Source organism: Capra hircus, chromosome 6 (genome assembly GCF_001704415.2).
Source record: "Capra hircus breed San Clemente chromosome 6, ASM170441v1, whole genome shotgun sequence".
Taxonomy (NCBI): Eukaryota; Metazoa; Chordata; class Mammalia; order Artiodactyla; family Bovidae; genus Capra; species Capra hircus.
In genome coordinates, this window is record NC_030813.1 from 4603541 (window position 1) to 4675629 (window position 72089).

Sequence of the window (72089 nt, forward strand, 5' to 3'; positions counted from 1 at the left end):
GCAGTTTGATAGATGATGGGTGAGTTCCTAGAAGAGTTGGGCTCAGTTTCCCCAAGAGGAGGCTCAACATTCAGGTTTTCCCTGATCCTTTCCCCATTCTTCCTCAGGGCCTTTATCTACTATGATCTACTTTTATCTACCATTCCCTGGGTGGGTGTGGGAGTGGGGAAGAGGTAAAGGACTAGGTTATACCATCTTTTCATCTTCCCTCTTTATCATTTATGCTATGATTTTATGCCTTGATTCTGTTTTTTTCTCAAACATTTTGTTATGAAAACTTCAAATATATAGCCAATTTGAAAAGATTTTGTGATGTACACCCGTAGATTTCACCATTAAAAATCTCACTCTACTTGTATATCATGTATCTATCCATCTACCTACTGCTCATTTTGTCCATCAATCCTTGTTGCTTTTTGAGGCATTTCAAAATAAATTACACAAAAGGAATTAACCTTAAATTTTTAAAAATATACTGCTAGAAATACTAGCCTTGCAATTCAAAGCTTCAGTTTTCAGGATAGCCTCTGTTGAAGAGTCTGTTTTGAAATCCAAAGGCTGAATAGGGACTGTTTTTCCTTTTGCATTCAGTGACAAACTTGTTCAGCCCTGAGACAAAAGGTATTTCTCACTGAGCAAAAAAGGATTAGTTATATGAAACAAAGAACCATGTACGTTTGGGGGAATCACCAGTTAATATTTCAGGATATTAACTTATATAATAAAGCACTATACAAATGTAGGAAATATTATTGAAAACCACACTTATACCTTTTAAAAAATCCCTCATAGCATGTATAATCATTGATATTATGTATCTATTAAATATTAACTATGATTAGGAGAAAAAAATTAAAGGGGTTTATATGGAGAAAAGTTAATATTGATCATTTAAACAAAATAAAGGTGAAATATTTACCTATAAAATGAATAAAAATAAAATGTATTCAAACAGAACAGCTTTTTAAAAATGGGTAGGTACTCCTCCTTGATCCTTTGTTATTTGGAGACAAAATATATATCTTTGTTTATCCCTGTGGTCTTTCTCCTCTGGACTGTGTTTTAAGAAGTAGCAATGTTCTATGATTTCCTACTAAATAAAGATGTATACATAAACAGGTATTTTTAAAATGTGTATGTCACTAGCCTGTGCTCTAAAGATACTGTTAGTTCCCAAGGCTAAAATGATATTGACTCTACCTTCAAGAAGCTTACAGCCTTGAGAGAGAAAGATACATAAAATGACGGTTTATGATAAGTGCAGAAATTGATGCCTCACACAGCAACCTGGGATCACAAAGGAGGAGGTAACTAACTCCTCTGGCAAACCAGAGAAGCCTTCGAAGGGGCTGGTGGTCAGACTGGATCAGATGGATTACTGCTTTGGGCAGTGTTGAGAAACCTTTAGACTGGAAGCTTCATAAAGTCTTCAGTTTCGTAAAGACAGGAGAATAGTCGGCAAAGTCCGATTTGCCCGATGATGTGACTGAGATGCACTAAAAGCTAGAAGTGTGCAGTGGAAATAGACATATATGTACTGCATGGAAGAAGGGCTTTAGACTCCAAGCTGGAGAGAAACAAGCCTGTATCCCCCAAGAGGATGTGGAATTTGGGACATGCCTCTCAGGGGACTCATCTAGTCCAAGCCCATGTCTGGGGGATGAAACAGAGGTCATTTACTAGTTTGGATGCCAAGAAGTTGACGTTCCTGATCCCGAGATCTTTTTTAAACTCTTGAGTAGGTACCCACTTCATCAACATTGCAGATTTAGTTTGGGATGAGGAGAAGGCTTTACATGTGTCTGAGCACTGCTTGGACTTGCACAGGTACTGAAATAGTTGGCACTATGTTAGGTTTAAGAAATATGGAATAAACACAGCAGACAATAACAACATATAGGGTATGACATACAGTGCTATGGAAAAAATAAAGCAAGAAAGGGCTGAGACGGAGAGCAATTTTAAATAGGAGGCCAGGTAAGATCTCAATGAAGAGATGACATTGAAGTAATTACCCATTGAAGGGGAGGGGATGAGCCATGCGGTTATCTAAGAGAAAGACAGTTCTGAGCAGACAGAACAGGGTGTGTACATGACAGGTTCACGGACCAGCGGCGTGGCCAGGACAGGATGGAGTAAACAAACAGGAGGATACGGAGAAAGAGGTCAAGGGAGCACAGGCAGGAGCGGGCCACTGTAAGGATAGCGTTCTGCTTTCACTCTGAGTGAAACAGGAAGCCACTGAAAGGTTCTGAGCAGAGGAGTGACATGAAAGGACATATTTTAAAGACTTGCAGTGGCTACTGGACTGAGAAAAGATGGGAAAGGAGCAAGAGTGGAAGCAAGGAAGCCGTTAGGTTACTGCAGTAATGCAGGTCATGTAGCTAGTACAGGGTGGACTAGGACTGACGCAGGGACAGGTATCAGTCACTACTTGATGCTCTTCTAAGAATTTTCATGTGAACAAAATCAGGAAGCAATTATTGACATTTCCATTTTGAAAATGTATAAAAAGGCATGTTTATTTCATTCTTTCCTTAAACTGGGAAAACTCTCGGCTTTTGTGGCAACGTGTTGCTTTCCTTTCTGGATGTATTTTCAGAGATCCGAAAAAATATCCAGATGAATTGGGTAAAGCTGTGAGGAAAAAGATACCTCAAGGATGACTCCAAGATTCTTAGTCAAGGGCATGAAAGTTGTCACTGATTGTGATGGGGAAGATAAGTTTTGTGGGAGAAGATAAGGAAATAGCTTTCATACAAGTGGTGAAGGAGGTATCTATTAAGCATCCAAAAAAGGATGATGAGCAGGCAATTAATATAGGTGTTTGGAGTTCAGAGTTACGGTTCATTCTACATGCCCCAGATGAACTGATTATAAGTAGTTTGATTACCATGAATTGTTAAATATTTAGGATATTATTTTTGATAATATCTATTAAGTGGCATTAGAGTTGTCAATCTAACCCATTTAATACATAATGTGCATATCCAGGTTTATTTTTACTAAAAAGTCACTTTGATTATGTAATTCCTTTGCTCAGAGGTCTTCAGTAGTGCCCCATGGTCTATGTAATAAAGTTAAAATTTCTTAGTCTAAAATTAAAAGCTTTTTCCAATTTGATCCAAATTAACTTTAGGCAGAGCACATGAGCCCCTCTCTAGTTACACTGCGCTTATAAGAATCCTTCATACTTAGGCTTGTCCATCTCTGTTTCCTTTAAGTTGCTCCCCTTAATGGTAACATAGCTCAGTTCTCACCATCTATGAACATCCAATCCATCCTTCAAGGCCCAGCAAAAATTCCAACTCCTGCAATAACTATGAAAGCTCAGAATGAGCTCTCTCTGAATTTTCACAAGCATGCTCATATATATATATATATATATATATATATATATATATATATATATATATGTTTCATTGAGAGTAGGAACTTTCATTTTTCCTTTGGAACCCACTTAGTGCCATGTGCATTGTAAGTGATATGTAAATGATTGATGAGCCCTATCCTTAAGGCCATATTATTATTAATATCTAAGCTCTTATATATGTTATTATGAACAGCAACCCTAGGAAGAAGACACCTTTACTATCCCTAGTTTCCTATGTGGGACTTGAGACTTAAGGGCCTTAAGCATCATTCCCAGATTTATAAGCAGTGACTGGTAGAGCTGAAATATGAATCCAGATGGCTGCTTTCTAAGGGCAGATGTTTTAGTCACCACCAGATACTCTGTCTCCTAGCTAGACAGCTTAGAATAGGTAAGTACCGCTGCTTAGAGTGGGTGGCCTATCCCTTCTCCAGTGGATCTTCCCAACCCAGGAATAGAACTGGGGTCTCTTGCATTGCAGGTGGATTCTTTACCAACTGTACTGTCCAGGAAGCCCACTTAGATAGCACATTCACTTAAAATCCATGCAAATAGATCCAGAAAGCAAAGGAAGTTTTTCAACCCCCATTCTAAAAGGATATTGAAGAAAAATCCATGTTTATTTCACCTACCAAAGAATCTCTCCAAGCATTTATAGAAATGTGATTTCTCTCAGACTAATTTTGAGGGAGTTATCATCAACTGGAATGACTGTGCCTGACCACTGACTGGTAACTCCTTGGTCCTTCACTTCACCATATTTCTGTATGTTTGTTATTTTCCTCTAGATATTAATATTATTTTATTCACTTGAGAAATGAGAACTCCTCAGACTTGCTTTAGAAACATGGAGTGACATGTCCATTTCTCTGAAAGTTATTGCAGCTACTAAGGCTTCTCAGGGAACAAAGTTTGGCTAAAAGTCAGACACTGCAAGTATACAGCATATGGGAGGCAGTGGAGGTGAGGCAAAGAGAGCGTGTATAACAGAAAATATCCAGAGTATTCCTAGGACTGTACTAAGGCACATTCCTTTTTTTCTCCCACCAAACTTGGGGCACTCCAGAAGAGTTACTATTTATTCATAAATCACCACATGGCTCTCTGAATCTAATAGAAAACCCATTTGTTGTTAAACTGGCATGGCAGGAGAGGCAAAAAATAAAATAATGAAAAATGCAAAAATACAGGATTTCCATTCAATAGAATCACTTACACCCTGATGGACTACAACAACGAATGTTCAACAGGATACCCATACAGACAGGACCTACAGACAGCAACGCCTGGCAAGCAAGTGTTCTTTCTAACCACTTCTTTAGGTCAGTGCCACCACATCCACTGGGTTATTCTTACTAAAAATGCAGATAAGGCTGAAGGGAACTTTGACCGTATATAACTATGCTTTGAGTATGAGTGTATTTGGGAGGAGGGGTTGGGAGAGAAAATAATACATTTTTATGTGTTTTTTTTTTTCCCCTGATGAGTGGATTTGACAGTTAATGAAGTGTCAGTCTCCAGGAAACCCCTGCTTATATTCCCTAAAATCAAATCACACGTGACTCGTTTTACCTTTAGAACTCTGAACAATTTGTTTCCCACTTGTACTTTTGGATATTGCCTTAAGGAATATCATTCTGTTTCACTCAAGTGTACCCCCTAAACAGACCAAGAAACCAGCAGAAAGTATACACACACACACACACACACACACACACACACACACACACACACACACATGCGCGCGCATTCCGGATGGAGAGAGCCACAGACATCAGGGGTGTGGCCAGTTCAGGAAGCAGAGGGAATTAATTCAGTGTGGCAGGAACACAAGAAGCAGAGATGGAGAGCTAAAGATGAAGAGCTAAAGCAGACAAATGAGAGTCAAATCCTAGCCACCCATTCATTCCCTTTTAAAGAGTTTGAATTTCAGGAGTTTTAGGGTTTATCCTACATATATGTTGATATTGAGTGCTGCTGCTGCTAAGTCGCTTCAGTCGTGACCAACTCTGTGCAATCCCATAGACGGCAGCCCACCAGGCTCTGCTGTCACTGGGATTCTCCAGGCAAGAACACTGGCGTGGGTTGCCATTTCCTTCTCCAATGCATGAAAGTGAAAAGTGAAAGTGAAGTTGCTCAGTCGTGTCCGACTCCTCGCGACCCCATGGACTGCAGCCCACCAGGCTCCTCCATCCATGGGATTTTCCAGGCAAGAGTACTGGAGTGGGCTGCCATTGCCTTTTCCATGATATTGAATAGAGAGGTCTAAAGAAAACTGTAAACTAAGTAACTAAATTCTTTTCTCTTTCCTTTCTATTCCTGCCTCTCCCTTTGTTCCCTTTCCTCCAAGTCAAGAATGAGGTCTTCTGCTCCGTCACGGCCCCTGTGTGTGGCTCAGAGCACCTGCTTTCCGAGCTTTTATCTGCACTACCTATCAAGTGCTCCATTACCTCAGTGCCCCGTAAAACTACAAGCCAACTCATTAAAGCTGAATGTTAGTGAAAAAGAAGATTTTACTTCCCTGGAGTTATGAAGAAAATGTGGACCAACTACAGAAAAAAGTCTTGAGACACCCAATAACTTTGTCATGAATTATTTTCTTTTCTAGTTCCATAAGAATTAGTAGCTCTTACAGAATTATACATGACATTAAATTTCACACAGTTAAGCTGATACACATAAGACACTGCCAGAAAATTTCCTTAGGGAAATAAGTACCCCAAGTTGTCAAAAAGTCAACAGTTACTTAATTGATCTGGGAAATACAGTGAAGTTATGGCAGTTGGGCTACTGAGGAAAGAAAGATTTGGTGTGCCTAGGCTAGTCTGTGGTAACTTCCTCCTCCAGTGAGAGAAACTGCCAGTAAAGGAAGAAAGGCAATTTACATACCATAGCAAGGCGATCTGCCTTGTGTGTCACTCACAGCTTGCCAGCTTGAGACATCCTGGGAAGCCCCTAGCTGGAAGAGAAGAAAAGTTATCGTCACAGTCGCTGTTAGCGTTATTCTGTGTAATTCACATACAGAGTCACTTCTGTACATTTTCAGCGAAAAATTGTTACTGTTGTTTTCTGCCACGAGTAAACTATTTTTGTAGTATTTTTTAAATTACGTACATTTTGCTCTCACTTTAAAACACATTTTCTTCTTTTTTTTTCTTTCTGCTCTCCAAGCCTCCAGGAAAAACAGTTTCTGTGGCACATTTCTTACAGAGCTCAGCTAGAATGAGTGGTGCAGAAAGTTCTACGGATCATGCAGAGGTAAGAACACATTTCTGGGGGATGAATTCACCATATGTAGCATCAACAGTATCGCTAATGGCTAATTATGCAATGACTATAAGAATAGCAATGTCTAGTGTGCTTTCTTCAGCTAAGATACGCTCTACATATTTCAACAATGCTATTCAATAAAGAAAAAATATCTAGGTGACTAGGTGCATTTTCTTTGACACCTCTGAGCTACATCTCTTTTTTTTTTTTAACAAAGTGAGAAATAAAAGCCTATCCTTTCAGCTTTTCAATTCTGTTTCACATTTTGCTCTTGACTTAAAAAAAAATTGGTTTAATGTAAAATTTAAGAGAATATTATATTGGTGTGCTTAGAAATAAAATCTATTACAGCAATAGAGTACCTGTCGTAAAATACTTATATACATGCAATTAATATCACATTCTTTGCTCTGTTACTGTTTACTGCAACAGATACTAATTGAAAGTGTTTTCTTGAAGTATTTTTTAATGATAAGTAAGATATAATAGGAAACAGACTCTTTCAGCCATTCAGGTTTTAATTTAGCAGTCCCAGAACTTGAATCTCTTAAAAGCTGATCTGGGCATTAGGGTAAATGAGAAAGCAAGATCTGAATAATTTGCACATAGATTACATTTTATTGGGAGTAATTTTTCTTTAAATGAGCCCTTAGAAGGACCTGTGACCTAAAAATCTTTCTATGCCTTCATTAGCAAATAAGAAGCACAGCAAAAACAAGTGAAAAGTTTCTCCAAAACTTTTTATTTGACTGTTTTGTTTCATTTTAATACACATCTATGTAAGATGCATGGTGGTAAAATGTTGATTAATCTCCACAAAAATTCTTAGTGATATATTTATGACTATTGCTGTGCTTTATCTATCTTGTAGATTTAATATATTTACTAAATCATTTTATAAAAATTTGATAAAGAATTATTTAAAAATAACTTTTAAAAGAAAATCAAGTGTCAAAATAGTTCATAATTTTTCAGAGAAAATTATATATGGAAAAAATGCAATCTGATTACTCTCAATCTAAATTCTCAGAAGGCAGGGTCATACAAATATCTGCTAGTCACAGAATTTTTTTTGTCTTTGTTACAAATAGAAAAAAGACTTCTTGAGGACCCCAAATTCAAGTTCTAAACCATGGTGTGAATTGGAGGAACCTTGAACTTTAATATGAATCATGAAAATCAGTGGTATTTGTTAAAAATAGAGGTGGGATGAATAGGTGGAGCAGAGAGAATTTTAAGACAATTCTACAAGACATTCTACAGGATCTTATAGTGATAGATACATATCATTACATATTCATCTACAGCCACAGAATGCACAACAGCAAGAGGGGATCGTAATGTAAACTGTGGGTTTGGGTGATAATGCTGTGTCAATGCAGGCTCATCTGTTAACAGACATACCACTCCGGTAGAGGATGCTGACAATGGGGAAAGCTACCCATGTGTTGGGGCAATAGCTATATGGGAAATCTCTCTACTCCCCACTCAGTTTTGCTGTGAACCTAAAACTGCTCTAAAAAGTAAAGTCGATTAAAAAGAAGATAGAGTGCTATAGCTCCCTTTCAGAAAATCTGATCGGTGTTCTGGGTGCTTCTATGTATAGCAAGCCCCCAGGTGAATGCACCCTAGTGGTGAGAGAACCGCTAGTCTAGAATCCAGTTTTTCTGCATCTCGGCTTTGCCAAGCCCAGCACATACTAAGTAGGGTTGCTTCACAGCATTTTCCAAATCAGCTATGACTAATTTTTAGTCTGTTCTGATCCAGAATAAGTTCTGTCCCTTAGAAGTCTTCCTAAAAACCAGAAATCTCAATTGCAGGACCCAACATACTTCTCCCCTGGAAACTGATATCACTTCTGGCACTGGGTCAAACCAGTTTGAGGTCAAGAAGCAGGTATAATCATCCTGATTTTTGTCAACCTACAGAAGAATGCCTCTTTTTAAATGCAGTCTTACTTACACATGTGTCTGAATAGGAAGTAACTAAGAAAACTAAGAACAGGGTCTATAGAGGTGTAAAAATCCATGGAACCCTAAAACACTGAGACAAAAGCTAGCAAAGATAGAAAAATAATTTTATAAATCATTTCTAATGAAAAAAGTCCTGGAACTTCCATGGAGACTATAAAACAACATTTCTTGTAACGTTTCTGGCAAAGGCCATCATGTTTTGAAAATATTTCTTATTGTTCATGAATACCCTTAAGCAATTTCTTGGTCCACAAATGGCAGATTTCCAGGCTACCCTCATCATCCAATTCATTGTATTACTTTATGATTCAGCCATGCAATGGTTTTAAGACTACTGAGTTAGAAAAGAGAAAACAGTACTTTAGTGAACTTTGCTGGTGATCGCTTTAGACAGATGGTAGGCAGTTTCCAGAATTTTTGTGCTTTCTTTAAATGAATAATATTTTCTTAAAAATAAAAAAGTGATTAATTTTTCACCATGCCAATGATTTATTATTAACCTAGATCTGTCACCTAGCGGCTTTATACATAGGGCTGGTTAAAATTACACAACATGAGATGACCTATGCTCACCTCTCTAAGATAATCATATGATGGTCACTGAAGTAGTTAATGTATTATTATTGCTTCGGAATCAGTTTGTCTCCATGTAACATACTGTGTTAGTCTCCTTTTCTTGGTTCTATCATTCCTCTGACTTTTAGGGCCACTCCAAATCATGGGCATGTCTATATAAATGAATTCTTTTTTAAAATTTTACCAGGTACATACCTGACATGTATCGATGAAACTTACCTGATTTCTATATACATTATATTCTGTATTTTCATTTTTGGGGAAAAATGATTAAAATCCAAATTCATAAAATTCTAAATTCTTGCTTACCTCTTATATGGATACATTTGTAATTTATTCAATAATTGTCAAGGTTGTTAATTCATATAAAAGAGTTTCTAAAATATAAAGCTTTTTCATCAACAGTTCTCTATGGAGATGATAATATTTTAGCAAAATTTTTATAAATTACAACATGAGAGCTTGTGAAAGGCAGCATTTCTCCTGTTTATTTGATAGACTATTCTGCTTTGCTCTTTTTTTTTTTTAAGTGTGCTCAATCGTCAAGAAGAAAGAACTTAAATTCTCTTGAACAAAAGATAAGATGTCTGGAAAAGCAGAGAAAAGAGGTAATTTTGCAATATTAGTTGGAGCAACATGGGCCATGAATTAATGCTGAGAATAAGAGGCACCTAGAGCCTCTTCTTTTTGTTGCTGGTTGCAGTGCGTACCTTCAGGATAACAGACTGCATTGTACTGAGAGCAAATGCTTCTTTCTTACTCACCTACGCATCTCTCACTCAGTCTCTCAATGCTTGCGCAAATGAGTAAAAATGACAAACCCATGAATTCAATCATTAAAATTTAATTTTTTTAATTAGATGTTTCTTCCACATGGGCCAGGTGAGTTTATCATCTGGGCTGTTAATGCTCTGCAATCTGACACACCTTGAAACTCAAATTGTCAAAGGCTTTATTGTATAGTTGACTTGGGTACTATGACATCATGAGTTGGCATCCGACCAACAGGGGTTAAGGAGCACTATCACAAAAGAAGTTTGTTTTAAAACGTCATTGGGTATGTAATGGATATTCTTTTGAGTTCTGTTTTTCTGAGTTAATGAATATTAGAACTTCTTTATTCTCCTTGCCAGAGGAAGAGGTACAAAACTAACCCTTCTGGCACCGCGTTGTCAATCTGGTACTTCCTTTTCTAAGTCACTTTCTACATTACAGCCTTTCTGTCTTCTTCCGTGTCCTCCACCCTTCTTTGATACTGCGTAAAATAGTGTGCTCTTCTGGGCAAGTACTGAACTTCAGCAAAGTAATGGTACCAGAGCACAGAAATGTTAGTCCCTAAAATGACAGCAGCGTGGGGATCTTTATAAGATAATACTATATAGTCTTATACTAAAAAGTCACAGCTAGTTCTAGCATCAGAGTTACCTAGCTACTGCCACTCTGTATTAGGTATTTTGTTTTGTAACTAAGAAAATTTTGTTACCTTTTTAGTCATTATTAATCTTCTCCATGTCTGTCCTATATTTATAGCTGTTGGAATTTCTTTTAATGTGGAAAGCTGTAGACTTCCTAACTAGAAAACTAAAAAGAGGTCATAGTATTTTTCTTTTCATCTATTTAGCACATAGTTTTGAAGTTTGAAACAAAAGTTTCAAATTGTTTGCAGCCTAAATTGCTTCTAAAATTGTCTTATGACAAAACTATTATTCCTCAAATAATCTACGCTTTCAAAAAAGTGATATTATCTATTAGTTGAGTATATTATACAAATCATGTACTGATTTTTTTTAAAAAACACATTACTGCACGCAAATGATTATCAGTTAATGAGGCTTGGAATTTTTAATATAAATTCTGCCTTTAAAAGCTATAAGAAATATTACATTATAAGAGTCAAGATAAGCACATAGAAAAATATGGAAAGATTTGAAAAATACTTCAAATATGAATAAATATTACAGAAAACCACTAATGCAATTTGTATCAGGTTCTAGTTGGATTGAACAAAGAAGATGAAAATTCAGATAAGTATGCAAAGTTAAAAGTTTCTAATAAATTGTTCGGCTGACTAGTCAAGATATACCTAAGATGTACTAGTTTTTCTTATGTGAGCCAATTATGAAAGGTGAATGTGTTAACTCATCCCAGATCTACCAGAACTTGGTGGAAAGAATACTGTCTTCACCAATGACTTCCAAAATCTTACCTCAAAAAGTGATTTCATTTTGACTAAATTTCCAACTGGGCAGAATCCTTTGTTGATTTACCAAATTCTAACAATTTCAGCTCCTGGAAGTTAACCAGCAATGGGATCAGCAATTTAGAAGCATGAAAGAGTTATATGAAAGAAAGGTAAACACCTCTCTCTGTTTGGTATTTGCTTTAAATCAATAATCTGAGTGAGCCAAGTATGTGAAGATTTTCATTGATTTCAACTACAGGAAATTTGTGAATAGCCAGACATCTGTTGAAAAATGATAAGGGGGAGGGTGCTGAGTGTATTACTGGCCTCATGGTACTGAAGATTAATGAAGGAAGCGAAGGTGTCAGTGAATTGTCTTGAGAATGTAAAAATAAAGATACTAAAAATAGCCTCCAGCAACATCTCTAAGTCCTTATGCACATTTATCATAGCTCACAGAGCATCCTGGCTCTGTTACTAGCAGCCATAAAAGCACAAAGTTATATGTGAGGTGAGAGATGGCTTAAAGTTCATACTATTTTATACAAGGCTGGTTCTCTAATTCTTCATAGCATAAGCTGTTGCCCACAGATAAGGAAAGAATCTAACAGTGAGTGAGGGAAAATGGGGCAAACCCTCTTCTCTCTAAAGCATGTTCGACAAGAAACTTTTGTTTTGGTGAGAAATAATCTTTTTTTTTTTTTTTTGAAAAAAAATATATTTAAAGAGGAAAAGTCAATTTATTGTTTAAAATCATTTCATGTTTCAAAAGAGAGAGAAGAAAAAGCAAACTCCCTAAATAATTCAAAATTAAGAAATTTGACCACGAGTGAGAAATACAGCAGAATTGCTCTTTTCTTCCCCATTTTGATACTCAAAATATTACATTTAGAAAAAGTAGGATAGTTTTCACTACATCAGGCCATGGCCAAGCCACTTTATATATTAAAATTCAGAGGGGCATCTTTTGAGTCTCCAAATTTTAAATCACATGATCCCAGAGAAAACGTTTAGTTATCTTCCCAAAGGGCTTGCAGCTGCGTGAAGACCCAGGGTTAAAAATGGTCACACTCCCCATCTTTGATGAAGTGCTTGCTCCTAAGGCTTCTCTCCCTGGGCCCCTGTCACCCAGACACCTAATTTGGAATTTAATAGCAGGTCAAGAGGCTTAGCACGCACTGCACAGCAGGTCAAATGCTGCAGGTTATTGAGGAGTAAAGGCCTTATCTGTTTTTCTGCAATGTAAGCATATTCACTGATCTCCATCCTTCGCTGCCCTCTTCAGATCAGGCAAGGCACACCTTGCCAGTTGAAAATAGAATGACAAGCCTCGATGGCTCCCGTAAAGTCTAAGGGTTTATTCCCTCCAAAGGGGTGTGGTCTGGAGAAAGGAGCCTACAAGCTCTTTTGGTGTTTGCTTTTTTCTCTTGTAGAGGAAGTATTTTTTAAAAAGCAAAAGACCTGATCTTGGTTTGTGGGAAGAAAGAGTGGGAAGAAGAGCCCACAGTGGGAAGAAGAGCCCCTCCCTAGGGGATGCCCAGGAGTGAGCCAGTTCTGTCCCCGGGTGTTGGGCTGGGAAAAATACAGGGGTTGTGGGCTTCGGACTAGGTGTCTGCAGCTGTCTGTGAACCACTCCTGCAGGTCGCAGAGCTGAAATCGAAACTGGATTCCGCAGAAAGATTCCTGGGAACACTGGAGAAGGAGCGGCTGCAGAGCCCCAGGGAGAGCTACCCAACGTGCCGCTGGACCAGTGAGCCCCCGTGGCTTGCGGAGGTGGGAGGGGCTCGGGAGCGAATCCCTGCCCCCGATGGGCCAGGCTGTACAGGTTACCCGAGGGCCCAAACCAGGGGCCAGGTCTCTAGAATCAGAAGGCAGGAGGCTTCCTATTCGCTTCTTCCTTTGCTGTTCAGCAGGCTCCATCCGCAGGGAGAACCAAGCCACAGATTTGGGGGTGTTTTTCTAGGGCATTGCAGCCTAGGAAAAAATTCATTTTGCTTTTTTGCTTTTACTCATATTGATTTATTTTTACTGCTGTTGTTGATAATATGACAAATCTTTGTACAGCTGCTTTTCAGCTTACAAGAAGCTTTACAAATAAGTATGACTTTTGTCACCCTAAAAAGATAACAGTTTTGAAAAGTGATCCTCCTCATCTCATTTAACATTCTCTGCCCATTTGTGAGGAAAATCTTCCCTTTGTCATTTTAGAGATGAGAAGGCTGAGGTGTAGAGTTTAGACGGCTTGTCAATGTCTGTAAGTAGCACATGGGAAAATGGGACTTGAACCCAGTCTCCAGCTTGGAAGGGTCCTTTAATCCTCCTGAGAACTAGAAAGTGGCACTGAGATGATGCCTTTTCTTAATGTGGACTCCTGGTTTTACTTTTAGTTATGGGACTTTACAGTTATGGGACTATGAACAAAGCTAGTAAAGATGATGGAATTCCAGTTGAGCTGTTTCAAATCTAAAAGATGATGCTGTGAAAGTGCTGCACTCAATAAGCCAGCAAATTTGGAAAGTGCAGCAGTGGCCACAGGACTGGAAAAGGTCAGTTTTCATTCCAACCCCAAAGAAAGGCAATGCCAAAGAATGCTCAAACTACCGCACAATCGCACTCATCTCACACGCTAGCAAAGTAATGCTCAAAATTCTCCAAGCCAGGCTTCAGCAATACGTGAACTGTGAACTTTCAGATGTCCAAGCTGGTTTTAGAAAAAGCAGAGGAACCAGAGATCAAATTGCCAACATCGGCTGGGTCATCAAGAAAGCAAGAGAGTCTCAGAAAAACATCTATTTCTGCTTTATTGACTATGCTGAAGCTTTTGACTGTGTGGATCACAACAAACTGTGGAAAATTCTTCAAGACATGGAAACACCAGACCACCTGATCTGCCTCCTGAGAAACCTGTGTGCAGGTCAAGAAGCATCAGTTAGAACTGGACATGGAATAACAGACTGGTTCCAAATTGAGAAAGGAGTACTTCAAGGCTGTCAGGCTGCTTATTTAACTTACACACAGAGTACATCATACAACATGCCAGGCTGGATGAAGCACAAGCTGGAATCAGGATTGCCGGGAGAAATATCAATAACTTCGGATACACAGATGACACCACCCTTATGACAGAAAGCAAAGAAGAACCAAAGAGCCTCTTGATGAAAGTGAAAGAGGAGAGTGAAAAATTTGGATTTAAACTCAACATTCAGAAAACTAAGATCGTGGCATCCAGTCTATCACTTCATGGCAAATAGATGGGGGAAACAAAGGAAACAGTGAGATACTTTATTTTGGGGGACTCTGAAATCACTGCAGATGGTGACTGCAACCATGAAATTAAAAGACACTTGCTCCTTGGAAGAAAAGCTATGACCAACCTAGACAGCATATTAAAGAGCAGACACATATCCTCCCTTTTGAAGCTCCCTCCCATCTCCCTCCCCATCCCACCCCTCTGATTAATGTTGAGGTTTGACAGAAAACAGCAAAATTCTGTAAAGCAATTATCCTTCAATAAAAAATAAATTAAATTTTTAAAAAAGCAGAGATATTACTTTGCTGACAAAGGTCAGTCTACTCAAAGGTTTTCCAGTAGTAATGTATGGATGTGAGAGTAGGACTATAAAGAAAGCTGAGCATCAAAGAATTGAAGCTTTTGAACTGTAGTGTTGGAGAAGACTCTTGAGAGTCCCTTGGACTGCAAGGAGATCCAACCAGTCAATCCTAAAGGAAATTAGTCCTGAATCTTCATTGGAAGGACTGATGCTAGAGCTGAAACTCCAATACTTTGGCCACCTGATGTGAAGAACTGACTCATTTGAATAGACCCTGATGCTGGGAAGAATTAAAGGCAGAAGGAGAAGGGGACAACAGAGGATAAGATGGTTGGATGGACCATCACTGACTCAATGGACATGAGTTTGGGCAAGCTCTGGGAGTTGATGATGGACAGGGAGGCCTGATGTGCTGCAGTCCATGGGGTCGCAAAGAGTCAGACATGACTGAGCGACTAAATTTCACTGAACTGATGGGACTTCATGGATATTGTAGGAAAAGGGCAGAGGTCCTTGAGCTCTAATGGCCTCTCATTTTTTCAGACAGGAAAAAGAAGAAGAATGCTAATTTTCTCAGGTGAAGTCTTGTGACTGATATTGTGATGAAGTGGTTGTGTTTTACAACATGTACCAGTCTTAAAGCAGTTTCACAAATTAGTACATGACAACATCTGTTCAGATTTCCCACCTTGCTAAGGATATCTTTGGCAGTGTCCAAAGAAAGCAAAGTTTAGTAGTTCCCTTTCTGCCATGTAAAAGTTCCTTTCTGTTCCATCTATACCCAGCTCAGGAATCATGGTTATTTTTTTCCCTGTGCCATTTGGATCATTTTCTAGTTGAAATAATTTTCTCTTAAGCTATGCTAAGTTAGAAAAAGGTTGGTGAATTTTCTAGGTGTGCATATAGATCTATTCTGGTTAACCAAAGGCAAATAGAAATATTTTCACTTTTAAAGAAAACAACTCACCTAAAGTTGATTTCTTAAATCATTGTTTTGGGAAATAATAGCTATTAAAACAATATACTTTAACATATAGATTTACCTAAACTCTAGAATATTTATTTTACTAGGTTAAAATTTTCTTCTCATTGAGAATCCAGTTCACTCAACAAAATGTTTACTGCCCAGAATATAAAATTAAGAGATAGGAGACAGCTGTTGTTTGAATCCAGAACCTGTGTCTAAGCCACCAGTCTTGCTTCAGGTACTTAAAACACTGGATCGCTTGAAGGTGATCTGAAAAGTGGAGGAGTGGTGGCCATTGGACCAGCCCATCTCTACATTTTAAAAGTAATCATCACAAAAATACAGCGCTCTGAGTAATTATCTGTGGTGTAGGGTCTTATTGCCTGAGGTTTTATCCTTTATCCTCTTCTGTCTCTCTCCAGGCCAGAATGAAGCAGGGCTTTGAGACATTGGTATTTTTTGTTGCAGTGACACTTTTGCATTTTAGAACTTCCAATTATTTTTTAGTGGATCAGGCTTTCGTCACCACCTTAAAACAGTGCATAGGAAATAGCTTATTCTGCAGACTCATTTGATCCTTAAAAGTGAGGAGTGGGGATTTTGACATCTTGTTCTGGGGTCACAAAACTCAGTAGCAGTAAGGGTAACATAAAGATTTCTTCTATCCTAATCCTGACTTCCACCCAGAGTTGTTGTTGTTTAGTTGCTAAGTCACATTCGACCCTTTTAAGATCCCATGGACTGTATCCTGCCAGGCTCCTCTGCCCATGGGATTTCCCAGGCAAGAATACTGAAGTGGGTTGCCATTTCCTTCTCTAGTCGATCTTCCTGATCCAGGGATCAAACCCGCATCCCCTGCATTCACAGGCAGGTTCTTACAGATGAACGATGAGGGAAGCCCACCCAGAGACTGTTACTCAAGTGGGATGTTAAGTGAAAAATCTAGTAGGTCTTCTTTTGTTTTGTTTTAATTTCAGTAGTAGTCCTACAAAATCATCTCATCTGAATTTTATTGATTTGGAATTTGTTTTCTTGCTTTCTATTTCAGAAGGAAAAGGAGAGCCTAAATGGAGAATTACATGAATTGAAGATAGAGAATAACCTTTTGAAGGAAAAAAATGCTCTCATGAACCACAAGAAGCAACATTATGAATGTGAAATAAAACGCCTCAATAAGGTATCAAGCCAGATGAAGTTGAAGAGGTCAAATGTGAGGTTTCTGTATAAAGACTACATTCTGAGCTGAAACTCACAGCAAAATCCACTCACGCTGCAATGCAGCTCACAGGCTTGGGGGGCTTGCACAAAAGGTCTCTGTAATTTTATAAATCTCTCCTATATTCCTCATTCAGATATACTTGGCTAAGGATTTTGGGGGGAATTCGTGTCTCTGCAAAGACTGTCATGAAAAAGATAAGGAGATATTATAAAAGAGAGTAAGAATTTCTTTTTTGGTAGTTCAAAGAACCACATAAAGCAAGTGGGTGTTTGTGAAGAGTAGTGTATGTCTTGGTCAACCACAAAAGTTTCCTGAGGAAACAGACTGCACTTAAAAATCATCACTGTGGAGCTGCTGGGTGTGAAGCAGACTATATGGAAGCAGACTAAATGCCAAATCCAAGAACGGTGGCCTTTCAGAGAAAAAGCCTTTTAGCGGGGAGAGTGGGGATAGATCTATTAAAAAAATGCTGGTGATTTTAATGCCTTCACTTCAACTTAACTATTCAAAGGGGCCACCTTTGAATTGCTGCAAAAGAATGACTTGTGAGTGAGTGTGTCTGTGTGTTGTTTCATGAACTAAACCTTAATTTTCTGTGGGAAGGGATTGCTGACTTATTCAGAGGAAAAAAAGTTAAACCCTTTGCTGTTGACTTTTTCATACATGGACCATAGAAATACCTGTAGGAGTTGAAATATTCATCTCTCAAGCTAGGTATTTCTTGGCCAAAGTAACAGAAATTGTCTTCTAAAGTGAGTAGGTGATTGGCCTTAAACACGTGCTCAGCGCTTGCATTTTGGACTGTGTGCCATCCTGTAGTTAAGTAGTTTCCAGAGGTATAACTTAAAGATTCCCAGAGTGTTAATGATGTGCCTGTACAGTGGATAGGATGCTTTGCAAATGCGATGCTGTATTTGATCTATTTATGAGGCAAGCTATTATTCAGGATAAAGTAAGAAATTGGAGGTTGACTTCATAAACACTGTACTTCTCTATCCTTTAAGAGAGAAAATCAATGTTCAGAGATACAGATTAAGGGCATATGGATTTTCTCTCTTATTCTCTGCTGGAAATTCTCTGCAAATGAATGAGAGGAACTGACATTAATTGAGATTATACTTGAAATTTCTCCCACTTTTGGTATGTCGTCTCTTATTAGTTCTCTTCTCTGTTTCTCTAAATGTGGACATAAGGATATAAAGCCTGTATAAATTATGACAGTCAAGAACTCTGTTTTTAACTCAAGAAGCTCATATATAACCTTAATTTATGTGTATCTGCTTTTATAGTCAACAGAAAAAAAATTTTTAATAAGTAAAAACTTAATAGCTCATGATTATAATCCTGAAATCTCAATGAGAAAAATTAATTTGAGTAAAATTCAGAGCTTGGTACAAATGTCATCTTCTCAAAGTAGATTTTTCTGGTTATCCTAACTAAAATTACATACTACACCTCTAAATTTTCCTGTTTTAATTTTTCCTTGGTATTCATTGCTATTTAATACATGCAAAATGTGCCATGTTTATTATCATTTTTGCTTTCTATCTCCCAGTCTTGATTATAAGCTCCATGTGGGCAGGATTTTTGCAGGGCAGACATCTCTGCTAGGCATGGTAGACCCAGTGTTGAGTACTCACAATACTTTTAGTGGCCCATTGAGATGCTTAATTTCTCTTAAGGTGAGAGGAAAAAAACTGAAAGTTTTAGGTCAAAAAAAATTTCATATGAATATTAACATATTCATCTTTGTAAGAATGCAATTATATACATTTACTATCAATACATATTTGTTTGAAGGAGGAGACGCACAAGGACAATATTCATAACAGGGCCCTGAGTGTCTCTCTTTTGTTCACTGCTGTATTCGAAGTGCCTGGAACAGGGCCTTGCTCATAATATGTTCTTAAATATTTTTTGACTGGATGAATTAACTAATGTAATTTACTGATAATGTAATACGTTCAATAGCCAATTGTGATCCTGACATTTATGCTTTAACAAGCATAATGCTTTACTCTTACATATGAGCAGTAAGAAAAAATGAAAGTGTACTTCAGACAAGAAGAGATTTCATCCCCCACATCTATACCTTCACCTGTCACTTTTAAAACACGGATAAAAAGTAATGAGCTATAAAAAGATTTTTTTCTCTTTTTTTCATTTAGTACAAAGAGATTTTTTTTTCTCATTTAGTGTCTAATGAAATGTAAGAAATTATTCTTTTATACTGTAGATTTTTCTTTTCTCTTTTACCACTGTAATAAATAGAAGTTACTCAAAAATGATGATTTGGGTAGCTAATTGTGCACACCATTCATCACAGGATGAAATTTAGGGGCCACCCTGCTTGCTCAAACTTACTGCCTGCTGACCCAGTCTCAGCAGAAATTCATAGCATGTCAGCTTAGCAATTAGCAGATGGTTTTCAGAAGTTCACACAATTACATGTACTCAGTTCTACTGTTTTGCTTTGAAGGAGATACCTAAGGGTATTGTTTTCCTAAAGTTCTGGACAAGAGAATCCAGATGTTTAATCTAAGCGAGAAAAATTACCTGGGGCTGGTCAACCAGTGCCACCCATGGGCAGAAGTGACGTGTCTGCCATCTCACCATCAGTGTGTCTCGTATATCTTATCTGTGCTGATGGTAAACTGCTGTTCTAGAATAGGTTACAGGTGTTTGTTCAGGGAAGTTGGAAAACCCCAAGATGAAATAAATATCTGCTAAACTCACCTTTCATTTATGATTCATTTGCAAAATTTCTAGAAGTCTGAATAGGTAGATCAGGAAATTCAAATATTACAAGACCCACAAAAAGTCTATTTATAGCTGTAGGATATGGAGCCAGCATATTTGATTGCCTTGACTCACTTCATTCACCCCACCTAGATTCTGATGCTACTAACATGTTTTTTTTTAAACATACCTATCATGATAATTCCTAGAACTGTATAGATTAGCAATACATTCTAACGAAATACAAATTATTAAACAACTTCTGTTATTTTAAGAATTCCTGGAGGAAGAAATAAGTTATTTTTCTTACAACCTCCTGAAAAATGGTATTTATATCAGGCTAGACAGCGTCCATAGTCTAGTCTTAACTATACACATATTTAACACCATAAACTTACTTTACTTTTCTAACCTTACAGCCATATTACATAGTAATGCAGGGAAGTGAGTTATTAGTAGAATCATCAAATGAACATCACTGAAGCAACTAATGAGATACAGAGGAATTAAAGTCTTGTAGCTTTGGAAGTGAACTTTTCTTATTTGTATAGAGGACTCATTCAATAAGGAGCAAGTAGTTGTGTTGTGTGCGGGCTTGGATACCGCAAGATGAGGTATGTTCTGTCACCATTTTTGGCAGCCATTTTATTTAACTTGTCACAAGGCAAAGGTCTTCAGAAGAGAAGATGGTATCTTTTACATAATCTGACCAAGTGTAGTATATGTCAGAGTACCATGGATTTATGATTAAGGATGATGATCTGGGTGGCAAATCTAAGAGTCTCTTGTTTCTTCCACTCCTTCACTCCATGGTGAAAACACCGAATTGTACTGAATGTCAAGAAAGCAGAGCACTCTCTCCACCTTGTGGGCTGCCCTGGTGGCTCAGTGGCAAAGAATCCATCTGGCCAGTGCAGGGGACGTGGTTTGATCCCCGGGTCAGGGAGATCCTCTGGAGAAGCAAATGGCAACCAACCCCAGTATTCTTGCCCAGGAAATCCCATGAGTGAGAAACTTGGCAGGCCACAGTGCATGGGGTCACAAAGAGTCAGACACGTCTTAGCGACTAAACAACTCTCTACCCTGTGGTGGGTTAATGGATGTTTTATTGGAGAATAAATATAACTGTAGCTAGGCCAGGGCATGGTATGCTGAAGGAGAGCAGAGCAGAACAGTGCCGGATCTAATGGTAACAAGTCTGCATGGATTCCCGCCTCTCCTGTAGGAGACATGGTTATATAGCAGAAACACATTACTCAGAATGCGATCTGAGACCATCAGCTGCAGCTTTTGAGGAGTGCAGACTTTCAGTTCCTACCCCCACATGTACTGATTCAGGATGCTTGGGGACAATGCCCAGGGATGGGCATATTTGCTGCCTCTCCAGGTGATTCTGATGCTTCCTAAAGTTTGAGCTTTATTGATGGAGCGTATATTTGACTGAAGCAGAGACTCTAGAGAAAGACTATGTATCTGTTTTCCAACCATGATTAGTCAGGTGGGAGGGAGGGTCTGTAATATCAAAAACCTTAAGTCACAATGAGAGTTGAATAACATGAGCATCATCATGGAGAAAAGACAGAGATTCTGGAAAAAAAATGCATCTATGCTAGAAAATCAGACTAACGTTATTTAGTGAGGCCTTTAAAAATGAACTTCTACCTTGTGAGTGCATTTGAAACGATTGTAATAATTGCAGAGAAATACGTATGTGGCAACTCTTAGGTCAACAGTGTGCTTATCTTATAATACAGGCTCTGCAGGATGCCTTGAAACTGGAGTGTTCTTCATCTCCTGAGGACCCTTTGGGGAAGTCTGAAATGGAGTGCAGCCATGAGGAGATGCGAACAGAAATGGAAGTTCTCAAACAGCAGGTGAGAAGTTGAAAGTGGAGCAGTCTTGAGGAGAACTTAGGGCCTGTTGTTCGTGTGCTGCTTCAGACATTTCTAGAAGTCCTGCTTTTCACTTTGTGTCAAAGGGTTTCGCATGCATTTAATTATAATTACCTAATTTTAAAGCTTTATGGGGAAATTTAGATCAACTAGTCCAACTCTCACACTTTATAAAAGAGAAAATTGAATTTCAGATGGGTCGAGTGGCTTGCCCAAGAGCACATAACTTAAAAGAAGGGCATGCTAATTAACCTTTTAGTGAAATCCTATTAGCACTGGTTCCAGAGATTTTCACGCAGACACAATTTATTTCGAAGACACTATTAACCCAAACTCTGGACCTTTTCAGAAAATGGTAGCAGCTGGGCTGCTTCTCTGTAGCTGCAGACCTTCCAGGCTTTGGAACAATGAGAGCAGTTTTAAAGGGAATACTCTGCACTGATCAGAGGAGGCACGTCTGTTTATCTACTCCCACGTATGGATGGCACTGCCTGGGAATTTACTGATGAGTTATGGCTTCCTCCTTCCCACCCACCCGGCTTCACTCACTGTTGCCAAGTACACAGCAAGAGTCAAGGATGCTCTAATAAGCTCTTGCATGCATCAGCGGCACGGGGCTATGGGACATAGCACTGCCTAAACTACCAGAGCCTAAATTCCGTTCATCTAGCTGGAACTGGCTTAGCCACAGGGCCACTCGAGCATATCACATCTCTTTTCCTATGAGAGGTAAAATGAGCTAACATAGGTAAAGGGCTAGAACAGTTCAAGGTGATATTGAGAAATACAGGAATTCCAGTCCTCGAAGCACACATGGTTGGTGATATGTTAACAATGGCAGGTTGCAGGGCAGGATGTCATAGAACAAAGAATGTATATGTATGATTTTCGGATGTCCCTGGGAGTAACTTGTTGGCTGTTTTGCTCTGAGCAAGTGCCAATTACAAGGAATCTTGATGCAATACACAGAAGAATTGAGCAACTGTGATATTGTTATTTATGTTACTCTTATTACTTCATAGAATGTAACTATTTATAAATCTAAAATATCCAGAGCATTTGACGTAAAATTGGATCTTTTTCTTCTATCAACTCCATTTGAATAATCTGCTTCATTACATTCAAGGTCAAATATACAGCTTAGAAATAAACCCATGGAGAGATTAAGGGTATAGTCAGAGTGTTAAAACTGCTAGATTCTCAACCCCTGAAGTATCACTGGCACAAGCCAGGATTCCTTTGAAAAACGGACTGCTTATGTTCAGACACCCGAGTCATCTTCATTGTTCTCACATAATGTAAATTTCATGCAGGAGAGTTGCTCTTACATGCAGTGTTTACAGTAATGGTTTAGTTTGTATTTGATAGAGATAGTGGCAAGTATTCTTTTTTTCATAACCCCCAAGACTAGACCAGGATTAATCTCCTTCATTTTTGTATGGCCCTTTTGCTAGCTTTCTACATTCACATTTTAACTGTGCACGTGTCTAACTGGGTACCTACAATAATTACACCACCAAGTGCTGCATGAAACTCTAGAGAATTTAAATTCATAAAGAAACTGAGCTTGAATTGGCCACCTAAGTGATGACATCACTATAAGTGTATTCTGTTCTAATCAATGGGCTTCTCCCACTTTAGTTGCCTCTGGTAATTGTTTATTAATTATACATTGATTAAACTGTATCTGTGCCTTTGGACTGCCACTCTCAACCAAAAAACAAAAAGAAAAACCCAACACCAGAAAACAAAATGTCAGCTTGGCTGCATACAGTTCCTTTGCAATGCTTCTGATGAAAAAAGGCTTGAAATTAAATACGTATATCTGCATATAGAGCTATATAAAATGTTTCATTTTTTCCTCTCTTGCCTATTACACTTTGTTCTATTATTATTAACTTAAAATTGATAATCCTTTAGTTAAAATTTGTTGCACTGTTGGTGATGATGGTGCAATGTAATTTAATGTTAGGTTCTCATGTAAGTTATGATTTAAATCTAGTTTTAGAGGAATTCCTTTGTTTCATTCCTTAAGCTTCACTTGTTTTCATAACTCCACATTCTAGTCTCCAAATCACCAATCAACACTACGCCAATTAAAACAAACAATAATTAAATCTGTTCTGGGGCAGGGTTGTTTTGATTACTTTTCTACAATATTTGGAGTACATCTCAAGAGGCATTCCACTAAAACATTCCTCTTTTTATGATATATGCCCACAGTTACTTATAAAGGGCAACTCTCATGAATGTCCTTTAACAAACATCCCTTGGTTTCCCACATACATGAGCCTTTCATTTTTAACTTGTGCTCAACTTGTAATTTCTGTTTAGAAACTTTGACATGTCAGTAGTCAGTGGCTTCGCTTAGCTATTGTCAGTAAACTGGCTGAAGAACCTCAAGCAATATTCATGTCAAAGCCTTGTTTTAGAGATGAGTGATTTGTTCCGAAACAGTGACACTTAACATTGATGGAGTCAGGGGCGTCAAGGTGTCCTCACAGTCATGTCATATGCAATAGAAATATTGGTGAAGGGAATTTTTTTTCAACATATCCATGAATTTACTTATGAATTACTGCTCAATGAGAAAAAAGTAGAGAAAGTGCCATTCTAAACAAACTAAAAGACGAAATTATAGTCACAGGTATCAAGATGGAGTCCCACCATAAAGAAATATTCATGAAAAGAGGACATCCCTGTCTCAGATTGGACAAACCCAGACAGCATCTCTTCTAAACTCATTTAAATGGCTTAAGAGAAAAGGAAGCTAGCAGTAACAGCATGTTAACATTTCCTAGGTGCAAATATATGAAGAAGACTTCAAAAAGGAGCGATTAGACCGAGAAAGACTTAATCAAGAAAAAGAGGAGCTACAGCAAATTATTCAGACTTCTCAATCCCAGTTGAACAAGCTGAATTCTCAGGTATAAGTTCAAATAACCTTTGCCAGCACATATGTATTTTATATTTATTTTCTCATTAAAAAATCAAGATATTTTGGCTTCTGTTAATGGCCATTTTTTTTTTTTTTGAGAGAGATTAACATCTGGGATGAAATCATTTGTAAACAATTTTGTAAAGAGATGAAAATGACTGGCGATTCCTTTTAACTTAAGTATATTAAAAACTTATCCAAGAAATTGGACTCCAAAGTCTTTTACAAAATCCAATTCTTTTGATCTTTTTTCTCATAATATTTGTCTTGGTAGAATGAGAGTTGGAACTAAATAGCACTTAAATTCAAAGACGAAACACTCCAATACATTGAAGTTGTTTCTAAATTCTTACCATTTTTCTTTGAAGGACTACATTGGAATGTTCCTGTCTTCCAAAAACATGCATAATGAATGTCATTTATATAGCTAATGAGACCAAGAATTTTGTTCAGTGGATTCCCAGATTTAATGTAACTGGAGCGCTCTCAAGGAAGCCAGATAATATAAGCCACTTTATTAGAACAGAATATTAACTGTAAGCATGCTAAAATTAAGTACAATAGAATTTATTAAACATAGACTCAAGAGGTTGCCATAATGGGTAAATATTGATGTTAATAAGGGAAATATAGCTAACACAATTTAGGCTTAAGAAAAGAAAAGTGAAAAAAACAAAAAAGTGAACTTGCTCAGTCGTGTCTGACTCTTTGCGACCCCATGGACTGTAGCCCACCAGGCTCCTCTGTCCATGGGATTATCCAGGCAAGAATACTGGAGTGGGTTGCCATTTCCTTCTCCAGGGGATCTTCCCAACCCAGGTATCGAACCAGGGTCTCCCACATGGCAGGCAGATGCTTTATCCTCTGAGCCACCAGGGAACACAAAAAAGAAAAGGAACCACCAAATTTTTAATTTGCAAAATTATACAATATGTTTCAATAAATAGGAAATTGTGAGACATGCTGTGACAGCTTTGTAAGTTCAAGATTCTTAGTCTCCGAGGAGATTTTAAACTTTTTGTCATACTCTTCTTCCTTATACAAAGTAGATTGTGAATTAAATTCAGTTTCTTCTTTGACATCTTTTTTAAGGATTAACTTTAAATTCCTAATTTCACATCGAAAATTATTTGGAACAACCATTTCTTTCTAAGAAATTAGAAGGAATAAAATAATGGTAAAAACATAATAAATGCTTTTTCCAAAAGTAATTCATGCAACCTACTTTTATAACAGTGGGTGAGAAATGTTCTGATTGTTCTTAGAAAATTGCTTTCAATTTTTATGTCTTACATGCAAAACTGTCTTAATTTCTTTGAACTTGTCACTGCACAAATCATTTTACTTCCTGCCAAATTTTAATTTTATTCATTCTACTACATTAAATCAGATTGATGATAAGTGTTTACCTAGACTGGCAATGTTTTTCCCATTATAGAAACTCTAGTACAGCTAGAAACACACAATCATCTATTTGTGTTATAGACTATAATCCACAGTAATTTTCTGTGTCATCTGTCATTTTTGCTTGATATCAACAAAATGAATGTATTGTTTAATCACAGTGCTGTATAACTGTGCTTATGAACTAAAGGAGGATCTTAGTAATATGTTAAAACTATCAAAATTTTCTTTATAATGATAGTACAAGCATTTATTCTTCTAAAGTCTCGTTTACTCAGCTAAAAGTATGATAGAATTCACAGAATGTAATAGATGATGTAACAATCTGTGTTAAATGTATTAACAGCAGGTTAAATGCCATAATATAATAGAGTACTTATTTGAGTGGTTTATTACCTGTGGACCAAATGCACCACCTGACCAAAGGAATTTTTAGGTCAAATCAATCTGGTACTAGCTGCTTACATACCAGAGTGTATTCCTCTTATCACTGAGGACGGTGATTCCTCCTATCACCTCCTATCCCTGCCTCCTATCATTTAAGGCAATAACTGGTAAAAATAGTCAGTGTGGCAAAGTGAAAGATGCTTAGGAGAAATCTAAGGATAAAAAAAGTCTGATGGTCATGCCTGCTTTAACAGTTGGTGAGGACCTTGAGTAAATATTGGACTTTTTCCTGCACTTCCTTTACTTCATCTATAAAATGACAAAATTGAATTAGATGGTCTCTAAAATGTTCCATGTAATTCCAAAACTTCTGTCTCTAAAATAAGTTGCTTAACTTCTCTCACCATAAGCGTGCTAAGTCACTTCAGTTGTGTCCGATTCTTTGTGACCCTGTGGACTGTAGTCCTCCAGGCTCCTCTGTCTGTGTCTTCCCGAGGCAAGAATACTAGAGTGGGTTGCCATGATTTCCTCCAGGGAATCTCCCCAACCGAAGGATCAAACCTGCGTCTCTTAAGTCTCCTGCATCCGCAGGTGGGTTCTTTACCACCATCATACTCACCTGTAAAATATAATGATGCTTGCCTCATGACTTCACAAGGTTATTCTCAAGATTAAGTGGAAAAAAAAATCTATTCAATAACATCCAGCCCAAGTCATGGCTCACTGGTGTTCCATGAATAGTTTATTGGAAGGGAGAATTTATAATAGTTTCATCTGGTTTTATAGTTAGCCTGCCACATTCAGCGCCTCATGATATCTGATTCTAATGGTTTCTTTCTGCAAGGCATCTGCTATATGCTGCGAAGGAACCGAAAAATAATCAGTGCTACGAAAAGGCCCACAGTGTAGTGGGCGGAACCGATATAGTCTATCCTCATCATCTGCAGGTTCCAATTTTGTGAATTCACCTACTCACTAAAATATATTTGCCACCCCAAAATCAATTCTTGGACCACCTTTAAGTTCATCTGTGAACTTGCACAGAGCAGCACGATCCTTGAGCCTCCTAACACACTTATTCCCAGTGGAAGTCCAAAAGGTGACGCTGCCTTCTTCTTTCAGCTCTCATACTGTAAAAAGTGTCCTTTTCATGGTCTGTTTAGTGCCACATTTTTCACATTTTTGAGCTTTTTGTTGGGGATCTCATGTTTTAATGGCCCTCAAGCTAGTGCTGAAGTGCTATCCAGTGTTCCTAAGTGCCGGAAAGCTGCAAATTGCCTACTGGAGAAAAGATATGTGTCAGATAAGCTTCGTTCAGGGATGAATATAGCACTATTGTTTATGGATCTATAGGACTTACTAAACTTCATGGCAAGTAGATGGGAAAACAATGAGAACAGTGACAGACTTTATTTTCTTCACCTCCAAAACCACTCTGGATGGTGACTGCAGCCATGAAATTAAAAGACGCTTGCTCCTTGGAAGAAAAGCAATGACAAACCTAGACAGCTTGTTAAAAAGCAGAGGCATTACTTTGCCTACAAAGATCCATATAATCAAAGCTATGGTTTTTCCAGTAGTCATGTACAGATGTGAGAACTGGACAATAAAAAAGTCTGAGTGCCAAAGAATTTATGCCTTTGAACTGTGGTGCTGGGAAGACTCTTGAGAATCTCTTGGATGTCAAGTATTGACAGTAGTCAATACTGAAGGAAATCAACCCTGAATATTCATTGAAAGGACTGATGCTGAAGCTGAAGCCCCAATACTTCGGCCACCTGATGTGAAGAGTTGGCTCATTGCAAAAAGACTCTGCTGCTGGGAAAGATAGAAGGCAGAAGGAAAAGGGGATGACAGAGGATGAGATGGTTGGATGGTATCACTGACTCAATGGATATGAGTTTGAGCAAGCTCAGGAGATGGTGAAGGACACGGAAGCCTGGTGTGCTGCCGTCCATGGGGTCACAAAGAGTCGGACACTACTGAGTGACTGAACACCAAATAAGGTATCTTTAACAGAAACACACAATAAAACAAGATTATGTGTTGAGTGATTAACAAAAATGGCATGACCAGAGGCTGGTAGGAACCTAAGCCTGCATTTCCCTGGAAGCAATGATTCAGTGTTTGCTACTTCAGTGTTCATGGTTACTTTATAGAATATAACTACCATGAATCATGAGAATTGACTGAACATAATACACACTGGAGTACGAAAAATGCATGTAATAAATGTAAGACCCTGTATGGGAGGACCAAAGAAGAGAATCTTTAATTCAATTTTCTGTTGATGAGCAGGGCTGTGGATTAAAGACTTACTTAGCATGGCCCCACCCATCAGAACAAGACCCAGGTTCCTCCTCAGTCAGTCTCTCCCATCAGGAAGCTTCCATAAGCCTCTTATCCTTCTCCATCAGAGGGCAGACAGACTGAAAACCACAATCACAGAAAACTAACCAATCTGATCACATGCACCACAGCCTTATCTAATTCAATGAAACTATGAGCCATGCCGTGTAGGGCCACCCAAGACGGACTGGTCATGGTGGGAGTTCTGACAAAACACGGTCCACTGGAGAAGGGAATGGCAAACCACTTCACCACTTCAGTATTCTTGCCTTGAGAACTGCATAAACAGTGTGAAAAGGCAAAAAGATAGGACACTGAAAGATGAACTCCCCAGGTTGGTAGGTGCCCAGTATGCTACTGGAGATGAGTGGAGAAATAACTCCAGAAAGATTGAAGGGATGGAGCCAAAGCAGAAACAATACCCAGCTGTGGATGTGACTGGTGATGGAAGTAAAGTCCAACACTGTAAAAAGCAATATTGCATAGGAACCTGGAATGTTAGGTCCACGAATTAAGGCAAATTAGAACTGGTCAAACAGGAGATGGCAAGAGTGAACATCGACATTTTAGAAATCAACAAACTAAAATGGAATGGAATGGGTGAATTTAACTGAGATGACCATTATATCTACTACTGTGGGCAAGAGTCCCTTAGAAGAAATGGAGTAGCCATCATAGTCAACAAAAGAGTCCAAAATGCAGTACTTGGATGCAATCTCAAAAATGACAGAATGATCTCTATTCATTTCCAAGGCAAACCATTCAATATCACAGTAATCCAAGTCTATGCCCCGACCAGTAAGGCTGAAGAAGCTGAAGTTGAACAGCTCTATGAATACCTACAAGACCTTCTAGAATTAATACCCCCAAAAAATGTCCTTTTCATTAGAGGGGACTGGAATGCAAAAGTAGGAAGTCAAGAAACACCTGGAGTAACAGGCAAATTTGGCCTTGGAGTACAGAATGAAGCAGGGCAAAGGCTAATAGAGTTTTGCCAAGAGAACGAACTGGTCATACCAAATACCTTCTTCCAACAACGCAAGAGAAAACTCTACACATGGACATCACCAGATGGTCAATACTGAAATCAGATTGATTATATTCTTTGCAGCCAAAGATGGAGAAGCTCTATACAGTCAACAAAAACAAGACTGAGAGCTGACTGTGGTTCAGATCATGTACTCCTTATTGCCAAATTCAGACTTAAATTTAAGAGGGTAGGGAAAACCACTAGATCATTCAGGTATGACCTAAATCAAATCCCTTATGATTATATAGTGGAAGTGACAAATAGAATCAAGGGACTAGATCTGATAGACAGAGTGCCTGATGAACTATGGACGGAGGTTTGTGACATTGTACAGGAGGCAGGGATCAAGACCATCCCCAAGAAAAAGAAATGCAAAAAGGCAAAAAGGTTGTCTGAGGAGGCCTTACAAATAGCTGAGAAAAGAGAAGTGAAAGGCAAAGGAGAAAAGGAAAGATATACCCATTTGAATGTAGAGTTCCAAAGAATAACAAGAGTGAAGAAAGCCTTCCTCAGTGATCAACACAAAGAAATAGAGGAAAACAATAGAATGGGGAAAACTAGAGATCTCTTCAAGAAAATTAGAGATACAAAAGGAACATTTCATGCAAAACGGGCACAATAAAGGGCAGAAATGTTATGGACCTAATAGAAGCAGAAGATATTAAGAGGCAGCAAGAATACACAGAAGAACTATACAAAAAAGATCTTCACAACCCAGATAATCACGATGGTGTGATCACTCACCTAGAGCCAGACATCCTGGAATGTGAAGTCAAGTGGGCCTTAGGAAGCATCACTACAAACAAAGCTAGTGGAGGTGATGTAATCCAGTTGAGCTATTTCAAATTCTAAAAGATGATGCTGTGAAAGTGCTGCACTCAATATGCAGCAAATTTGGAAAACTCAGCAGTGGCCACAGGACTGGAAAAGTGCAGTTTTCATTCCAATCCCAAAGAAAGGCAATGCCAAAGAACATTCAAACTACCACACAACTGTACTGATCTCACACGCTAGCAAAGTAATACTCAAAATTCTCCAAGGCAGGCTTCAACAGTACATGAACCAAGAACTTCCAGATGTTCAAGCTGGATTTAGAAAGGGCAGAGGAACCAGAGATCAAATTGCCAACATCCATTGGATCATAGACAAAGCAAGAGAGTTCCAGAAAAACATCTATTTCTGCTTTATTGACTATGCCAAAGCCTTTGACTTGTGTGGATCACAACAAACTGTGGAAAATTCTTAAAGACATAGGAATACCAGGCCACCTTACCGACCTCCTGAGAAATCTGTATGCAGGTCAAGAAGCAACAATTAGACCTGGACATGGAACAACAAACTGGTTCCAAATAGGAAAAGGAGTACATCAAGGCTATATATTATCACCATGCTTATTTAACTGATATGCAGAATATATCATGAAAAATGCTGGGCTGGATGAAGCACAAGCTGGAATCAAGATTGCTGGGAGAAATATCAATATCCTCAGATATGCTGATGACACCACCCTTATGGCAGAAAGCAAAGAAGAACTAAAGAGTCTCTTGATGAAAGTGAAAGAGAAGCGTGAAAAATTTGGATTTAAACTCAACATTCAGAAAACTAAAATCTTGGCATTCGGTCCCATCACTTCATGTCAAATAGATGGGGAAACAATGGAAACAGTGACAGACTTTATTTTGGGGGGCTCCAAAATTACCGAAGATAGTGACTGCAGCCATGAAATTAAAAGACGCTTGCTCCTTGGAAGAAAAGCTATGACCAACCTAGACAGCATATTCAAAAGCAGAGACATTACTTGCCAACAAAGTCCACCTAGTCAAAGCTATGGTTTTTCCAGTAGTCATTTATGAATGTAAGAGTCAGACTATAAAGAAAGCTGAGTGCGAAAGTATTGATGCTTTTGTACTGTGGTATTGGAGAAAACTCTTGAGTCCCTTGGACTGCAAAGAGATCCAACCAGTCCATCCTAAAGATCAGTCCTGGGTGTTCATTGGAAGGACTGATGCTGAAGCTGAGACTCCAATACTTTGGCCACCTGATATGAAGAACTGACTCGTTTGAAAAGACCCTGATGTTGGGAAAGATTGAAGGCAGGAGGAGAAGTGGATGACAGAGGATGAGATGGTTGGATGGCATCACTAACTCAATGGACATGAGTTTGAGTAGACTCCAGGTGTTGGTGTTGGACAGGGAGGCCTGGAGTGCTGCAGTCCATGGGGTTGCAAAGAGTCGGACATGACTAAGAGATTGAACTGAACTGAAAGGAGAGAATCATTCCATAGGTGGGACTTAGAAAGGCATCATATGGCTCAGATGGTAAAGAATCCCCCTGCAATGCAGGAGACCTGGGTTCAGTCCCTGGGTTGGGAAGATCCTCTCAAGAAGGGACTGGCTACCCATTCCAATATTCTTGCCTGGAAAATTCCAGGGATAGAGGAGCCTGGTGGGCTTTAGTCCATGAAATCGCAAAGAATTGGACATAACTGAGTGGCTAACACTTTCACTTTCACTTCAGGGATGACAACAGCATGGCTAAAGAGTGCAAGAAAAACCAGCTTTCCTTAGATGTGTCAGATGTTGGGGGAACTCAGGGGAGGTGACTCTGCCAGATGAAGTATAACAGTGTGACTTTGAACAAGTTACTCAGCATCTCATACCTCGGTGACCTCTTCTGTGAAATAGGAATAATAATTTTAAGTGTCATTTAGGGGTATTGGAGGCTTGAATGTGAGTTATTAAGTGTAAAGCCCTTAGATCAGTGTCTGGCATGTATTAAGTGCATATGGAACTTCTGAAATTTATTGTGGAAGCTTTTGACTATACAACTGACTGTACAATTACATTCAATAAGCAGTAGAAGCTATTTCTATGCCCACATCTATGTCTATATCTACATTCACACCTAGAGCTAAATACATCAACCTAAAACAGAATTGCAATGGTCCCAATAAGTGGGAATAACAATTTAAAAATATCCAACTTTGCAAACTTCATTTGGAAATTTCACAACAGAACCAATTGATGCCTGGAAAATCCAAAACTCAACTGGTTTTATTGGCGTTATTGCTATCAGGGCTTCAGCCCCTGGATTTCTGAGCAGATCCCTGCCAACTGGACCAGGAATTGCTTTAAGACATCAGCTCTTTCTGACACACAAATGCTTTTGTCTTGTCCACAGATAAAAGCTTGTCAGATGGAAAAAGAAAAACTAGAGAGGCAATTAAAACAGGTATGTTGGATCCTTACTCACAGCTTTCTTGTCATGTTAGAAATGCCGACTCTGAGTTTTACTCACATTTATTCCCAAATGCAGCAGTTTCTCGTGGTCCCAAATAAAGGCAGAGTCGAGTTCTGCTACAGAGGGCCTAGGACAACTCATGCTTTTCATTATCAATTAAAACGTCATTGGAGAGATAATACTTAGGTACCAAGGCCTCTAGACCCTAACACTCCAGAAGAGCACATGCTTTACAGCATATGTTTCAACAGGAGCACACGCCTTAGTGTGTATTCATGCAAATAGAAATTTCTTCATAGTCTACAAACACCTGAGAAATATATTTCCTTGATAGTTCATACAATTGCTTCCACCAACAGTGGAAAACAACAGCAAAGACTTCATCTTTCTTTTGAGAAAGAATATCTTCTTGGGCATTAGAGCATTCCATTCCATTGGTTCTCCAGCAGACTTAGGAATGAATATTCTTTCTCTTAATTCCTCATTTCCTCTCTGGACATTAGTTATGTCATTGGAGTCTCTGGCTGAAGTTTAGGAAAATTTGTTTTATGACTTAAAGATTGGTCCTTCTTAAGTGAGGACTCTGTGAAGATAACTCAGAAACATAAAGTTAACTCTATATACATTTTTCAGGTATTTTTAGTATCTTCAACATGGAGAAATAACTATAGTTTCACTTTGAATAAAATTTGGCCTGTGGCTTCATCTATCTCAGGATCTGCATTGACAGACCTCCTATCTTGAATTTGGATTATGCCAGATTAAGGCTGAACCTTAAGATTTCAACCAAACCTCGGGGTTGTATAAAGCAAGGGTCAGTGTGACTCCCCGGGTGCACCTGCTTTCGGTGAACTAACAGCATTCTTCTCCTCAGATGTGTTTCCCAACCTGTAACTGTGACTGGAATTTCTACCGGAGGGATCCGCACCTTCTGATGGGCCCTGGGGCTGTGCAGGACCTACAGAAGCACCCAGTAAGCAAGAGCCTTCATTCCAACCATCAAGTGCCATGTCTCTAATACGTGCTAATACTCTCTTTTGGTAGAAATGGTGTCTCTCTCTGGAATACTGGCACATAATATTTTCTACAAAAAGAGCCTCTATTTATCTTGGGCTCTGATTTGCAGAGTTACGGTGGTCAATGTACACTCTAAGTATCTTTGGAACCCTGCAACTACAGGACATATAAATATGAATACATTCACTGAAAGGCATCAAAGTGAGCCAAAACTCCATGAACAAACACACCATTTGATATGGGTCATTTTTAATGACACACCTGACTCTCCCAAAGAAGACATTTCTGTGCATAAAGAAAAGCAAGGCGAACATAACAAAACAGTCTGGGAGATGCCTTTTTCAGTTGTAAACTTATATTCAACTACTGTGAATATGGTTACATCTGTGCAAAACAGTCTTTGACATTTTCCAGTTGAAAGGGTATTCTTAAAGGATTCAAGAAAAAGTGACCCACTTAAGTTGCTTTCTGTGGCTGTGTCTACCCAGGCAAAATGAATTGAATACTGAAGCAATTATTTGTGAGTGGAATTGATTTGAACAGTCAACCTGAATAAGTCAGACCCAAAACACCCTCCCTTTCCTTCTCAATGGCAGTATTCCACCCACCCTCCCCCATGGTCTGGAAGTTTGTCTCTATTCTCTATTTCGCCTACATAGACAGAATCGTTATGCAGGAAATAAATCATGTGTTTTTCTTCATTTTGCATTGGCTCAGACAGTCTCTTTTCCCTTAGTTATTATTAACCATATTTCTGATTATGCAAAGAATCTGAAATTTCAACTGGGATTTTCCTAGGAGAACAGTCAAGGAGTTCAGAGTTGCCTGAAACTTCTCACACTTTTGTATTTAAGGCTTTTCACTCAAAAGCCCTTTTCCAAGAGAGGAGATAATTACTCTTTGGGTGGCGGAAGGATGTCAGAATTTAATGAGCATCTCTTACTTGACCCTGGTGTGACACAGAGCACAGATGAGAATTTGGTTCTTTTTGTGTTGCTGTTGATTGCTGCTTCTGTCTGCTCTCCCCCCTCCAGTTTTTTTCTTTACCTGTTTACTTACTTTTTTTCTTTTCATTAGAAACAGTTCTGAGAATCTCCAAACACAGCTATCATTAAAAAAATTTTTTAAGAATATAGAAGGAAATTAATATTGTGGGAAACATAAAGAGATAAAAATTTACTAAGGAGTTTAGTTGTCTACAGGATAGGGGATTGAGGGGAAATGCTCTTGTGGAAGATTAACTAGAAAGCCAATGAATCATTCAAATTTGCCTGGAAGTAAAAATGACTGTTTACTTCAAATCTTCAAGAAGATAGAAATTCACTTACTACAAAAGCACATGAGTCTTTTCAGCAATAAGGCAGTCCAGATCACATAAAATTATCACCAAATAAAGGTCTGTATTTGAAACCAGATTCCAAGTCATGTAATGGCTACATTTTCAAGCAGTATTCAGTTAAACAAAATCTCAGTATAAGGAAAAAAGTACAGAAACTCCTAGAGTTCATTTTAAAATAATATTTCATGTTTCATGCTTATTTCTAAGCCTGAATTAAAGCCCATGCAATAGCGTTTGTAAAATTATGATATATTCACCTTCTTTTGGCAGCTATGCTGGAATATAAAACTGAGGCTCACGTCACTTATCCAATGTTATTTGAGACATCTAAAAATAAATGAGGAGATGAAAAACAGAGATGATCTCATATCCTCCTTTAGTTTTTTCATGGACCAAAAGGAGCCAGGAGCCTAGGTGTCTGAGTGAGGGTAAAGTGGAGTCAGACTGCCCCAGATCCAGTATTTCTTAGCATCTTTCAGGATGCTTGTCAGGAATTGAAATTTTAGGCTACTTTCAGTGGTCTGGCAGCCAGGTAAAATGCTCCCTATTGGCTGGTTGTTAGAGAAAATGTTCCTGAGTTATTTTCAGGTGGTAATTGAATAATAGAACAAAAGCTTTACATTCACTGTGTCTTGGGGAGAGAGGTAGAGGAGGCAGGGACCAGCATCTGGAGCAGGAAGACAGACTAACCTCCTGGGTAAAGCTGAGACTACTCTTTTCTAAGTGGGTAAATACAATATTTTGGCCTTGGACCTATATTTTGAAATTCGGGTCAATAGTTTGTATTTTGTTTGTCTGTGTTCAATTGTGTCCAACCCTTTGCAACCCCATGGGCTGTAGCCACCAGGCTCCTCTGTCCATGGGATTTTCCCAGCAAGAACACTGGAGTGGGTTATCATTTCCTCCTCCAGGGGATATTCCCAACCCAGGGATCAAACCCACATCTCCTTCATCTCCTGAATTGGCAGGCAACTTCTTTACTATTTGATCCACCTGGGAAGCCCATCACTTCAGCTCAGTTCAGTCGCTCAGTCGTGTCTGACTCTTTGCGACCCCATGGACTGCAGCACGCCAGGCCTCCCTGTCCAACACCAACTCCCGGAGTTCACTCAGACTCACGTCCATCGAGTCGGTGATGCCATCCAGCCATCTCATCCTCTGTCATCCCCTTCTCCTCCTGCCCTCAATTTTCCCCGGCATCAGGGTCTTTTCAAATGAGTCAGCTCTTCGCATCAGGCGGCCAAAGTGTTGGAGTTTCAGCTTCAGCATCAGTCCTTCCAGTGAATACCCAGGGCTTCCCATAGTTTATATTTATTTCAATGCAATTCATTTGACAGGTTCCCTGAGGTTCAATATCTAGCTGTTCTTAATTGGTGTACATCTAGGAGAAATTCCAAGAGAAGAATCCCAATGTGCCCTGCCTTCTCATTGCCTCTCTAGTCTAAACTAAGCAATTTACAACAGTTTCTGCAGAGGAACAGTACAAAAGGAAAGTTTTTCCCTGCTTTACCATCCATAAACCATGCCCTCATGGCTGAGATTTCTTCCTTGAATCCCTGGAAAACATTCAATTTGTACATTTTTGTCTTGGTCTTCCTGTTACCTCCTGTGTGAGGGTTTTAAAAAAGAACATTTGTTGATGATAAATTCTTTTATTTATGGGCTATAGTAAGTTTTTACAAATGTGTTTATACTCCTGCACATATTCAAAACACATCTGCTTCAAAAAAAAAAAAAAAAAGTCAGATGTGTCAAATTCTGACCGAACACTTAGTGGATTTAGGAGGGAGGTGGGTAGGGAGATGGTAACAGTGATCAGGGAGATAAGGGAGCAACAGGTTTGGGTAGCAACTACTTTCGTGTTGCCCGGGTAATAAAGCCACATAGAACAGCTATATTTTTAATGTGCCACCGTGTTTGGTTTGCAGCCCATATTGCTATAATAATGTTTCATTGCTCCACACAGCCAGACTACCAATGGTATGCTCCTGACCAGTTTCCGCCAGATGTGCAGCACAAGGCAAGTGGTAAGACCGCAGCTGGATCGAGCATTCTTTCATGTTTGCATTTTAATAGGATCTTTGGGGGGGATGTTTACTCGACATGCATTCACTTGGACTTGGGGAGAACCCACTATAAAGTTGTGTTGCCAACACAGCTCTAATGTGATGCGCCTGGAGTTAAATCAAACTCCTTTAGAAAAAGAAAATGCTCGCGCGCAGAAATGCACGGATCTGCGTTCTAACTTCTGTTCCTATTCTGTCTCAGAGTCAGTATTCCATCTGGGGTTAGAGATTCCAGCAGAGCTCTGTTATACCAATAACAGCAGCAAAGTTCTGGGATTCTACTACGAAGTACCGATGCACATCACTCTTTCAGGTTGAGGTTGCTAGACAGATGTTTCAAATGTCACTGGCAGACAGACAAAACCAAAAGCTCAGTTCCCTAATGACTAAATGTCAGACTCCAAGTTTAGGCCACAGTTGCCCACAACACCCACTCTTAAGTGTGCTCGAGAACGGTAAAAAGTCACTTACAAAGTACTCACAAATAAGAATACTCTTTTGTCTTATTTTTCTCTGGTTTATCACGCTCCTCTTTCTTTTCAGAACCTGCTAGACATTCTGCTGCTTGCTTCTCTGCTCTCGTGAGGCCACCCAGAAGTGGGCTGAATAAACTGGGCTATAATCATAATCCCACTTCTGTTCTCATCACATGCAATCAAAAGTCAGCAATGTCTGCTACATATTTAAAAATTGCAACATGGCACACACCTGTAACTCTTTAAGTTGTTAGTATCCAGATATTGGAATCTATCTAGAAAAGCTGAAAACGAGCCATATTCCAGTTTCAGGCCATGCTTGAAATGTTTTCTCCTTTAGTTCATATCTGAGGCCACAGAATTCTAGTTTCTAGTACAAGGAGTCCAGTATGGAGTGGAAGTAGGGGCCAGGGATACCATATGTAGTTTCTCCGGTTGGGAACTTCACAAGTCCAGGGGCTTTTCATGGTAGCCTGCATAAGCGGAGCTTCCTACAGTTGTGCAGTACACAACCTTGACAGCTGTACATAGAAGCAGTGGGAGTGGCAAAGACCACAACTAACAGTAGCATTATGCAGAAGAAAGAGAGAGAGAGAGAACTCTATAATAAAATGTCTATATATTTACCAGAAGACTGTAGTGCTTTCTTTTTTCTTTTCTACTACTAATATAACCATTGGCTTTAATAAGGTTCTTGGGTTCAAATCTTAATGGAGAGCTTTTAATTGAAAGGCATCCTATTAACCATAATCGTTGTTGCATAAGGTCTATGTTTTTGAAATCCATTATTATACAATAGCTGAGTTGCCACCCAACTATAATTTCCCATTTTATATTATATTGATCTGGAATGAATATTAAACATATTTTCTCCTGAGTTGGAGTTTAATCATGAGACAAAAAATTATACAGTAGAAAATTCAATAATATCATAAAACCATTTATATATCATTATTGTATTCATCTTGGACCAATATCATAGAACCTAATAACTATATAAAACAGGAATTTGTGATGACCTTCAGAAACTACATAATATGCAAATATATAATTTTATAGTCAGTGTGTGAGACCAGCTGATTTTTGTCTATTTGGTGAGAAATATAGAGCTTTGTGATGTAAAACATGTTGTGTGACATGGTCTACAGATGTAAAGTTACCATGAAAAATTAGCCTTCATTATGTAGCAACCTGAGTACTTTTAAAACATTGTTTTAATCTTCACAGCAATGCTATAAAGTGACCATTTTACAGATGAGGAAACTGATTAGGACGATTTAGCCTTGGAATTAGATTCCAGGTACATGAAGACTTCAAAACCTGTGCTTCGAATCACATCCTATAGTGCCCTTGAAAACCTACCTCTCTCACTATATTGAACATTTTCTAAAATGATAGATATAAAAATGACAATTGGGGTCTTATCTTGGATAGTTATGGGACTAGTACCTAACCCTCAATAATCTCCTCTTCCTAGGAAGTCATAGCGTGTATTATCTGTGCTTCTTATTCGACACTTAGACTCTCACAGGTAAAATACATAGTGCTGTGTAAGAACGTGCTTAGTCGCTCAGTTGTGTCCGACTCTTTGCAATCCCATGGACTTTAGCCCACCAGGCTTCTCTGTCCATGGGATTCTCCAGGCAAGAACACTGGAGTGGGTTGCCATGCCCTCCTCCGGGGGATCTTTGCAACCCAGGGATCAAACCCGGGTCTCTCACATTGTAGGCGGATTCTTTCCTGCCTGAGCCACCAGGAGAGCCCACGTAAGAATAAGTGCGTAATAAATGTGTCGTAAGATAAATCCTGCTTGAGCAGTCCTGGCAGAAACTGAAGGGATATTACCATTTGAAACCTGACCTCCATACCAATGCAGCTCTGCAGCTAACTGTGGCTTGTCTATAGCAGGGAAAGGGTTGATCATGACTAGAGAACCATCATAGAGAGAAACTCCTTACTTAAAAATCCAGCTGCTCCTTTTCTAGTTTCCAAAGCTGATGCTATTTCCAAGGTCAAGCCAGGTCTTGAGACTTGGAAGAAGCTCTGAAATCACCCTGTCACAGACATTGCTTGTACCATTAATTAATTTCAGTAGTAATTCTTGTTAGTTTTTGTTTCATTTAATTGGAAAGCTCCTTTTGCTTTGTAGAGACAATGAAATTGCTCAGAATTCTAGAAAATAATTTTGTGGTATTGTTTATTTTTTTTTTAATTTTTTATTTTTTTTAAATTTTAACATCTTTAATTCTTACATGCGTTCCCAAACATGAAGTATTGTTTAAAATAAATAGGTTTAAAAATCTTTTTATTATAAAGATATTTCTATTGTCTCATTATATGACTAATATATTTATTCTCCACTATTCAAGAATATAGTGCTAGTCAATATGGCCTGTGCTTGGGGCTAGAAATACCAAAAATTCAAGCAGTGGGAAGAAAATTGAGTAGAAAAATAATATTCTGTTTTTGATAATCTATAAACAGAAACTATTTCTGAAAATTGCTCTAAGTTTTACTCATATAATAAATACTTTAAGTATTTTGTTTAAATAAAAAAGATCCTTTTAAAAATATGGATATTTAAATTAATGTCAATTAGTGCATGTGCTTTATAGATTGTCCTAGTTCTTGGTTTTTATTAATTTCCTATACTTATGACAGATCTATTTTTCTGACCCCAATATATGTAGGATATTTTTATCTTAGCATCTTCCTTTGTGATTCCTCTTATTATAATTTAACCTTAAATAGTGACTCTGATTTTTACACATGGAGCCTTCTGATTTTTCAAAGGTGGGTGCAGAAGAAAGTGAAATTGAAGTCACTCAGTCATGTCCAACTCTTTGTGGCCCATGGACTGTAGTCGGCCAAGCTCCTCCGTCCATGGGATTTTCCAGGCTAGAACACTGGAGTGGGTTGCCATGCCCTCCTTCAGGGGATCTTCCTGACCCAGGGATCGAACCCAGGTCACCCACATTACAGGCAGACTCTACCATCTGAGAATCCCAAAATATGTTGATCTTCCTATTAATAAATGAAGCTGGAAGGCCAGTGTCAACTTTAGAACCCAGATTTCACTCAGCTCTGTGCCAGAACACAGTGACATGGAATGATCTAGGCAGTGCCCCCACCCGTGCCCTCTCACCCTCCCCCTGGGAGGGGTCTGGAGTGCGAATTTGAGAACAGCCCAGTGGGCATATCCCAACTTCATCCATACACCCCTCACTCAACAGAAGAGGCCACATGGGGCCTAGAAGCAGACCCAGGGTCGCCTGGCAGAGAACCTGTGGGCCTGCTTGCAGGTGCTGGGGCTTGTTCTAAAGGGAGGCAGGCTCACATAGTGAAGGGGAGTCTGGCTGGAGGAGGGCCAGAGCTGGGTCCTCTGAAGAGGGGAGGAGGCACAGGAAAGGGCTCCCTGGCTGAACAGTAAGGTCAGCAGGTATTTAGTACACATGGGACAGTCGTCGGCTCAGCTCTGCTCTCAGTTACATCCGTGGTTATTTTAAAATGCTTTGGGGACACACTGGAAAGCAAATCTTTTAGAGCTAAAGATTTAAATAAGGTTTTCAAATCTTTGAGAGTTTCCTGGCTTTCTCTCTGCATAGCATTAAGTAATGGCATTTTTCTACTTTGAAGTCCACAGATGTTAATGGGTCACAGTTTCTGTTTAAACGTGTGATTTTACAAAGAATATTTCAATCTCATTTTATCTGTTATCAGAATGGGATGCAAAATGATTTCCATGTTTTCAGAACAATTATGGCACAGTAGAGTTAGCATAACCTTGAAAACACATTGTTGCCTCCTTTCTGAAACGTTGCAAGGCTATGGTTTTTGACTGTGTTGTATGCCAATCACTTCTGTACCTTCCAAAATTCTCATATGGTATAGAGTTAAAGTTTGTCTAATAAGCTGGAGTTCAGTTCTTACATATTTGGAACCGCATGAACATAGGCATGCAAGATTGTGTTGTAAGCAAACATCATTATTTCTTTACAATACAGAAGATCAAAGCCCAACCATTCTAACTGGCCTTTACCAATGTCAAGTAATTAATAGAATAACGGCTGAATTCATTTCCTGGGGTGACCATAGCAAAATACCACAAACTAGGTGTCTTATCACATCAAAAATTTATGCTCTCACATAATTTAGCCTCAGAAGTAGAAGTCCGAAATCTAGGTGTTGACAGGGTCGAGCTCCCTTCAGAGCCTCCAGGGAGGGGAGGGTCATTCCTTGCCTCTTTCAGCTTTTAGTCATCCCAGATATTCCCTGGTTGGGACAGCATCTGTGTCTGTCTTCATGTGGCTATCTTCCCTTTGTGTCTGTGTCTCAATTCTCCCCTTCTTATATATATAAGGACACCAGTCATATTGGATTAGGCTAATCCAGTATGCTGCTGCTGCTGCTAAGTCGCTTCAGTCACGTCCGACTCTGTGCAACCCCAGAAACAGCAGCCCATCAGGCTCCCCCGTCCCTGGGATTCTCCAGGCAAGAACACTGGAGTGGGTTGCCATTTCCTTTAGCCTTATGTTAATCTGCAAAGCCCCTATTCCCAAATAAGGACATGTTTACAGGGCAAGGACTTAAACATGTCTTTAAAGAGGGCACAGTTCACCCTATAACACTGACTATATGCCAGAAACTATTTTAGGTGCTTTATGTTCATTATCTCATCAAAACCTTATAGCAACTGTGTGAAATGAGGACCGCCGTTGTCCTGTTTTGCAAATGAGGAGACTGAGGAACAGAAAGATCATGTAACCTGTCGAACCCCACGTGGCTGGGACACAGTTGGGCTCCAAAACCCACATTGTAACCGCTAAGCCATATTAAGTAAAATGTAGTAGTATCATACTTTGCATTTATTGTATTTAAATAAATTCTAATGATCTGTCCTGAAAGTCAGAATCTATATGTCTCAGTTTGTGTCTTTAATAACAGTTTTTATATTTAAACATTACAGGTGATTTTACATTGGTAAATGGCTTGGATTAGTTGGACTTTTTACAGTTCCCAGTTGTATGAAGAGATAACAGAACCAGTGTAAATAGCAAAAACTACTCAAGAAATGGAAGGAACAGTAGAAACTTAGAGACTAGGCATTGTACAATGTTCAATACCAATGGACAAAACAATATTTTTCTTTTATAAAATATTTTACTTTCTTAGTGAATAGAGAAGAATTAATTGAAATTTAGCGACAGATAATTTTATGCCTGTTTCTAGAGTGTTAGAAAAGAGTTATAGGAGAAATGCCACCTCACCTTTAATACTCCAAAGGTCAACCTATCAGTAAACTAAGTGATTTGGCTACAAGAATACTAAATAGAATGCAAAAGTACATTTACATGTACAGGAACATAGGAAAAGTCAAGTAGTAAATATATTCCTGGACAAATACTAATCTTTATAAGCAATGGACTTTGGGATACCTCTATCTCTTTGAATTAGTGCTTTTGTTTTCTTTGGCTATATACCCAGGATTAGAATTGCTGGATCATATGGTAGTTCAATTTTTAATTTTTTTGAGGAACTTCTGTGCTGTTTTCCACAGTGGCTATACCAACTAACATTCCCACCAACAGTGTCCAAGGTTTACCATTTCTCCACTTCCTTGCCAACATTGGTTATCTGTGGTCTTTTTGATGACAGTCATTTGGGCAGGTGTGAGCTGATTTCTCATTGTGGTTTTGATTTTCATTTCTTTGATGATTATGACATGAGCATCTTTTCATGTGCCTATTGGTCAAATGTCTGTCTTCTTTGGAAAAATGTCTATTCAGATCTTGTGTCCATTTTCAATTGTTTTTTGTTCATGTTGAGTTATATGAGCTATTTATCTATGTTAGCTTTAACCCCATGTTATTCAAATCATTTGCAAGTATTTTCCTCCCATTCAGTAGCTTGTCTTTTCATTTTGTTGATGGTTTCCTTTGCTGCACAAATGCTTTTCAGTTTAATTAAGTCCCATTTGTTTATTTTTGCTTTTGTTCCTTTGCCTTAGACAGATCAAAAAGAAATATTGCAGTGATTTATGTCAAAGAAGTTCTGCCTATGTTTTCTTCTATAAGATTTGTGGTTTCCAGTGGATATTTTTTTATGTAATGACCACAGTTCTCAGAAAAATATTTGTTAAATGTGGAAAAAGTAACTTCTTATCTTCCTGTTACTAAAATGTTAGTTTAGCACATATCTGAAATGCCAAATGCAGGGCAGCAAATCTAAGACATTTAGCATACTAAATCCTTATCATTAATCAGGAAAACTCCATTTTTTGGCATTCATATGATTTCTTAATTCTGTTGCCATGAGTAAATTTCTTTGATTTTATCTTCCCTATGGCACTCGTTTGTGGCATTTTTTCCTGCTCCTACTAAAATTCCAAATTTTTTATATTGGTTTTCATGATACACATTTATATCCTACCAACTCTGATCTTTTCTATGACTTTGGCAATAATGCACCCAGTCTCATATTTTTAAAGTAGTATATTTGGCAGTTATCTCTCTGTGGGTTGAGTACTGAACCTAACAGTAACAATATAACTCACTTTCATAAGCAAATGCCAGAGCCACAAAAATGCCAGTGACAATGAGGAGTAGTCCAGAGCATTCCTCGTCAGGCATCATCAGAAGTGGCCACAAGTGATTTCAGGAAATAGTACGCATATGTCAATGCTGAAAATAATAACCCTCCCTTTGCCTCCTCTTGATTTCGCAGTGTAAACTTGTGGGGGCTCATGAATAAAGTATTTCTTTTCTTGCCAGCCTCAAAGTTTATGTTAGCCCTAAGCCAGAAGAAAAGAAATGAATCTTTAATTTTCAATCTGAAACATTTTCCCGTTGGTTTTCCTAGGTCTCCCCTCAGAAAAGAAAGCCAGTCAGTAGACGCACACACGGGCCAGGGCCAGCTTGGTGGACGGCTCCCGGCCCAGTGCTTGCTGGGGCTCGTGACTGCCGCCGCGGCACACCCCCGCCTTCACTGCGGATGCCCAGGAACGACTCCCCTCGGCAGGAATGGAGGACGAAGCTGAGACAGCTGAGATCCTGGTCGAGTCCAAGGAGCCAGAATTTACAGCCTATCACAACTTCCAGTTTCCTGGAAATGAGATTTGACTGATGAATTACGGGTGATGCCTCGAAACTCTCTTCAGTATATTGCTGTTGGACTTTCAGGAATGATTTCATGATTTCAGCAGCTCCGTTTGTGATGCAGAGATATTGTGTGTTGATTTAAATGTGTTCCCTGGGGGGAAAGTTTCTGCAGTTATAAAATTTTAACATTGCTCCCATTACTTTTATAGAGGCTTAGGTCTTTAGCCAGTTTATCTAGATGCTGTGTTCATGATTGTTCACCTCAGTGAACCTAGAAACAGAATTGAAGAGGTCTATATACTTTCTTAAATGGATTCAACCTAAAGGAAATAGTAAACTTGAAACTATAAACAAATCATTTAAGATGAGAAATTGTGAGCCTACTTCATTTTTAGGTGGACTAGATTATGAAAGATAAAATCCTAATGTGATGGTGATGGCTTTGCTGTGTACATATATATTTAGAGAAGTAGTTCAGAAATACATGTATTTGCAGTTAAATCTGTTTTCCTTCCTGTGTATTTGCATAATTACTAACAAAAAGCATAACTCTGTCTTCTCAAACCAATTAAAATGGAAAACGGATGTATCCAAATTTTATTGCAGTTAAAGTATACAGTTACATGATAGATGTCTACAGATTGTGCTAAGTCGCTTCAGTCATGTCTGATTCTTTGTGACCCCATGGACTGTAGCCTTCCAGGCTCCTCTGTCCTTGGGATTCTCCAGGCAAGAATACTGGAGTGGGTTGCGTTTCCTCCTCCAGGGGATCTTCCCGACCCAGGGATTGAACCTGCATCTCTTCCGGCTCCTTGCACTGGCAGGCGGTTTCTTTACCTCTAACGCCACCTGGGAAGCCCCGAATTCGATCCTTTGAGAACTTCTCAGCAAACACAGATCAACAGTATTTACGGGTGTGCTGTGCTGTGCTTAGTGATTCAGTCATATCTGACTCTTTGCGACCCCAAGGACTGTAGCCCACCAGGCTTCTCTGTCCATGGAGATTCTCCAATAAGAAAACTGGAGTGGGCTGCCATGCCCTCCTCCAGGAGATCTTCCCAACCTAGGAATTGAAATCAGGTCTCCTGCATTGCAAGAGGATTCTTTACCATCTGAACCACCAGGGAAGCCTGCCTAAAGACTAAGCAGATTTAAAAATACTAAGTTCATCCATTTAATAATGATTCTGTTAGGACCAACTGGAGATCCTCTTTGTGAGGAGGTATAAAGCAAAAAGGTGAGATTCATGAATATCTGTATTTCTCTAAATATCTAAAGAAAACCAGGAGCATCAGTTGAAGCTACAGTCAAATAAATAATCCAGAGATACACCTGGGAATATCTAGCTCCAACTTCCAGATGTTATTCTGCTTAATTCCAGCTCAATGTTTTCTACTTCAACTTCTGAAAATACTTAAAGCTTCATATAATAGGAAGCTTAAAGGGTCTTATGAAGTAAATACTTTCAACCTCAGTCTTTGGTTGCTTAACTCTTAATGATTCTTGAGAAAGAATTATCCTTTCCTTACTAAAGCTTTGTTTTTTCTACTACTTGTTAAAGAGACAAATCATTCCTGGCCAATACTTGAGTGTAAGTGAATCAGAAAAACAACAGTTGCTTCCTAACATTTTGCTATATTTTTGTAAATTCCCATTTCCTTGAATTAGTAAAAAAGCCATTGCAATCCAATTGCTAGTACTGGATTATGTTTGCTAACTGAGGTGTTCCCACCAGAATAAAAATTGAACCTATATACAAGAAGTACTCCTTGATTGGCTTGTTATAGGTCAATTCAGCAGCAATAATACATGATTTAATTTAGTGAAGACATCCTATTACTAATTAGCAAGTTGCCAAACATTGGCAAGATTGTACAAATGCTAATGTATTGGGAGAAAATCCAGTTTAGGTGAGACCTAATTTCTTTTGAAGTCTAGTGGGTGACTGCAAAAGTACAAAGAGGACCGTTGCTCAGGGTACTACTGCAAATCTGAGACCGACTTCCACACCCCTCATCTGCAAGCCAGCCAGCCCCTCCTGTCCCTCTCCCCGAATCATTAGGGGACTTCTCTGCCTCAGCTGCTTGCAAGGGTCATACCCCTAGCCCGTGCACCTGCTTCTCTATCACACACAATGTTAGAAACTCTGAGGAATAGCCTTGTCCCTTTGAAAGGAGAGGAAGCCACAGCTCACAGTCTGTCTCCTTTGCTTTGAAAAAGTAAAACCAGGCATATTTTAGATTTTCAATGATCATGGAGAATTTGATCTTTGACTTGAAAGTATCACATTAAAAGAAAAGCGTATCCACTTTGTCGTGGTTGTGGGGTGATGTCAGAAGACCTTCCTTGGAGCCTAGTTAGGTCTGGGAGTGGGGCCAGCTTCTAATGCTCACTCATGGGCACAGATTTTTTAACTTCACTTTCCTTATCTGCAGAAAAGACTATTTCAGACTAAATTTCTAATACTAGTAAGCATGGGCTAGCTTCCAGATGATTTTCCTTAGTTTATTTACTGAGCTCCATCACCAAGCAAAAGAGGCATAATGACCCTCTTGCTACAGGTGATTGATCAAAACCTTGTGGCAAGAAAATGACAGAGCCAGGATTCAAATCTTCTCCAGGGCTGCCCGGTTCTGTGCATGCTATAATCTTGCTTCTGAATTATTCCAGCAAGTTCCACTTGTTTTACGGTTCTTTTGGTCTTCATCAAGTTGCAGTACAAGAGCATACTTCTTAGGAGAAAATATTTTTATAAAAATACTATGTATTGTATAGAATTTATGCTACCCCCTGAGGAAAGAGAATTATCTCATTTAAGCTCCTAGAAAAAGAAAAATAAACATTTAATGTTAAAATGCATTAAAGGTACAAGTATGGGCCTTGTAGGTTGCTTTCACACACTGACACTTTTTCACATACCTCAGTCACTGGTAGAATTGAATCTAAAAGACATATATCTCCCAATTCCACCATTAAATTTAACGATGATTCTTTAAATATCCACTTGTTTTAAACAATGTCCAGGCAGCTCAACATATCTCACGCTTCTTTCTCTCCGCACTAATTTTGATTGAGTCCACATCTGAGGGGAGGACAGACCCATTTAGCAGCCATTACTCTCCCCAGCGTAAGGCCTCTTTGCCTTGTCTCATCTCTCACATGCTTTCTGATCTTCCTGGTCACCTGCGTGACATCACGTCCTGGGAAGGTATAAAATCAGGTGCATTGCTGCTGCACCTCTACTGTGATCTGGCTTAAGCTTCAAGTACAAGCTCAAAAGAAAAGAAAAATACTTGCTATAATCCTTACTTTTACTTTTCAATAATTTTAGAAATGATTTCTCTTGCCTACTTTCTTTTTTGTAAATGTACCTCTTCATTTTTGTCAGTCTCCTCTCCAAGGGTGAATGGTATTATGAGGAAACAGTTACACCTCCAGCCTTTGTGATTCCATAAAAAAGGAAAGTTCTGCTAATACACACGTGCCATACACACACACACACACTCTACAGGCATGTGTGTGCACGCACACACACACACACCCTACCTCTGCCGCCCCATCCTTCCAGGCAACACTGTGGGCCTCCGGTTTCTCTGTCTGTGGTTGGGTAGATATATTCAAATGGAAAATTTTCCATAATAAAGCTATTTATTTCCATTTTGCCTCAAATGCTTGCATGTGTATAATATATTGCCAGGAATATTGACAAACTCTATCTTATGCTTCCTACAGGAAGTGATAACATTGAGATCTAAAACCAATTAACTTGCCAGTAATTGCAAATTATATGAGGGGAATTTAATGTTTGTGGAAAGGTGTGAGTCTCACTAATTTGTGTCTTGCACTCAGAAGTTAAAATAAATTCTCTCTGCTCTTCTTCCACTTTATTCCATTCCAATATCCAAAAGAAGAGCCCAATTTATGAGGTTCATGAAGTAATGACTTGGGTAAACTAAACCCAACCCATAGGGCTTCCCAATGCCCTTAATTTATTACTGAGAATTAATTTGCTGGGAGAATCCCTCCTGTGAACCGACTTTCTGGAGTCTGCCCTTGACTTGGGGAGAGTGTGCTGGGGCAGCCTGGTGAGCCCGTTTGCACATCTGCAGGGAAGCCTCTCAGCTCCCTTCGTGCCCCTCTGCAGCCCTTGGATGACAGCCCGCATCGGCCAACACAGACGCACAGGCAGCTGGCAAGCACGAGGCCCCCTCCGCTGAGACACCCCTCTGCAGGGAGGAGGGCGGGCTTCTTGCTGGTGAAACCTACTCAGTGGGTCCCTTCACGTGCATTTGCCATGCTCAGTCCTTATCATCCACCTGCCCTGGAAGGGCTGAGGGAACACGTGTGTGAGGTCTCAGGGTCCGCCTCGGCGAGGGGATATGGCATTAAACAGAATCAAGCATGTAAAGGATGAGACTTATGCCTTCTCTCCTCCTTTGATTTGGTTTAACTTCCATAGGTTCTTTCTCTGTGTCCTGGGTGGAGGCCATAATGTCTTCCTGTTTCCTGACTGCTTCTGAATGACTTAAATCAAAAACATATCTTTCCCTTCAGTGTCTTCTATTTTTTTTATACACATTTCACATTCCTTTTAAGTAACTGAAGTTTGAAAGAGGCAAGATGGATGCTAGCATGCATGTCAACAGTGTGATCTCAAGTTCTCTCTTACATGGGGGTCTCTAGATTCCTATTTCTCAATCCAGATCCCTCTCCTGGTTCCTAATTAAGAGCCTAACACTTCGCAAACTGTGAGGAATGACATCTTCCCTTCTAAACCCACTCTGTCTTCTATACCTGATTTTCATCTACAGAATTGCCATTCATCTGGTCCCACAACCCAGAGGCCTCTGAAACAGCAGCGCCTCTCCCCTCTGCCTCCTCTAACTGCCCATTTCACCACCCCCATGTCCCTTGAATCTCTCTGCTCCTCTCCAGATCCTTCACTCTCAACATCTGTTCATACTTGCATCGGCTCTCACCTACGTTACACCTGTAGTTCGAATGTCAGCCGGAGACCTAACCCTGCATTGCTCCTAACCTCTCCAGGAGCAGCTTACATTTCTTTTCTTTTCTTTTTTTTTTTTTTTTTGGCAACACTGGGCCCTGAGCTTCTGCTTCTGATAAATGAGATAGATCAGTTTTGCAGGTCATCCCAATCTGCTCCAAACTGAGCTACCCGCCCCATCCAGCCAGGGTACCTGACTTCTTTTCTCTGACATCCCTCACACGCACATGGGTGCACAATAAGAGACTTGGGGAGGTCAGTGAAGACACTAGTAGATAAGGGGACCTTCTAGACCCAGGGATAGAACCTGCATCTCTTACATTTCCTACACTGGCCCAAGGGTTCTTTACCACTAGCGCCACCAGGGAAGCCTGTTATGTACTAAAGATTATTTTTTGTCACCATTTTCTGCAATTGCTTAGGGAATATAATTCCTGTTGGTGAAAGATAAATCTGTATACAGCTCACATACACTCACAGAGAACAGAAAGGGAGGGGGAAAGTGGAAACAATAGATTTCAAATAATGAATCAGATAGCTTATATTTCACTCTTTGCTACTGCTGCTGCTAAGTCGCTTCAGTCGTGTCCGACTCTGTACGACCCCATAGCTGGCAGCCCACCAGGCTCCCCTGTCCTTGAGACTGGCAGCCCTGTAAAAGCGGCAGGGCTCTGGTATTTTGAAATCGTGGTCATGAAGTCCCCTGGCATAATCCTAAGAGCCACCACTAGGAGCGACAGAAAGACTAGTTAGTGCTCAGGGCCGGGGACCCTCTACCTGATCCAGAGAGAATTTCCAAAGCCTTCTGATAGACATGGAAACAGAGCCTTCTTTAAGAGCTCTGTTGTTGCTGTTCAGTTGCTCAGTTGTGTCTGACTCTTTGTGACCCCATGAACTGCAACACACCAGGCTTCCCTGTCCTTCACCATCTCCTGGGGCTTGCTCAAACTCATGTCCATCGAGTCAGTGATGCAATCCAATTATCTCATCCCCTGTAATCCCCTTCTCCTCCTGTCTTCAGTCTTTCCTAGCATCAGGGTCTTTTCAAATAAGTCAGTTCTTCACATCAGGTGGCCAAAGTATTGGAGTTTCAGCTTCAGCATTAGTCCTCCAATGAATATTCAGGACTGAATTCCTTTAGGATTGACTGGTTAGATCTCCTTGCAGTTCAAGGGACTCTCAAGCGTCTTCTCCAGCACCACAGTTCAAAAGCATCAATTCTTCGGTGCTCAGCCTTCTTTATACTCCAACTCTCACATCCATACATGACTACTGGAAAAAACCATAGCTTTGACTACAGGGACCTTTGTCGGCAAAGTAATGTCTCTAATTTTTAACACTCTATCCAGGTTTCTCTTAGCTGTTCTTCCAAGGAGCAAGTGTCTTTTAATGCTTGCTGTATCTTTTAATTGAGCTTCCCTCAATTAAAGTAGTAGCTGAGATGGTAAAGCATCTGCCTGCAACGCAGGAGACCCAGGTTCAATCCCTAGGTCAGGAAGATCCCCTAGGGAAGGAAATGGCAACCCACTCCAGTATTCTTGCCTGGAGAATTCCATGGACAGAGGAGCCTGGCAGGCTACAGTCCATGGGGTCGCAAAGAATCGGACATGACTGAGCTACTAACACACGCATCTTCTAATTAAGAGGTCTATTTTTTTGTTATTTGACAAAAGCTGTGCACTATTTGCTGTGAGTGTGCTGCTCTCATACGCCAGCACATTTGGAAAACTCAGCAGTGGCCACAGGACTGGAAAAGGTCAGCTTTCATCCAGTCCCAAAGAAAGGCAATGCCAAAGAATGCTCAGACCACCACACTGCTGCTGCTGCTGCTGCTAAGTCGCTTCAGTCATGTCCCACTCGGTGTGACCCCATGGACAGCAGCCCACCAGGCTCCTCTGTCCCTGGGATTCTTCAGGCAAGAATACTGGAGTGGGTTGCCATTTCCTTCTCCAACACAATTGTACTCATTTCACACTCTAGAAATGGGCAAAATTCTCCAAGCCAGCCTTCAGCAATACATGAACCATGAACTTCCAGATGTTCAAGCTGGATTTAGAAAAGGCAGAGGAACCAGAGAACAAATGGCCAACAACTGCTGGATCATAGAAAAAGCAAGAGAGTTCCAGAAAAAACATCTATTTCTGCTTCATTGACTATGCCAAAGCCTTTGACTGTGTGGATCTCAATAAACTGTGGAAAATTCTGAAAGAGATGGAAATACCAGACCTCCTGACCTGCCTCTTGAGAAATCTGTATGCAGGTCAGGTAGCAACAGTTAGAACTGGACATGGAACAACATGGAATAACAACATCTTTTCCAGTCCTGTGGCCACAGCTAAGTTTTCCAGATAGGAAAAGGAGTACATCAAGGCTGTATATTGTCACCCTGCTTATGTAACTTATATGTAGAGTACATCATGAGAAACACTGGGCTGGAAGAAGCACAAGCTGGAATCAAGATTGTGGGGAGAAATATCCGTAATCTCAGATATGCAGATGACACCAGCCTTATGGCAGAAAGTGAAGAGAAACTAAAGACCCTCTTGATGAAAGTGAAAGAGATGAGTGAAAAAGTTGGCTTAAAGCTCAACATTCAAAAGACTAAGATCATGGCATCTGGTCCCATCACTTCATGGCAAATAGATGGGGAAACAGTGGCAGACTTTATTTTGAGGGGCTCCAAAATCACTGCAGATGGTGACTGCAGCCATGAAATTAAAAGACGCTTACTCCTTGGAAGAAAAGTTATGACCAACTGAGACAGCATATTAAAAAGCAGAGACATTTCTTTGCCGACAAAGGTCCACCTGGTCAAGGCTATGGTTTTTCCAGGAGCCGTGTATGGATGTGAGAGTTTGACTATAAAGAAAGCTGAGCGCCTAAGACTTGATGCTTTTGAACTGTGGTGTTGGAGAAGACTTTTGAGAGTCCCTTGGGCTGCAAGGGGATCCAACCAGTCCATCCTAAAGGAGATCAATCCTGAATGTTCATTGGAAGGACTGATGCTGAAGCTGAAACTCCAATACTTTGGACACTTGATATGAAGAGCTGACTCATGTGAAAGGACCCTGATGCTGGGAAGGATTGAAGGCAGGAAAAGAAGGGGACAACAGAGGATGAGATGGCTGCATGGCATCACTGACTCAATGGACATGGGTTTGGGTGATCTCCAGGAGTTGGTGATGGACAGGGAGGCCTGGCGTGCTGCAGTCCATGGGGTTGCAAAGAGGAGAACATGACTGAGCAACTGAACCGAACTGATTTTAAAATGCTTTAAAAAAAAAGAATGGCCTGTAGTATAACACAGATATCCTCTTATGGCTTCCAAGACAATTCACAACCAAACAATTCTTCTTGGAGCATCCTCCCACCGCCAACAATCAGTGGCCACCTTCCCGCTCTCACAGAGCCTCCCTTAGAGAAGTCTGCCTCTGGTCTGGCTCATTTCCTCTCCTATGACCCCACCCACACCTGCTTCATGCATTGGACTAGTAACAGACTATTATTTATGTGTCTGTTTCCCTTGCTTGTCTATTTGCTCCTTGAGAGGGGTATCGTAGTTATTTTTAAACCTCTGACGCACAGCATAGTGACTCTGAGTTTGACCAAAACATCAGCTTCTGTGAACTTCATAACCCTCTACGATGACTTGCTATCTCTATTTTGCCATCTCCGTTTTACCAGCTCACGGTGACCTCCAAGCCTCACTCTGTATGTAAGCCTGGATATGAAATTTAGAACCTCTCGAAGGATCCACGAGTAATCTGACCCCTGCCGTGAGGTTCTCATGGTTTGCACATTTTGTCCTGAACATTTGCTGCGTAGCATCCCACTACAGGTTCCCATCCAGTACTTAGGTACCCTGCCTTGCCCTCTACTATAGCTTTTTGCCTTATTATTTTTATTTTACTTTTTCTTCTGCCTTTTTCCACTTAGTATTCAGTCTCTGTCCTTGATTTCCAAACACTTATTCCATTTTGTTTTTGGAATACTACATTAATATCATTTAGGAAAATTATTTTTTTCTCCACTGGACCCAGTTTGATCTAAAGTGTCCTGTCCTCTCCTAGGCAAGGAACAACCTTGTGATCCAAACCAGGCCATTTGCACTCTCCTTTGCTGGAATTTGATCTTGAAGCCAGCAGAGTGCCTTGAGGAGGCAGTAGCTGCTATACTGGCCCCTTAATATTGACCATGCTCTACAATTTCCCTATTATTCATGTCAGCAACCCGAATCTCTCCAATCAGTTCTCTAAGTCAGCCAGAGTTAGTTTCTCTAGTTTGAAACAAAAGAATCTTAACCGCAGATGCGGAAGATGAAGCTCAGAGTTTAAGTCAATGGTCTTGTGAGGAATATATGTACATATCCAATATAAATGCTTTTTCTTTATTATATTTTAGAAGATCAAAAGTAGCATTGGTGGCAGCCTTAAAATAATATAACGAGATGAGTTAATTCAAATGTTATGCTTCCAAGTCTGACAAAATATTACCTAGGACCATTTTAATATATCCTAAAGTGGAAAACACTGTAATACAAATAAAATACAATTTTTCATTTGAATTTCCTCCAAAATCTGATAAAGTCCCTTAAGAAAATATTTTAATGAAGCAACTTTGGGAAAAGTTCCAATGAAAGAAAACCACCAAAGCCCATGTCTAATTTTCTTATTTCTTTTGATGAAGTACCTGCTTGTATATAACTGATAATTTATATTTTAATAGGTTGTTAATAAATAAATTATAGGAAATAGTATTCCTTTGTGAAAGCACTATACCGAATGGGTTCTGCTGTAAAAATCAGTGAGATGATGGTGCTAGATTCCAGCAAAGTTAAACTCTAGCATTGTAAGCTTTGAGTTATTCTGTAGCAAAACATTAATTCAAATACAATGCAGCTCCTCAATGAGCAGGTAAGGTAAAATTCCCGATGGCTTCAAGATTTTCTGTCATCAATACATTTTTGGACATTTGGCCAGTTCTATACATATCCTAACTCGCATCTTGATAATTTTCTATTTTGGATGCTATTATTTTTCAGTGTCATTTTACTGAAAATTTCTTTTGTTTGCATAAAACTGTACTGTGTGGCATGATGGGAGGGTGATATCAATCAGAGGCAGTTCCCGTTGTTTCTGAGGTCTAAGGAAAAATATTCTAGCAGCTGTGGGGAGAATACATTGAAGCCAGGGGAGACTAAATCTCCTTTTAATTTCCAACCTATTCCTTGGCCCTTCAATGTCTCTAGAAGGTATAAATATTCTCTTCCTTCCATAAATCACAGGAGACAGTCAAAATCTGGCAATTTAAATTGAGCAAAGTATAATGATGTTCAAATATGCTAGCAAGATTTTATAAGATTTTTTTATCAAAATGTATTATTTCAACAATTAACAAATGTAGACCTGTTTTCCCCGAAAGGATAACTAGGTTTAATTTATTTTTACAGTATTCTTAGTTTAATAAGGCTCTAACAAACAGTATGGCATAAGTGTATCTTTCTCATAGAACATTAAAGTTAACCCCAGGGTATGGATTAACCACTAAGATAATTTACAAAGTTAAAATGAATTTTTAACTATAAGGAAGTGATAGGCCAATGTTTCTGATATACATTTTTATTTATATTCATAAATTTAATTTTTCAAGGTTTATCATATGTTTTTCCAAAGAAATTATCATTAACAATATTTAGCAAATTTTTCATTTACCTTTGGACGCTAATTCTTGCTTTGTTACCAAATAATTTAGCATCTATTTCTTTCACCCTCCACTGATTGCTTTCCAGTAAAATGAAAAAAAAACATAAGTTTTCTTCCCAATAGGAAGAGTTGAGATAGTTTAAGAGCTTTTAATCTGAGGTCTTATAAGAGATTCACTTTTATCAAATAAGAATGTAATGAGTGAGTAAGTTCTGTAGAAAGAGCACTGAACTTGGTGGTTTTTTTCTTTCTCCTGCTAACTTTCTGAATGTTCTTTTGCACCAATAAACATGCCACCTGAGCGAATTGCAAATTCTTCATAAGCAATGATTGTAAGGATGTTACATGGCAGCTTGTAAAAGTTAGCAGCAGTCATGCCAGTGTGGCATTCACACATCCTGGGGTTGAGAATTGCTAGAATAAGAAGCAGAACTCAGAGTGTGGTAAGCTTTAAAACACTGTTCTCCCATTCTTATCTAAATTGACCTCTTCACAGTCTTCTGATTTTACTAGACTTTGACAAGGGGAAGGAGGCAGTTAGCAGAAAGAGGGTTTATTAGTGAAATGGAGAAAGGATGACCTCAAACAACGTCTGTCCTCTGACACTCCAGGAGCAAAAGCAACCACCTTCCCTTCACCGGGAACTGCAGGAACGTTACAGCCAGAAGTTCCTTATTCTCAAGTGTCGCTGTCTGAAGCCTTCAGGTCCTCTTTATTAAATTAACAGCCCCCCCCCCCAAAAAAAAGAAAAAAATCAATAAATAAATTAGCAGCCCATGTATACCTGCGTCATAAGCATCACCCAAGCCAGCAGGGAAGGCTTTTCTGAGAAAGGCCATCTGTTACGGCTCTTTATGGGATGAGGCTCATCAAGCACTTTTTTGAAGTTTCTGTCTTGGTGCACATTTCACTGCCTCAGATGCTTCTCTGTGCTCCTTACTGGCATTATGTTAGCTCTGAAAGTCCGCATAGAAAGGGGCTCCCTCTGCTCTGATTCTTCACCTGAAATCACTGGGCTTTCTTTTTCCACTCTTTACAAGCTTTCTTAAGAAAAAAGCTTCTCTTCTTTCTTCACTTTTCCATCCACTTGAAATTACTGTCTTTGGCTTTTTGAAGATAATTCTTGACTAAGAACCTGCCTCATATTGACCCAGCAACTGCAGTGTTGGACCACATGGTCCTCCCTGACAGGGTCAGGCCTCAAATCCTAAACCTTCCACAGGGCTGAGAGCAGCTCTCTGAGCCAGACTGGTTCCCATCGGTCAAAAGGGATCCTCACGTTGTGAAGAGACAATGGTGAGAACCGATGTACCTGCTGAAATCTTACAACTTTGCGGATGCTCGTGTGTGTACAGCTACAGCATCTGCTGCTGCTGCTGCTGCTGCTGCTGCTGAGTCGCTTCAGTCGTGTCCGACTCTGTGCGACCCCATAGACGGCAGCCCACCAGGCTCCCCCGTCCCTGGGATTCCCCAGGCAAGAACACTGGAGTGGGTTGCCATTTCCTTCTCCAGTGCATGAAGGTGAAAAGTGAAAGTGAACTCGCTCAGTCGTGTCCGACTCTTCGCGACCCCATGGACTGCAGCCCACCAGGCTCCTCCATCCATGGGATTTTCCAGGCAGGAGTACTGGAGTGGGGTGCCATTGTATAATATCCATATAGCTACAGCGTATCTTTAAAACATGTTTTGCAAGTTACATTGCAGCTGAAGAATGTATTCTAGATGAACTGAGAGGTAAAAACCTTAAAAGTGATACTGAACATAATAGAAGGAAAGAACAACTAAAACCATCCATAGATTTGGTCTACAAACGCAATCATACTCACGTAGACACCACAACATACGTGTAATATATTTAAATATTTTTAAATAACATAACATAATAACATAAATAACATAATATAACATAACATAATAACATAACATAAATATGGAAACAAACTAGGAAAACACATACACATCAAATATGGTGAACAATTGCCTCATATGCTTAATATTTATTTAATAAATTCTTCATTTGTAAGCTGTTTTGTCACTATCAAAAAGGTTTACAAAACTTTAACATGATAAGAAAATATAATAAGAACTTTTAAATTTTTTATAATATAATGTAAGTAAAGAAAAGCAGTGCCTTTTCAGCAATATGGTGGCAGCTAATTTGCACATTTCTGAGCCTGGCTTGGCTATTTGCTATCGTAATGATCCTTACATATTTTCAGTTCTTATTTCTGCCAACCTCAGTCTATGATTTCATTTTGAAGGATCATTTGGAAATTTTGAAGTGATCTATTGTTAGGCCATATCTAAGTTCTTTTGCTTTCTGATAAAGCAAAGTAGAACACATCTGTGATCCCCAAAATCTGGATTAGTCAGTCAGTTCAGTTGCTCAGTTGTGTCCGACTCTTTGTGACCCCATGAGTCTCAGCACAACAGGCCTCGCTGTCCATCACCAACTCCCACAGTTTACTCAAACTTGCATCCATTGAGTTGGTGATGCCATCCAGCCATCTCACCCTCTTCTCCTCCTGCCCCCAGTCCCTCCCAGCATCAGGGTCTTTTCCAATGAGTCAACTCTTCACATGAGGTGGCCAAAGTATTGGAGTTTCAGCTTTAGCATCAGTCCTTCCAATGAATATTCAGGACTGATTTCCTTTAGGATGGACTGATTGGATCTCCTTGCAGTCCAAGGGACTCTCAAGAGTCTTCTCCAACACCACAGTTCAAAAGCATCAATTCTTTGGTGCTCAGCTTTCTTCACAGTCCAACTCTCACATCCATACATGACCACTGGAAAAACCATAGCCTTAGTCGGCAAAGTAATGTCTCTGCTTTTGAATATGCTATCTAGGTTCGTCATAACTTTCCTTCCAAGGAGTAAGCGTCTTTTAATTTCATGGCTGCAGTCACCATCTACAGTGATTTTGGAGCTCAAAAATTAAAGTCTGACACTGTTTCCACTGTTTCCGCATCTATTTGCCGTGAAGTGATGGAACCAGATGCCATGATCTTAAGTTTTCTGAATGTTGAGCTTTAAGCCAACTTTTTCACTCACCTCTTTCTCTTTCATCAAGAGGCTTTTTAGCTCCTCTTCACTTTCTGCCATAAGGGTGGTGTCTTCTGCATATCTGAGGTTATTTCTCCCGGCAATCTTGATTCCAGCTTGTGATTCATCCAGCCCAGCATTTCTCATTATGTACTCTGCATGTAAGTTAAATAAGCAGGATGACAATATACAGCCTTGACGTACTCCTTTTCCTATTTGGAACCAGTCTGCTGTTCCATGTTCAGTTCTAACTGTTGCTTCCTGACCTGCATATAGGTTTCTCAAGAAGAAGATCAGGTGGTCTGGTATACTCATCTCTTTCAGAATCTTCCACAGTTTATTGTGAGTCAATAAAGCAGAAATAGATGTTTTTCTGGAACTCTCTTGCTTTTTTGATGATCCAGCAGATGTTGGCCATTTGATCTCTGGTTACTCTGCTTTTTCTAAAACCAGCTTGTAAATCAGAATGTTCACGGTTCACGTATTGCTGAAGCCTGGCTTGGAGAATTTTGAGCATTCCTTTACTAGCATATGAGATGAGTGCAATTGTGTGGTAGTTTGAGCATTCTTTGGCATTGCCTTTCTTTGGGATTGGAATGAAAACTGACCTTTTCCAGTCCTGCGGCCACTGCTGAGTTTTCCAAATGTGCTGGCATATTGAGTGCAGCACTTTCACAGCATCATCTTTCAGGATTTGAAATAGCTCCACTAGAATTCCATCACCTCCACTAGCCTTGTTCGTAGTGATGCTTCCTAAGGCCCACTTGACTTCACATTCCAGGATGTCTGGCTCTAGGTGAGTGATCACACCATCATGATTTGCAAATCAAGTAATATAGATTCATTGGTAGTCTTATTTTAAAACTATTTTTTGAACTTAAAAATTTAACCTAAATTTGAGTGTCCTTCATTTTATGGATTAGATGTGTTTCATAATGCAGACTATGCTATAATGTTAATGCTGGTGATTTATTAACTGTCTTACATAATAAAATTAAAGATACATTCATAACCAAAAATTCCTCCAGGAAGAACTGAAGTTTAAATCTTCTAGCAAAAAGAAGATATGTCTGCTATCAGAATCACTAGATGTCACTCACAGCCTTTTAAGGACTTTCAGAATTTTTCCATGAGAGATGTTTATTCTAACACTGCTACCAATTCTCAGTGATTCTAATGTTATAGAAACTCTTGTATTTCCCAAATTCTTTTGACCCAAAATCACAAGTTTGTGATTCCCCAAATTGAATTTTTTTTGCTATTTTGATTGGGTATATGCAATACAAATGGGGATCCTGTGGTAAGTTCAGATGGAAAGAATGACAAGTAAAGACTCCGGAACTCTCTCTTTCATGAACTTGTCTAGACCTAGAGCTGGAACATGGTTTTCTCATGTTTCATACAAAGGGAATGAGCTAGATCCAATATTTCTAAAAGTTTTCCACTGAAGAACCTCTAATGGCAAGATGAGAATGAACGTGTTTGAAACAGAGACACTTTCAGAAATTTTCCATCATAGATTTTTTTTAAATAGGCTAATTGTGCATCCTATGTCACAATATGTATTTATTTTCATATAAAATTGAGATGTCAGAAAGCTGTTCCATGCATATTATGTAACTACTTATACTCCAGACATACTATATTTCTCCAGGAAGATGCATTCTGTAATTTAAAGAACCTGACAAAACAGTTTCTTCCGGTACTGAAGTCTTCAGAATTTCTGATGCCAGAGTGCAATATCGTACGTCGTCAGTAGGTGCCGCCACTTCCCACAATTTGCTAGAAGGTGAAAATACCTTCCTTCACTGTCCATCAGCTAATTAGTACATTTTAAAATTAGTGCCATTACTGTAGAAGATGCAGAAAGCAGCTTTGTTTAAAATAGAGATATTTCCCACTGGAAGTCCAGGAAAAAAATTCTATAGCTGAATGCTGTGCAGAGTCAATGGAGGAGAACGGCGGCATCCTTCAGAAAGGCGTCTGTTGTTTTCCTAGAGTTTGGGGTACCGAACATACTTTTACGATAGATTATGTTCCTTTTCTGACTTGCAAATCTTTAAAATAAAAAAATTGTTTTCAAATATATTAAAATAATCTTCCTTCATTTTAAAGAAAAACTCCAAAATAATAACACAGTGTTGTGGAAACTCATGGAATTTGGAGTCAGACAGATCTCAGTTTGAGCCCCTCTCTTCTGCTTACTACTTGGACAGTTAGAAGGAATTAACTTGGGCTTTTTTTGTTTTCTGTTTTGTGTGTGTGTGTGTGTGTGTGTGTGTGTGTGTGTGTGTGTGTTTTGCCAGTCTCTACTTCTTAATTCCAAGATTTACACATTTAATAGAGCTTTTAGATGATTGATAATGTATGTAAATCCCCTGGCATATAGTAGGCATTAAAGAAGCAGTAGTTATTAGCAGTAGTCAGTCATGTTTCAGCAAAGCCTCAGAAATTGTATTACGCCCATGGCATTAAACGTGGTAATACTGACCATTAGTATTAATGGTAGTAATATTAGAGTTAACTTTCATTTGTTCTGATGCACTATAACCACCGATGTTCTTGCCTGGGAAATCCCACGGACAGAGAAGCCTGGTGGGATACGGTCCACGGGGCTGCAAGACAGTTGGACATGACTTAGCAACTAAACAGCAAGCAAAACACAGGACAGAGCTAACATTTAAGAAGTAAATGCATTTCCTTACCAAACCAGATTCCATTTAACCTTGAGTCTGATCTGAAATCCGGCCTCTGAGTTGAACTTATTTATAATAAGCACACTGTCTGGAGGCCACGCAGTAGGAACACACTGTTGGGACCAGCTCATTCTCCACGTGGGGGAAGCCCAAAGACTCACAAGCACGGAGGACAGAAGCCTGCTAAGCACATCATCACAAGTGCTTTAAAGAACAGGAGATGCTTGACTGAAGTGGGTTAGAGTGAAGTTTTGCTGATCAGCCCATCTGGGATTTACGGTTACCTAGTGGCAGGAGACGGAGAAGGCAGTGGCACCCCACTCCAGCACTCTTGCCTGGAAAGTCCCATGGGAGGGGGAGCCTGGTGGGCTGCAGTCCATGGGGTCGCTAAGAGTCAGACATGACTGAGCGACTTCATGTTCACTTTTCACTTTCATGCATTGGAGAAGGCAATGGCAACCCACTCCAGTGTTCTTGCCTGGAGAATCCCAGGGACGGGGGAGCCTGGTAGGCTGACGTCTATGGGGTCGCACAGAGTCAGACACGACTGAAGCGACTTAGCAGCAGCAGCAGCAGCAGCAGTAGCAGAAGTAGGAGGCAACAGAGGATGAGACGGTTGGATGGCATCATCGACCCAGTGGACATGAGTTTGAGCAAGTTCTGGGAGACAGCGAAGGACAGGGAAGCCTGGCATGCTGCTGTCCATGGGGTCACAAAGAGTTAGACACGAATGAACAACAAGCTCTACCCCATGGGCAGAGTAGAGAATGGCAACCATCATAATACTTTAAATCATGGGGAGAGGTCTAATTGAGGAGCCTCTGTGTGCGCAAGTTAAAACAACACTCTTTATTGGTCTTGACATTTCGCATTTACAGGGGCACATTCAAGATACTCACACCACACAAGCAAAGCATGTAACTAGGAGGGGATGTTTTCCCGGAATAACAGAGCCATAACTAAAGGCGCTGTGAAGGCTCTGTCACACTGATCTCAGCCAGTCTTTATTTCACCATCTGGCTCCCTTTCCAGGGCTCCCTCCAAAGGGATGTCCTTAACAAACCCATCAGGGCCTTCTCTCCTATACATCAGTCCACGTAGAAGCAACAAAGGAAGCCAATTGAGATTATTTTCTCTGTAAGGCCTCACACCAGGCTTGTTAGCAGAAGCGTCCTCCTTCACCCAGTGGCTGGCCTCCCCTTCACAGTCAGGAGTCTTCATTCAAGTCTCCTTTAATGAGAGAAGCTGAGAGCGAACTCAGTAGTCCCAACCTTCCTCTTAAAGGAACGGAACCCCACCCTCCCGTCACAGCTACTTCCAGCAGCATTCCTAATAAGGCTTGGGCATGTTTTCCTGCAATAGTTATTCAGTGCCCACAGAGTTTTATTTTGGAGTCAACATTGCTGTTGGTTCACCAGTTTGAGCTTATTCCATCCTAGTTCTGAACCATTTATCATTATGTTGGGTGGAACCTGTTTACCGAAGAGATGAGCCCTGAGTCAAATAAAGGACGGTGTGCAAAAGCCCTTCCTGCTTCCAATTATTTCAGTGATTCCTTTGGGGCCAAACAAGGCACTTAATCTAGGCATGCTTAAATAAGGCACGGGTGAGCTATAACCCATCTCAGTGGTGGCTCTTTTGATTTCCAGGCTCCCAGACCTTGTGGACATCACCACAGTCCATAGCAACACAGAGTCAGACACGACTGAAGTGACTTAACATGGCACAATATTGTTTCTGTTTTATGTCCTGGTTTTTTTGGCTGTAAGGCATGTGGGATCTTGGCTCCCCAACTGGGGATCAAACCCGCACCCCTGGCACTGGATATCAGAGTCAACTGCTGGACTGCCAGGGAAGTCCCCTAGGATGCTGTTAAATCAATGGTTTTATCAGGATGCTTTATGGACCATCCAACAGCTGGGACTTCAGGCATTTAGACATCGATTTCTTGCTTGTAAGAAGTGATATTATTACTGTTTCCAAACGGTGGCTCTCAAAGTGCGGCCCCCAGACTAGCTACATCAGCATCAGCTGGGACCTTGTTAGGAATGCAAGCTTTCAGGTCATATCCAGGAAGGTGAATCAGATGCTCCAGAGGGTGTTGGAACAATTATCCCAGGGCCTTGATGCCTGCTGAGCTTTCACGTGTGGGATCCTGGGCAGACAGCAGATTCCACCTTCATGGTAAGCAGACAACACAGAGCAAAGTCTCTCTCGTGCTGAGGGAAGTCTGAACAAAGCAGGCTGTGGAGGACCTTAAATACATCTTTCTGAAGTCTTTTGCCTCTACTACAGAAAGGTTGACATTTCAATATTTTCTTGTTCTCACCCCAATCTATTGTATCACATGAATCTTATTCCCTGAAACCAAGTCCTGTTGAAAAGAAGCAGGTGAATAATTCCAGGCAGTGGAAGCACTCTAGATACGTGGGCATGGTTTCCACACAGTAACCAGCAGGCTGTGCTGCTTTTAAATATTTAAAAAGTCTTCATCTGTAGGTTATTTGGGCTTCTCGGTGGCTGTTCTCTCTCTTCTTTACTAAGCTAGATCTCTTAAGATGTTGTTTTGTCCAAGGACTCTAGCCTTGTCTTAATAGGCTTTCTTCTCAGGCAGCATTTTGTTAATCCTCTCAGGTCAGTTCCAAACGCAGCCACTCTGACCGTCTTTTTCTGTTGCTGTTTCTTGACTTGACATGTGAGTAATCTCCTTCCTCTTTTCTCATTAATCACCAGGTTCATACCTTGAGCCCTGATGTTCTCGGTAATCGTCAGGCTTCTTGTCCATCCATTCACCCTCTTCAGCCCAAACCATTATTTTGTTAGTTTCCTCTGGTCAGTCCTTTGAGTCCCTCATCTCTGCCTTTCTCTGGCATCTATTTAGCATCTGATAGCATCACCTGGCCTAAATGTAGGCAAGCTGAGGGGCTGTCCACAGTGACAGGATGAACCCAAGAAAGGCTGAGAGGCAGACAATCTCCTTGTGGGTGAAAGAGCTGAACCCAGAATCCATCTGTGTGTGGAAAAGGACGGAGACTTTTGCATGAAGTAGACCATAGACGGAAGTCAGGAACCACGGCCTCATCTCACCGTTCCATTCTGGGCACGCTGAGCCACATCCACTTCCCTCTCACCTTCCCTGCTTTGCATCTTGCTTCCAGCCTTTGGTTTACCCATGCCTTTGTGCAAGTTACAAAACAAGTGGTCCCCCTGAGCAGACACACCCACAGGGCAGACATTTAACAAAGGGGCCCTTCTGGGAGGACAAAATACAGACAGGTGGCCCTTCCCTTCTGTCTACATGGCCCTAGGGGCTTAACAAGTGCAACTGGGGCTGGATTTCAAGCTCACGGCCACCCCACTACCCATGCTGCTGCCTTTGTTTCATGCTAACATTGCAAAACCCGACAAGTGGCACTGCTTATCTTTTCCCCATTTCTTACTGCTCTGCCTAAATCAGCGGTTCTCAGAGTACAATTCTTGGATCAATAGCATCATCACCTAGAAATGTATGTTGCAGACCGCCTGCCTTAGCAAGCAGCAATCTGCGTTTAAACAAGCCCTCCGGATGATTCTAATGTACGCTAAAGTTTGGAAACACTACAAAAATACCTGACACATAACAGTTCAGTTCAGCTGCTCAGTCGTGTCCGACTCTTTGTGACCCCATGAATCGCAGCACGCCGGGCCTCCCTGTCCGTCACCAACTCCCAGAGTTCACTCAAACTCATGTCCATCGAGTCAGTGATGCCATCCAGCCATCTCATCCTCTGTCGTCCTCTTTTCCTCCTGCCCTCAATCTCTCCCAGTATCAGAGTCTTTTCCAATGAGTCACATAACAGGTACTTGGTAAATGTTTGTTGGCTGAATGAGTGAAAGAATGTCTCCCTCAAGCATCTTTCTCCTGAGCCTCGCTGAGCCTCCATCTCCTCTGGCTATACCCGTTCTCTGCTCTCAGCCGAGCCTGCATCCCTGCATTGCAGGGAGATTAAACACACTGCAGGAAATCACGGGACCACTAGGCTCTTCACATGACTTAACTCCTTCAAAAGGAGGATTGGGTAGGAACTGTGTTTACTGAAATCCATTTTTGCAGCAACTCAACCTAGAGCTTTGTCTGCAGTAGGGACTCATTTCACATAGAACCAAGCAAAGGAGGAAGATCCAAACAAACCAGCAGGCAGAGAATAAAGTAGTCACCAGGCTAGGAACTGGTAACTCCCCAAAGACCAGGGGCTAGAAGCGTTCTTTCTATGAAAGAATTTCTATGAAATTCCAGTCATGACTTCCCTGGTGGTCCAGGGGCTAAAACGTCCCCTTCCAATGCAGAGGGTACAGGTTCGATCCCTGGTCGGGGAGCCAAGATCCCACAGGCCTTAGACCAAAAAGCCAAACCATAAAAGACAAAAGGATACAGTATTCAATACTGTAACAAATTCAATAAAGACTTTTAAAAGGGTCCGCATCAAAAAAGGCTTTAAAAAATTGCAATTAAAAACTCGTTCAGAAAGGTCTTTGAATCTTTGAAAAACGAATATGCTGTTTTTTCTTGTTTAGTTGTTTTGCATACTTTTAGTTCAATAATAAAATTGGTTTTGTCAGGTATTTAAGCCGCTGTGTCTGGGGCAGCATTTGCCTCGGTTTCTAGGTCTGCCTGGGAACAGGGTCAGAGAATGAAGAAGGCTGGGCCCTGACGATGCTCACCCCATCAGCCGCAGGAGCACAGGGACACGGGGAGCTGGCCTCCCAGGGGTGGGGAGCTGGGCTCCCAGGGGTGGATCTCCAGCTGAGACAATGTGTGACAACTTTAAAAGATGCTCCTCACAACTTCCTGTCTAGACAACTGCTCCTCAAGTCACCCCAAAGGCACTGCTTTTCAGGATTGTTCCCCTTCCCTTCCCCTTTAGTCTGCTTCAGCACAGCCTGTGAAGGGTTAGAGGCTTCCCACGTGGCGCTAGCGGTAAAGAACCCACCTGGCAGTACAGGACACATAAGAGATGCAAGTTCAATCCCTGGGCGGAAAGTTCGATCCCTGGGTGGAGGGTTCAGTCCCTGGGCTGGGAAGATCCCCTGGAGAAGGAAATGCAACCCACTCCAGTGTTCTTACCCGGAGAATCCCATGGACAGAGGAGACTGGTGGGTTTCAGTCCAGAGGGTCACAAAGGGTCAGACACGACTGAAGCAACCTAGCACATACGCGTGAAAAATTAGTGCCTATAAAACTATTCTACCATAGAACAAGAATTCCTCAAGAAACATATTTTGTACTTGTTTTGGTTTGCTAGGGCTGCCATAGCAAAACCCCACAGACTCGGGGGACTGAAACATCAGAGAGCTGCTTTCTCACAGTTCCAGAGGCTGGAAGCCCAGGATAACGTGTCAGCAAACTTGATTTCTGGGCTTGCAGATGGCAAGCTGTCCTCACGTGGTCTTTCCCCAAAAGGTGAGCATCCTGGAGTCTCTTGTGTGCCCAAATTTCCTCTTCTTAGAAAGACACCAGCCAGATTGGATTAGAGCCCACTAGAATGGCCTCATTTTAACTTAATAAGCTCTTTAAAGGTCTTAACTTTAAATATAGACACATTCTAAGGTACTGGGCATTACTGACTTAATATATAAATTGGGGGGAGGATATAATTGAGCCTCTAACATATGGGAAAGCAAAACATGTCTCCTGTTCCTGGCTTGATTTGGGAGCAAGTCCATCCTTCACCAGGATCTTGGGCAAATAAACGCACTTTCTCAGGTAGGTTATGTGCTGTTTGTCTCTCCTCGTTCCCTTGATGCTCTGTACCCAGACTGGGCTGAACCCCTGAACCCCAAATGTGTCCCAGAAATGTGCAGGATCTGTCCTCTGACTTTTCCGGATGTACCAGCTAGCATTTAAGTGTTCAACTCAGTACCATTAAATACATTCATTGTGTTGTGTAACTACCATCACTATCTATTTCCAGAATTTTTCCTCACCCCACACTGTACGCACTGAATAGTCAGCCATTTTGGTCTTTTGAAATAAGAAATCCACTGACACCAAGCAATCTGTAGGCTAGGTTTCAAGTTCTTGAGAACAGGATTAACAGTAACAAGAACTGTGACTTCAGACCTCCTTTATTCCAAGTGGTTAGCGGTATACTCTGTAGGCCTCCAATCTGCTTTTAGACATACTGTGATTAGAAGTAAGATCCCGCCAAATCAGTAAAAGAAAAAGAAAGAAAAGAAAAAATCCAGCCACATTAATGTCTTAGAATCACCCAGATGATTAATACTTAAATGAAATATCTGATTAGACTGGCTATCTTGCTGCTGCTGCTGCTGCTGCTGCTGAGTCGCTTCAGTCATGTCCGACTCTGTGTGACCCCAGAGATGGCAGCCCACCAGGCTCCCCCGTCCCTGGGATTCTCCAGGCCATCTGCTGCTGTATTGCAAATGAGAGCCATTGTCAGAGGTTACCTTTGCACATTGCCAATAGATCACTTCAGATGGGCTCCGATATTGATAGGAAGCCCCTCCTGTGCTATAGGACAAAAGCAAATGTCAGTATCAGAAATGCTAGGAACTGAACAACAAACGTTCGACCTTGAAGGCAAATAAATATCGTTATTGAAAGGAATGTGTGTGTGCTAAGTTGCTTCAGTCATGTCCAACTTTGTGGGATGCCATCGCCAGGCTCCTCTGTCCACGAGATTCTCCAGGCAAGAATACTGGAGTGGGATGCCATGCCCTCCTCCAGGGGATCTTCCCAACCCAGGGAATGAACCGGCATCTCTTACCTCTCCTGCATTGGAAGGCGGATTCTTTACCACTAGCCACCTGGAAAGCCACTTTGAAAATGAGTAAATGAATGATTTCTATTACTCTGCATTTTTGGAAACATGTATCAGATTTTTAAAAATTCAAGTTTGTAGTTTGTTTCTTAGCATAGTCATTCCAGTGTTACCTAGTTTGGCTCTCTGCACTGATTAAATTATTTTTTTTTTTAAACCAAATTTCTAGTATGTTAAGCATAGGAAAAGTGTTTTATTTAAAAGAAGATATTTTTGTTTTCTAGCTTATTTGGTTTCTACGTTGTTACTTTTGAATTCAGTATTTTGAACAAATTATTTCTGCTATTATCCTTGTTATTTTCCTTTAATGCTGATTTCATTCAAGAAAATAAAACCTAATTTTTGGAATCAAGGCTTTGTTTCTAAGTTCATGTCCACTAGATGGAACTATTGCTTCAAAAGAAGAGGCTGATGCCTTGCAAAGGCTCCGCCTCTTGAGCTTTCCCACTGAACTTCACCTCCTGAAGACTGATAGATGGTAGACAATGCCATTTCTGTCTTTCTTTTCTTAACTAACTCTTCTCTTTTTTTTAATAAGTGACATTATCATTTAAAGCACATGCCACTTGAAGACATATTTTGAAGTTTTGCATCTCAAAGACTTTAGTTAAGCTTTCTCAATACAGAGTTCTCTTTTTAAAACTTTTTTTTCCTATATACTTCACCAAGTTTAGTGCAACAAATAGAAGTATCTTAGCTGTAAATATGCCTTAAAAATAGAGGGAACTTGCTTAATGAGTCAAAAATTTAAAAATACAATTCATAAAGGTGTAAAAAAAATTGTGAAATTACAGTGCTTAACAAAAAGATAATAAAGCCTCAAGCGTGTAAACGCATACAGAAAGATTAAATGTGAATGATTATTATATGTTTCTCAAGTTTCCAAAAAAAGATATGACTGTGTATTCACACACTCTTGACTAATTTACACAATTGTATTTAAAATATTTGCTAATGCAAATAGCATAGTAAAATTGTAGATTACTTTCCATTCCTTTTTGGATTTGCTGACATGAATATAAAAATTCTCTTTGTAAACTGAAGTTTATCATGATTCACCCTTAGGTTAGATTAAGCTTATAAAGCAGTTTATTTACTTTCCTACTGTAATGTTTATCAGCAATATTTTAAAAGTATTTACTTAATGTTTTATGGCATATTATGTTTTATAATTAAACATGGCTTTGGAATTTACTATTAACTTATTACTTGTAGGAGGTACAGTTCTAAGAAAGGGAAGTTATGATGCAATTTAAAAGCATTTTAGTTCAAGCCTTCAACATAATGATAAGTTTCCTCTCATGTTATCCCACAAGTATAAGTTTTCAACAATTGACAAAGAGAAATCTATCAACTCCTCGGCAAATTCTTTGAGGAAGTGATTGGAGACATCAAAGTGCATATTTCATAAAGAAAAGCTGAGTCACCATGATGTCATTGAAACTACCATGATTCCTTTTTTTTTCTCTATTACAATTGAGGGGGAATTTTTATCATTATTATGTAAGTTTCAGGTGTACAGCATCACAACTCAACATCATATACCCAGTTACCATTCATCCCCATACAGGTGAGCCTAAGCGGACTTTTTAAAATTGAAATAGTAATACTTTATTATTTCTTCAAATCTCTCACAACTAAAACATACTTTTAAAGTTTCGAGAGTAAATGTTCTTCCTTATATAGCTTACCTAACTGTAAAATCTAGCGAATCAGCCGAGACACAAGCTGGCAGCGGTTACACAGCAAGGAGCACTTGTGCTCAGTTGCCACCGACTCTTTGCGACTCCATGGACTGCGACCTGCCAGCCTCCTCTGTCCATGGAAGTCTCTAGGCAAGGACACAGGCGCGAGTTGCCATTTCCTTCTCCAGGGGATCTTCCCAACACAAGGATGGAACCCACATCTCCTGTGACGCCTGCATTGACAGGCGGGTTCTCTACCACAGAGTCAACCTGGGAAGTGGTTTTATAGACTTCTCCTTAATCATTTGTCAAGACAAGATTGTAAATATTAGGGTTTTTCCAGTTTATAGAGAAATAATTGACATAGATCACTGCATACGTTTAAGGCATACAGCGTGATGGCTTGATTTACATATATTGTGAAATGATGACCACTATATACTCAGCTAACGTCCATTTTCTCATATAGATACGATAAACAGAAAAGAAGAAATGAAAAAAAATTCTCTTTGTGATGAAAACTCTTAAGATTTACTCTTAACAGCTTTGCTATATATCACACATTAGCATTAGCTGATTATCATATGGTTATCCTGTAGTACATTGCATCCTTAGTATTTAAATCTCTAATAACTGGAGGTTTGTGTCTTTTGATTTCCTTCCTCCCCTCACGCTGCCCTCCCACCTCTGGGTAACCACAAGTCAGATCTCTTTTTCTGATTTTTTAAAAATATATTCCACAGATAAGTAAGATCATATAGTATTTGTCTTTGTTTGTTGATTTATTTCACTTAGCATAATGCCTGCAAAGTCAATCCATGTTGTTACACATGGTAGGATTTCTTTGTACTTTACAGCTGAATAATATTCCATTATATATATAAATATTCCATTATGTGTGTGTATATATATACATATATATGTATGCAACATAGCTTCTTTATCCATCCTTCCATCAGTGAACACTTGGGATGTGGGTCGTTTCCATGTCTTGGCTCTTGCTAATAACGTGGCTGTGAACACTGGAGTGCAGACATCTTTTCAAGTTAGTGTTTTGCTCCTTTGCATACATTCTCTGAAGTGGAATTGCTGGGTCGTATGGCAGCTCTATTTTCACTTTTTCAGGGAACATATGCACTCCCAGCAACAGTGCCCAGGGTTCCTTTTTCTCCACACCCACACCAGCATTTACTATCTCTTATCTTTTTGATAATGGCATTCTAATAGGTAATATCTCACTGTGGTTTTAATTTGCATTTCTCTAATGATTAGTGATATTGAGCATATTTCCAGGTTCTGCTGGCCTTTCATATATATTCTTTGAAGAAATGTCTATTCAGCCCTTTGCCCATTTTTCAATTGCATTATTTGTTTTTTTGCTATTGAGTTCTTTATATATTTTGAGTAGTAACCCCTTATCAGATACATGGTTTGCAAATATTTCTTCTCATTCTTAATGTTGTCTTTTCACTTTGCTGGTGGTTTCTTTTTCTCTGCAGAAGCTTTTTAGTTTGATTTAATCCCACTTGTTTATTTTTTTTTACATTTTATCACCTGTGCTTTAGGTGTTATATCCAGAAAACCATTACCAAGAACCATGTTAAGGAACTTTATGTCTTTATCTTCCAAGAGTTTTATGGTTTCAAGTCTTAGATTTAACTCAACACATTTTGAGTCAATTTTTTTGAGTATAAGTATGGGTCTAGTTTCATTCTTTTTCATGTGAATATACAATTATCCCAGCACTACTTATTATATTCTTGGCTTCCTTGTCAACTATTGCCTTTCTATGCATGGATTTATTTCTGGGCTTTTGATTTTGTTCCATTAAAATATTTGTCTGTTTTTACTCCAATAATATTGTTTCCATGACTATAGCTTTATATCATGAATGGTGTTGAATTTTGTCAAAAAGCTTTTTCTATATCTATTGAGGTTATTGTATGATTCTTATCATTCATTCTATTAATGTGCTATATTGATTTGTGTATATTGAACCATCCTTATAGTCCAGAGATATCATACATTAGGTTTTGATTTAATCTTCTATG

At 39.7% G+C, this 72089-nt stretch overlaps 1 protein-coding gene across 1 annotated transcript; it reads left to right on the forward strand.

The window, feature by feature from the left end:
* TNIP3 (TNFAIP3 interacting protein 3) lies at positions 6369–45772 on the forward strand. The gene is made up of 11 exons (XM_018049166.1): positions 6369–6631; positions 9723–9800; positions 11479–11544; positions 13016–13147; positions 16941–17069; positions 21605–21724; positions 24544–24669; positions 33032–33082; positions 33966–34064; positions 37414–37474; positions 44848–45772. Exons 1-11 carry the CDS (start codon positions 6596–6598, stop codon positions 44877–44879), a joined length of 930 nt encoding a protein of 309 aa, XP_017904655.1. The 5' UTR covers positions 6369–6595; the 3' UTR covers positions 44880–45772.

What these genes read in the sequence shown, in the direction of transcription:
- TNIP3 (XM_018049166.1), top strand. Translation starts at nt 6,596, where the DNA reads ATGAGTGGTGCAGAAAGTTCTACGGATCATGCAGAG. An exon ending in AGCCCCCGTGGCTTGCGGAG is followed by an intron (nt 13,148 to 16,940) that starts GTGGGAGGGGCT and finishes TTTCTATTTCAG; the next exon opens with AAGGAAAAGGAGAGCCTAAA. An exon ending in TGAACAAGCTGAATTCTCAG is followed by an intron (nt 24,670 to 33,031) that starts GTATAAGTTCAA and finishes TCTTGTCCACAG; the next exon opens with ATAAAAGCTTGTCAGATGGA.